Genomic DNA, 50,915 nt, shown 5'->3' on the forward strand with positions numbered 1-50,915 from the left:
GTATGTTGTTTCTTAGTCTTCCACGATATAGGAGAAGAACCAAGTAGCACAAACCACCCTGTCAATGAACGACGAGTCATTGGACAACTTGCCCAATCCGAATCACACCATCCTTCCAACTGCAGTGCACTATCTGATCTGCGGAGAATACCCTGACCTGGACATTTTTTCAAATATCGCACTATCCTTAAAGCGGCTTCCCAATGGGCTTCTTTCGGCGACTACATAAACCGGGACAAAATATGAACAGAATAGGCCAAATCAGGCCGTGTGACAGCCAAATATATCAGGCGCCCGATCAAGCGTCTGTATCGCTCCCCATCCGAAAAATCCGGTCCCCTTGAAACAGCAAGCTTGTGATTCTGCTCCATCGGAAAATCAGCAGGTTTCGCACCCAATAATCCAGTCTCGGAAATAATATCCAATGCATATTTCCGTTGGCAAACATAAAAACCGTGTTTGCTTCTAGCCACCTCTAACCCCAAAAAATATTTCAGGGCCCCTAAGTCTTTCATTTTAAAGCATTCACACAAATAGGCTTTTAAACTTTCCAGAGCAAATTTTGCTATTTCCGGCAATAATCATGTCATCAACGTAAATCAACACACTCAACTGCAATTTACCTTTTGACAAAGTAAACAATGAATAATCAGAATACGATTGTTTAAACCCATATTTCTTCAATGCCATGGACAACTTCTCGAACCAACATCTTGGTGCTTGCTTCAACCCGTACAAGGATTTCTTCATCCTGCAAACCTTGTCCGAGTTGTTCTTCTGAAATCCTGGGGGAATCTTCATATAAAGTTCCTCTTCTAGGTCTCCATGTAAAAAGGCATTGTGTACATCCATCTGATGTACCTCCCAATCTTTCACGGCTGCCATTGCTAGAAAAGTACGAACCGTAGACATCTTAGCCACTGGAGCAAAAGTTTCGTTGTAATCAATCCCTTCCTCTTGATGATTACCAAGACATACTAATCGAGCCTTCAATCTGAGCAAGTTTCCTGCTTCATCTCTCTTTTCGGTGTACACCCACTTACTGCCAAGTGCTTTCTTCCCTTGCGGGAGCTTCTCCAAGGTCCAAGTACCTTGATCTTCTAAGGCCTTTAACTCAGATGCCATTGCATCTCCCCAACCTTCATATCTCATAGCTTCTTGAAAAGTTTTCGGAACCCGAGACTCTGTAACTGTAGCAATATAATTTCTATGTTTCGAGGAAAAAAGATCATAATTAACAAAATATGTGATAGGATAAGTTATACCTGAGGAAAGTGACGTTGTGGATGAAGATGATGAGAACTTTATTATTCCGAATGGTATGTGTGACACAATCACGAAGCCGGGTTGATTGATACTTCACTCTCTTCCCACGACCCATTTCTTCCTCATTGCCCGAACCACCTAGGCGCTGCTGCTGCCCAGACATACTGTCTTGCGGGTGTGGAGCAGCAGCCACGGCCCGTTGTCCCCCAGCGAGCGCTGGATTCCCAGCGAGTGAAGCAGGCTCGCTGCTGCTGCGAGGAAGCGAGGGGCCAGCGCTCGCTGCCTCTACGTCCTGCTCACCAGCAGTAGCTGTAGGCCCAGCACCCCGAGCAGTCTCGCCTACATGACGGGGCTGCATGCTACCAGTGGGTGCTGTGTCTCCAACACTACCTGCACACCTCGACCACCTTCTGCCATCATGTCTCTAGTATCCTCACATGTAGCTCCAAAATCTCCATTATGCCATACCGTAAATGCATCATCCTCACCATAATATTCTATCAACTCGGAACGCCCAGATGACCCATAATTCTCTTTCACTTGTGCTCGAAACGGAAACACTCGCTCAAGAAATTGCACATCCCTGGACACAAAATATTCACTCGTCTCCAAGTCAAAAACCTCCCACCCCTTCTTGCCATACGGGTAACCAACAAAAACACATTTGCGACTACGAGACTCAAACTTGTCACCCTTACTCCGTTGATTATGTGCATAACATAAACAACCAAAAATCCGAATACACTCATAAGAAGGGGTTTTACCAAACAACATCTCATATGGGGTTTTGTTTTGTAACAACGAACTCGGGGTTCGATTAATCAAGTAACAAGCCGTCAAAACACATTCCCCCCAAAACTGAATAGGTAAATTTCCCTGAAATCTCAAAGCTCTCGCCATATTCAAAATGTGTTGATTTTTCCTCTCGACTCTTCCATTTTGTTGAGGGGTACCCACACAAGAGGACTAAAAAATAATCCCGTTTTGAACAAAAAAATCTCGAAGGTGGTGGAACTCAGTGCCATTATCACTACGAACTAATTTAATGTCTTTATTAAACTGACGCTTAATAAGAGCAATAAAATTGAGAAAACAAAATTAAACTTCAGTTTTATTCTTAATCAAATAAATCCAAACACCCCTAGAATAATCATCCACTATAGTCAAAAACGAGTTTGCACCACAAGACGATGCAACTTTGTAAGGACCCCAGAGATCAATATGAACTAAATCAAATAAGTGTGCAGCATTATTCTCACTAACATGAAAACTTCTCCTATGTTGTTTTTCCCTAGGGCATACATCACACACATCATTATTCTTCCTAGTAGATTTACTCACAGACAGAAGTAACTTCAATATTTTCTCCGACGGATGACCCATGCGTTGATGCCAAAGATCTACCACACTATCCACTGCTAGCACCTTCACTTGCGGCACACCTCGGAAAAAATAAAGTCCATCTTGTCGTTCACCCACGCCAATCACCGTCCTCGTCAACTGGTCCTGAATAACACAAATTTTGTTAGTAAATTGTATTGTACACCTCGACTCATCACTCAGTTGAGTTACAGAAATTAAATTACAATTCAAATGAGGCACAAATAAAACATTCTCAAGTACGAGTCCACCCTCTAGTATAACCGAACCCAATTGATTCGCATTCACTGTTTGACCATCCGGCAAACCCACAGGACAATTTTGGATAGTCTTAATATTTCTCATACGTGAAAGGTCATTTGTAACGTGATTCGAAGCTCCGGTATCTACTATCCACAATATATTCATCTTACCTGCTAGACGTGACTTAGATTTATTAGTAAGCAAATCAATAATTTGTTGTGCCTGATCAAAGGTGACACCTATGAGACCTTGGGTGGAGCCAGATTGAGAAGAAGTGTTGTTAGACGTATTCACTCCCCCTTGCACAGCATGCGCCGTGTGGGCGGTTGATGTAGACGCATGGCCTCGTCCTCCACTACGACCACCACTCCTACCCCCACGGCCTCCTCGACCACCCCTTCCTAGACCACGTCCGCCCTTTCAATTCTCATCCCACCAATCCGGAAAACCAATCAATTGATAACAACTCTCTTTGTCATGACCTTCCCCTTCCCGATTACAGTGTATACAAAAAGGACGTTCACCCTCACGCGAGGTCGACCGAACTCGGGAATCCACTTTAAAAGCTATAACGCTCTCCTTTGGTTGCCCATCTTTGGAACGAAGCCGCTCAGTATTAATGACAGTTTGATCTGAACTATCCATCTGTGGCAAAGGAGTTTGCGCTAACAATTGAGCCCAAATAGACTCATAATGATGATCAAGCCCGATCAGAAAATAATGCAGGTAGTCTTCATCACGGATGCTGACTACTTGTTTGGCAATATCACATTTGCATAGCCCACACGAACACTTCGGAACCCTACAGTACATAACAAGTTCGGCCCAAAGCTTAGTCAAGCGACCAAAATACTCCGTCACCGACTCCAAAGGCGCCTATTTGCAGTCTCCCAGCGAGTGTTTTAATTGACACACTCGTGTCCCACTAACAACACAATAGCGTTGTTTGAGGTGTTCCCACAACTCACTCACATAATTATAATCACCAATAGTAGACCGCAAGGAATCATCTAACGTATTGGTAACCCAAGAAACGAGCATGGAATGCACGGCCACCCAATGTTTTTTCTTTGGAGAGGCAACATCGGGCTCCGCGACTGAACCATCCACAAAACCGAACTTCCACTTCGCAATCAAGGCAAGGCGCATAGCCTTAGCCCACTCATCGTAATTGGCCCCTTTTAATTTGATAGGCGTAATGATTATTCCAGGGTGATCAATCGAACCCAGATGATACTCAAGATCAATTGGAGGTGGCGCCGAAGAGGCTTCACCGTCCTTCGCCATCACGGTACTCACGGCTCTCTCGGAAAATTTTTTAAGGAAAACCCTAGGCTCTTGATACCATGACAAAATAAACTCAACTCCTCAACCCTTCTCATTCATCACAGAATCGTATATATAGTACAACATATTAGGCTAATAAGATAAGCTAAGGAAACAAAAGATATCATACAATATTCTGAGCATTATCTTTTCCTAATATTATCTTAACATAGTTTCATGTGTTTAATAGTATTTTTTATTGATAATACAAAATATAGACATGTTGGAACCAAAATAAAGCAGTTTAGCCCATTTTTGGCCATTTTACTGGAAAATGAATAATTTGAAGCTAGTTTAAGTTATAAACTCCTCAAACATCATATATATACTTAGTTTTATGTGTTTAACAGTAGTTTTGATTAATAATACATAATATAGACATGTTTGAACAAAAATAGGTCATTTTATCCCACTTTGGGCCATTTACTTGAAAGTGAATGATTATGAATAGTTTGAAGCTAGTTTAAGTTATAAAAACCTTAAACATAAACATCAGATATATACTTAGTTTCATGTGTTTAATAGTAGTTTTGATTGATAATACAAAATATAGACATGTTGGAACCAAAATAGGCAATTTTAGCCCATTTTTGGGCCATTTTACTTCAAAATGAATGAATATGAATAGTTTGAAGCTAGTTTAAGTGATAAACACCTCAAACATCATATATGTATACTTAGTTTCATGTGTTTAATAGTAGGTTTGCTTTAAAATACAAGCTATAGACATGTTAGAACCAAAATAGGCCATTCTAGACAAATGCTGCCTCCAAGGTTCGTTATGGAGCCCAGCATTACTACCCCCAAGGTTCGTTATAGAGCGTAGCCGAATGTATTAGGTCAAAATAGTAACCATCCTCCACCCATACCTTGCCCACTTTCTATTTTCAGTTCATAAACTAAGCCAGCAAAACGGTTGCGTATTCATAATCAATCAATGAGATTTCATCATCACATTCATATCTATGGCCATAGTACGAACTTTAGTATCAAAAACATAGATCCACACAGAAAGGCATGAGTAAATGATTTTAATGAACATAAAAGTTACCTGAATCTCAATCCAATTCCACCAACATAATTTCCTTCATTAATCTTATCTCCAAATGGAACTAAACTCCAGAATCATCCTCCAATAATTACCTTACAACAATAACAATAATCAATAACCAATCTTAACTATTCTAAACTAGAAAATGAAACCATGACGATTTCCCAATTTACAAATTATTCACACTTAGCACTCTAATTCCATAATCCTTAATTCATAATTATATATCTAAATTACAGAATCAAATTAACTAAACTCAACTCACAACCTTCACCTAAATCAAGAACAACAGCAACAACGCACTGCCACCATAACAACAATGCACAAACAACGAACAATAACAACAGCAACCCAACAACATCCACCACAACCAGCACAACAACTCCACAACAACCACCACAACTAGAAAACAATAATTCAATATAACAACATAATTGCAGCAACAATAATTCAAGAACAACAACTTGGGCTTGGATAAATAATTTCATAATTTGAAATTCAAAGAAAAAAGGCAAGAAGTGTATACCTCTACTCTACTTGAGTAGGGACGAAAACAAAGTAAGAAGGGGAGCTGAGCTCCGGCGGTTCGCCGCGGGTCGTGGTCCGACGCAAGGCAGCAACAAACAGGAATAGCAACACAGCACAACAGAGAGAAGGACAAGGGCTACAAAGTGCAGTTGGGTCTCTCACTGATAAAACAACCACGTAGTGGCGAAGGCGTTCGTCGATGACGAAACTCCAGGCAGCGGCAGCGAATAACATAACAGGGGAAGGAAGGAAGAATGAAAGAAGAGAGAGAAAGCATGGAGCTGTAGCGGCGGCAGGTGACGAGGCGTCGTCGAGCAGCAAGGCTAAGACAACGCGTGTCACCGGCGATGAAACAATCGGATTCCGGCCATGCAAGAAGTAGAGGACGAGAGAGAGAGATATATTGGGGTTTGAGGTTTTCAATGAAATGGGTTTGGGGTTTCATGGGATCGGAAGATACGAGAAATAATAAGGGGGTTTAGGGATCTTATTTTCAATTTTGACCAACCAAAAGGAAAGAGGGGGTTTTGGGTTTCTATTTTGCGAAAAATACAAATCAACTAGTTGCAGATTAAACTCAATATATAAATTACTAGTAATAATAACTTCATAAAATTAAGTAAATAAATATATTACAACACGGCCAATAAAATCTATACTTCACAACTCAAATAAAATAAGAATTTTACGAAACATAATTAACTTAATAAACATAATCAACATTTAATAAACGCACTTAAAAATAAGGCTATTACATTAATGGTAGGTTTGATTGAAATGGCTAAAATATAGACATGTTAGAACCAAAATAGGCCATTTTAGCTCGTTTTGGGTCATTTTACTTGAAAATGAATTAATATGAATAGTTTGAAGTTAGTTTAAGTTATAAACACCTCAAACATCATATATATACTTTGTTTATGGTGTTTAATAGTAGTTTTGATTGATAATACAAAATATAGACATGTTTGAACCAAATAGGCCATTTTTGCCCATTTTGGGCCATTTTACTTGAAAATGAATGAATATGAATAGTTTGAAGCTAGTTTAAGTTACAAACACCTCAAACATCATATATATACTTAGTTTATGGTGTTTAATAGTAGTTTTGTTTGATAATACAAAATATAGACATGTTGGAACCAAAATAGGCAGGCTATTTTTGCCCATTTTAGGGCCATTTTACTTGAAAATGAATGAATATGAATAGTTTGAAGCTAGTTTAAGTCATAAACGCCTCAAAGATCATATATATATATAAACTTTTTTTCATATGTTGAATGGCAGTTTTTATTGAAATGGCCCAAATATAGAAATGTTTGAACCAAAATAGGTCATTTTAGCCCACTTTGGGCCATTTTACTTAAAAATGAATGAATATGAATAGTTTGAAGCTAGTTTAAGTTATAAAAACCTCAAACATCGAATATATACTTAGTTTCATGTGTTTAATAGTAGTTTTGATTGATAATACAAAATATAGACATGTTGAAACCAAAATAGGCCATTTTGGGCCATTTTACTTGAAAATGAATGAACATGAATAGTTTGAAGCTAGTTTAAGTTATAAACACCTTAAACATCATTTATATATATATATATATATATATATATATATATTATATATATATATATATATATAATATATTATATATATATATATATATATATATATATATATATATACTTAGTTTCATGTGTTTAATAGTAGTTTGGATTAATAATACAAAATATAGACATGTTGGAACCAAAATATTCCATTTTAGCCCATTTTGGGTAGTTTTACTTGAAAATGAATGAATATGAATAGTTTGAAGCTAGTTTAAGTTATAAACACCTTAAACATGATATATATACTTAGTTTCATGTGTTTAATTCTAACAGGCCGCTCTTCTGGGCTGCTAGCAAAACACACTCAACAATAAACTAGAATCTAAATCTTTACTAATAAAATCGCAGTGGAAAAATATCCTTGAATACACAAATAACTCGACTGATATTCCCAAATATTATATAAAATGAAATATCAGAAGCTATTCCTTAATCAACTATCTAAATAAAACCTCAATCTGTAATCTACAACAACATCTTTATCTTGCTCCACTTCAAATTCCAAGCTCACAACACCAAACCTGCAAATTCAGCGAAGAAATACAAAACAAACAAAATTCCAAAATGAGTGGAACACTCGTAACCTTTACTTCAACCTGTTATAAACATTTTATTTGTCAAATCATTTCTTTCCTTTACAACGCTGGCATAGCTCACTCTCTTAAACAAATCAGTGGCAAGTACGACTCTAGACAAATGCTGCCTCCAAGGTTTGTTATGAAGCCCAGCATTACTACCCCCAAGGTTCGTTGTAGAGCGTAACCGACCGTATCAGGTCAAAAGAGTAACCATCCTCCACCCATACCTTGCCCACTTTCTATTTTCAGTTCATAAACTAAGCCAGCAAAACGGTTGAGTAGGGACTTAAAAATAGGGCTATTACATTATGGTAGTTTTTATTGATAATACAAAATATAGACATGTTGGAACCAAAATAGGCCATTTTAGCCCATTTTGGGCCATTTTACTTGAAAATGAATGAATATGAATAGTTTGAAGCTAGTTTAAGTTATAAACACCTCAAACATCATATATATACATATAGTAACTCTTTCATTTTAAGCAATGGCTCCTTTCCATATAAAAGGAAAAGAGAATTCTATCCCTGACTTCTTAACCCGTGAATTTCTTACAGAAATGCCAAAAAAGACAAAAGATAAGGAGAAGTCCCGACCTCCTCCTTAGAAAACCATATGCACCACACAAAAACCAATAAAAACCTGGTATGACGCAGTTCAGAATATGGAGAGTGAAACCTCCTCCATTGATAGAACTCAGGAAGTTCAAGACTGGCTCCTTTCCATCTCTGAGCACCCTTCTTCTATCCTAAAACACCCCCAAATACTCCAAGCTTTCCAAAGCCAAGAAAACTCCAACAAAGCAGTCATAGAAGCAAAAATCACGCAGGTAAAAATATTACAGTTATTTCAAAACCAGAGGAAGGAGAATCTTCTCAAAAAAACCCCTCCTCAAAAATAATTTGTTAAAACAGGCAGCTCTCAGGTTGTTTTGGCTCAACCAAAGAAAAATGAGACTTCTGAATATTTTGTAAAAACTGCTTCTCAAAACATTATAACTATTGAACATGGGTATCATGATGAAGATCCTTATGTCTCAATTCAAAAGATTTTTGGGAAAAACTGGTTCTACAAACCGTGGGATCGTACTAAAACAACAGATCATTACCAGACAATCCTTGAAACCACTGGCTCTGATGAATTCAAGCACTTTTTCTATAAGAATGAATATACTGAGCCATCTTATTCAACCATCGAAATCCTAAAGGTTCTCAGTCCTCACGACTGGAATCAAGACCTTTCAAAACACAAAGCCTTCCCTATTAGCTTCAACAACACATTCCCACATTGTAAAACCTTTAATTATTGGGATTACCAACAGGCTTGGTTCTCCACCTTCCTAATACAAAACAATAGATTATCCCATTCCTGGTTAATCTACTTTAACACTAAAACCATACAGCCAGAAAAATTGCCATCTTGGTTTACACATTGGTGGAAATTCTATGGCTCTTCTACAGAAATCCTTCACCCCGAAGTCACAAAAAGCTATAATACTTTTACAACCCAATATAAACCTTCAAATATTGAAAGGCGTTTTCCTGCCTTATGTTTATTTTCAATGAAGTTCTACCTCCCTTGGGTTTGTCAATGGTTCCTCGAAATAAACCAAGATCAAGGGGGCATGGTCCTACAAAGAAAATTTAAAACTAGATAGTGGTCAAACTTCAATGCTCCACAGTCTATTCTCGAACCAGCCATTAGAGAATGGCTAAAGAAAAATAGTAACACAGGTATCATGACATCAGGGGCAGAACAATCCCAGTTCCTAGCCCGTAAATCACAAGCAAATTCCTTGCTTGCCTCAGCTAAAACCCCCGAAGATTACGCACGGATCCTTCGACAGCTTGCTAATAGCATGTCTGAATCCTCCATAACCTCGGACAATGAAACAATAGCAGACTCCTCCATTCACCTGAGTGACGATGAACAAGATGCTGGTTTCCAGACTTAAAAAAAAAAGAAAAAAAAGAAATCTCTCACTATCTTCAAAGCAGCAACAGGTTTTACGCAGCAAACAGACAAAATGCTTCAGAACTACAGTCTCACAAGTAATTTTGTACAGCAACAGACAAGTTTCTCAACAGTATAAAGCTACAAAACTATTCATCAACAGTGTAAAGCACTATTCATCAACAGTATAAAGCTTCTACAAGACAAAATTGTGAACAGTTTAAAGCAGAAGACAAATTGTTCATACACAGTAAAACAACGTGACATTACTAGTTCTCCCCTGCCTATAAATTGAGGACTCTTCTTCAGATTGAAGGCAGAGCAAAATACACGATTACAAAAGCTCCTCAGAAAATCTCTCTCTCTCTCTCTCTCTTCTTCCACAAATAAATTTGTAATTCTCTTTAGTATTTTCAGTTTCATATCAAGACGATTTGTATGTCTTTCATTTTAAGTAATGGCTGGTTAAACCGCCTTATTTTTAATTGTTTTATGTTTTATTTTTCATTTTTATCTTTTCTCTGTATTATTTGTTAACACCCCAGATCCTTGGTTTTTATCCTGGTATCAGAGCCAAGGGGTTGTAGTATTTTTGTTCCTTATAAAACTTTATCATTCTGGTTATAGTACTTTCCATTCTTAACTCTTGCTCCAGTCCTTTTTATTCCAGCTATTTTTAAGGTTTGTAGAGGCAGTAAGTCCCAAAAGAGGCGGTCAGACCATAGGGCTACACCTTCTCTATGGCAGGTAGATTATAGGGCTTTTACCAAGTGTTAACCCTGGTCTAAGTTCTCTCATTGTACCTTGCTGCAAGTGAAGGAATTCATCTTCAATCTGCTTCCTAAGTGAGGGAGGGTAAAATTTATCTCGCATCAAATCCTGAAGTTTGCTCCATCCAAACCCAGTTTCATTTTTCTTTTCTTTAACAATCTTCCACCATAAGCTTGCTTGGCCCATGAGATAAAATACAGTAAAGTCTACCCTCCATTTCTCAGGGATTGCAAGGTTTCAAAAGCTGGTCAATGCGATTAATCCAATCTTCAAAGCCACTGGATCAGGCTTACCATCATATGAAGGTGGTTAAGAGATGAGAACTTTTGAACATCGCAGCGCTCTCATTTTCATTAGTAACTACCTTCCTCCGGGATTCTTGGATTAACTCAGCTAACATAGTGCTCATATTTTCCAATCTTTCCATCCTTTCTGCATTTCTGTCTAGAGGTTCATAATCATCATCCTGGTCATCCTCTATATGCACATCCTCCACGTGCACATTTTCAGCACCGTTTGTAACATCGTTGTTGACATCAACGGTCGACATTCTGCATGTCAAATTACAGTTACGTTGTATAAAATATTCCCATTTCCCGTATCCTACGCTCACACTCATTATAAATATTTTTAGTTTTCAATTTTCCATAATTCCTTATTTTATCTATAATTTAGCCAATGTACCTTTAGATCCTCTTTATAACTTAAATATTTTTATTTAACGTAAAACCATGAGGTTAAACGTTATGGTTCAGAACCGTTTCTCTGATACCACTCTGTAACGCCCCGACTACTAATTCACTATTTAAGATAATCTAATTAGCAGCGGAATACCTATTTAGTCGAGGCATTACTGCCGCACCTTCGGTTAGGAAGGTGCAAGGCTACAATCATATAACATATTTAAACATTAAGAGATATAATAGTGATAACTTAAACATCTTATATTATATTAAAGTAGACAACGTTAATGTTACTTGACATAATAACGATAACTTATATTAAAGTATATGGTCTTACATTCTAGTTAAGTTAACCTTACAAGTTAGTAGCACTATTACTAGATGATTTAATAAGGTGGTAATCCTTGCCACTACGCAGTACCATCGTCCCCAGCAGTACCTAAAACATAAATACAAAACGTTATGAGCCGAGGCCAGTAACAAGCTACTCCAGCAACGTAAATTCATTTCAACTCATTTTATTTGCAAACAGGGGGAAAGAATAACTCAAACATTTGTCGAAATACCATTCATTCAACTTTACCTTTATAAACCATTAATCCTTTTATCCATTTTTCTTACTCTGGTTGCTGCAAAATCAGTCAGCTCTGGGACGTCTCCCAGCCATGTGTATGCACCACTGTGCAAGGACCTGTGTCCCGGGCATTACCCTACACCAGTAACGGGCCAGTGCCCTAATAAATAGTAACCGGCTAATGCCCCAGTAAACAGCTCGGTATGTATACGACCGCCAATCAGCTCAGCAAACCAGTTCTTTCACTTTACGTTATCATGTTCCATAACTTTTAATATTCATAGGTGATAATCATCAGTCATTCATCTCAGCTCTACCTCAATGATGAAGGTAGCAAAATCATTTCATATCATATCATTTTTTCATAAACCTAGCTATGATAATCCATCCAGTTCATAAAACTCATAAATGTACTTACAAATAAATCATAGTAGTCATCCCGCAACTCAAGAATAAACATTTTGATAAACTTTTACTAAATCAATTGTTCTCATGTTCATAAAATTTAAAGGGAATTGCAGGTACTAGCAGTAGATGTTACCTTGATTGCAGAATAATAATAATAATCCTCTTCTTATGTCCTTGATATCGTCCTTATTGAGCTCCGAGGAACGAGTTCTTTTAAGTTTCAAAACGAGTATTTTATAAGTTAGAAATTAATAGAAAATATTAATATAAGTGCTCCTTAAGTATGATTCTTAGTTTATAAAATTGTTTATATAAGTTATCAAGTCTAACTTATTTAGTGATTACGTAATATGTTGAAGTTATAGTAGTTTATCCAAACCTTTAAACTTATTTCTATAGATATTACTTAAAAATCGAATTAAAACACTAGTAGAATAAATGCTATTTGCTGCGGTGATATTGCTGCGGTTTTACCTATACGCAGCAATATAACACGCAAAAAGAAATAAAAAATAAAAATTAACAATATTGCTGCGGTTCCCGCCCAAAACCGCAGCTATATTGTCTAATAGTTACCATTTTAAAAACATGTGGGGCCCTGTAAAACTAATATTGCTGCGGTTTCCACGTAGGACCGCAGCAATATATTGAAAAAATATTTTTTTAATATATTGCTGCGGTCCTATGTGGAAACCGCAGCAATATTAGCTGTCACTTAAAAAAAAAGACGGGTTTCTTTCACACTTAGGGTTTTTCCCTTCATTTTCTCTCTCTCACCCAGCACCTCACCCTCAGTCGCTCACTCTCTCTCTCTCAGCGCCTCACCCTCTCTTCTCTCTCTCATCCTCTCATCCTCTCATCCTCTCAACCCTCTCTTCTCTCTCAACCTCTCAACCTCTCTAAGCCGACGAAGCGGACGCGACGAAGCCGACGCGACCATGTGCGACCCGAGTACGCTGCCTTCGACGAATCTCCGGCGAGTAAGGTGTTCGATTTCTTCTGTTGAGGACGGTCGTTGATGGCTTGCTGAAAAGCAACGAAGACCGTTCAGTTCGTCGACCACTCGAGTTCTCCTTCGCTTCTCTAGTTCGTCGGCCGCTCGAGTTTTTTCTTCTCTCATCGTTCTTTCTATTCAGATCTATTGCAAATTTAGGGAGTGAATCGATTCGAATCAAAGAAAACTCGCCCATTGTTGGTGAAATTTGAGAGGATTTGACGGATTTCTCATCGTTCTTTTCGGCCTGGGTTTTTGTAACTCGGCTATTTATAGAATCGCATCAATTTGAAGTTCGAATTGCAATTTGACGGATATGGGTTTTTGTAAACCACTTTTTTTTTTTCGGCTATTGTTGGTGAAATTTGAGAGGATTTGCTTCTCTTTGGGTGCAGGTAAATATAGTTCCAATTTTACTTCTCTGATAACCAACACTATTCTAAATGGACTTATATCTTGTGCCCTGTCACATGATAACTTCTTATGATGACGCAATGTTTCTTTGTGATGAAAAATAATCTCTATTTGTTCTTTCAATCTAAGTTCATGATGGCAGTGGCCTCATCGATCAGTTATTCACCTGTAGAATATTTTGCTTTTACGATCTATTCTAGCTATGAATGATTGTATACATTTGCAATTAAGTTGGCTTTATCATCTCTATCGATACTATCAGATGATGAGATCAGAGAATCATTCAAAATCTCTATGATGTTTCTTCATATCAAAATGATAATTTTAGCTGGAAAGTATTCCTTTTCAATTGAGGTTGTATTAGTGGTTGCAAGCTTGCATTTGTATGGTTATGATATTTACAGTTTTAGAGTTACCAAAGTAGACTTGATTCTAGTGAGAAAGACTCTTCAGAATTTCTTTTTGTGTGTCTGGAAAATGAATGTTTTGTCTGTTTACATTCAGGCACTTTGATAAGACTTAGTGGAGTATCAGTAACATCCAATGCACTATCTTAAAGCAGGTACATTGTGTGGATGAAGCAATATTCTGCTGTCACAAATTCAGTTAATATCAGATGGTGAACTGCCTTAATATCAGAGAGTGATTGATGGTTTTTTTTGTGTAATTTTAGGGAAGAAATTTGGATGAAATTGGTGTAATTTTATATTTATTGTTTTTTATATTATATTTTTTATGTTTTTGAATTTTGTATAATAATTTTTTGTCATTAGTATCAATCAATAGTGTTTTATTTTCTTTTAACTGTTTTGTCTTTCAAATTTGATGGTAAAATGCACAAAAAAAAAAAAAAAAAAATTTTTTTTACCTGTACAGACCCTATTGCTGCGGTTTTCCAAAAAAAATCGCAGCCATATGTCTATTTTTTATTATTAAATATAGCATATTGCTGCGGTTTTCTTCACAAACCGCAGCAATATGCTTTCTAAATCTGATATAAAATAAATATATTGCTGCGGTTTGGCCTAAAAACCGCAGCAATATTTGTCGATATTGCTGCGATTTAAAACTGCAGCAATATAATTAATACCTATTGCTCCCCTCTTAATTGCTGCGCGCCCAAAACCGCAACAATAAGGCACTTTTTAACCGCAGCAAATAGCATTTATTCTACTAGTGAAAGTATTATCCTTTAATTAGTCATATTATTATGTTATAAGTTTTATAATTTAATAATTGCATTCATATAAGTGAGCTACTTGTTAAAATCAGAAGTGACTATAATTTTTAAACTAGTTTAGAAGTATATATTAAAACATGTTATAATAACTTAAATAATTTAAAGTTTGACTATTTATGTTTTTGTAGGACTAACCGTAAATAGCATTTGCTAAACTTAGCTAACCTATAATTTATAAGTGACTTGACTTAGTTATAAGCTTGCATTATCAACACTATTATTACATAGCCATAAGGGTTTAATAAATTAGGAAGTTAGTATATAAAGTCAACATTTTTAGAAAACAAATGTAAAACATTAAACATACCCCAAAACAGAACACACACGCAGGGGAGGGACGGGGCTTTGGCGTCGCGGCAGGAATTTTATTACTCACCATAAGTATTACATCCAACTCCAAATTACTTACAAGATTGACTAAAGACTCTAGTAATTTACTTTATGAACTTCATTACTAAACAAAATAACTTAGGAATTAACTTGGAAATTTTTATTTACTAAAAATTGATTCACTTTTTGTTTAATAATTAAGATTAGTTATTAATTAATTAAAAGTAAAACTTGGGGTATTACAAGTATAGTTCTATGTGATATAGTACCTTTTAATATGATATAGTGTACTATTGTTCGTTATACTCTATAAACTAAAATTGCACAACTAATTACATATCTCCTTATCATGTGCAATCTCCATGGTGCGAAGCTGTTTATTTCTCCTTTTTCTTTCTTTTCATTATCAAATTTCTCCCAAACATCATTTTTTAATTTGTTAATCTTGTCCACCTTCATGATATGTATTTCTCTTATATTTTTGGAATAGAATGCAAGTGTAGAACTCTTATGGCATGAAAACAAAACCAACCTGATTCTTCAAAATTTCTGCATCCACATTCAATTGTCTTCTCTGGGTAATTGAAGGAGACTTGTTGAGAAGAACCATCAATGTCATTGAGGAAAACTCTATCTGTATGTCAAAATGTTTCCTTGTGTACCAACTATTTCAATTGCACTTGCCATTGCATGTTTGAATTCTTCCTCGAAATCTCGAAAAAGAGTATATGTGTGCTGTGAAGCAGCATGTTTTAATAGTGGACTCATGCAGAGATCTAATTTTGGTATTCCATTTGTATAATTAAAATCATCCCTTTCTTTCCTGTCTTCTCCACCTTTTTACTATTTCTTGGAATATTGAAAAGAAGTCACTCAAGCTAGTGGTTTTGCTTGCCTTAAACCTAACAGCATGATTTGTGCTTTCACTTCTTTGTGAAGATAGTATTCTGGCAAAGAAGAAATCTTTGCTAAATGTTGTACACCATTTTTCTTTCAAACTATACACTCTAGAACCAAACATCATCTTCTAGTTTGTATTTTTTGGTCATTGTGGTCCATGTTTGTTCAAATTTTGTCTTTGTAATGCAACCACTCAGATACTTGTGAAAAATGTTCTTGAATTCCCTATATGCCTTCATCAATCCAAGTCCTTGATTTGCATTTTGACTTAAATACCATAAACATAGCCTAGGTCTTGAGGTTAGTAAAGCCTGTCAATAAGTTCATATAGTTAGTTTATAATTAATATCTATTAGTCATGCAATATTATATAACAGAAGTTGTGGAAATTTACATAAACATCAGTACCTTTTTTATTCCTGCTGCAGTTGCAGTATCTTGGTCGCTGAATATAGTTATTGGACATTTATCTCTCATTGACTTTTTGAATGTTTCAAAAACCCATTCAAATGATATTGTTGTCTCATCCGCAAGAAATGCACATGCAAACATTGTATTTTCCCAATGGTTATTAATTCCTACAAATGGTGCACAAATGAGATTATACTTGTTTGTCCTATATATAGTATCAAAAACCATAACGTCTCTAAAGATTGTGTAGTCCTCAAGCATCATAGAGTCTCTCCAAAACAAGCAGCAATAAAAACCTTTTCTTTATCATTCAATCTTACTCTAAAGAAGAAGTTACTTTCGGTTTGAATCTACTCATAAAAGGTTATCAACAATATTTTGCGAATCCTTTCCCTCATTTGGTTTTATTTTGAGTTTATAGCAGCAATGCCCCAATACATCTTCACCATCAACTTCTGTACTCATGTATCTAAATGAATTTATTGGTCTCAGTCCACACTCTTGCATAACTTGTATGGTTTGTTGCTTTGCATCACTCATTTGACCCTCAGATCTATGAAGGTAATTTAGTGTTTATCTTGTAAGTGGATGATTGTGTTTTATAATATGTTGCACTATCTCATAGTGTCCTTCAGGGTTCATCCTTGCTCTAATTAGAGTAGGTGATTCAATTCTTGTGATCATAACTCTTCTTGTCCTCTACTTCTTTAAGGCGTTCCCTTGTTTTGAATTGCTATCATGTATGATTATGTCTGTAATATTCTCTCCTTGCTTTGCTTTGTTTTTGGTATTCCTTTTTTCCTTGAGCAGAGCAGACATAGTACTTTTGATGCACCACTGATGTTCCTTCTTTTTTTTTTTTTTTGGGTTTTTTTAAGACTGAAACCTACTATAGCAACATGCCGACAATATAGTTCATGTATATCATCCAAAGTTGCTCTTACTTGACCAAGTAAAACTCCTCCGATTTCATGTTTATTCAATGATTGTTTAGTTGAACTTGTTATATATAAAAAATTAAGATATTTTTGTCACTTTTGCAATAGTGTATCGATTTATGATATAAAGCATTTATGTGTGATATATAGTATATGTTTTTGCGTACTCTAATCCGTTTTCCTACGTAATATTTTCTATATGTGTTTCTGTCTGATACAATGTATCTATTTATGATATAGTGTATGTGTGTGTGATATAACGTATTTGTGTACTTCATTTTTGTGTTTCATAGTGTACGTAATATTTTCTATATGTGTTTATGTCTGATAGTGTATCTATCTATGATATAGTGTATGTGTGTGTGATATAGCGTATTTGTGTACTAGTTCATTTTTGTGCTTTATAGTGTACGTAATATTTTCTACATATGCTATAGTGTGTTTATGCCTGATATAGTGTATCTATTTATGATATAGTATATGTGTGTGTGATATAGTGGATTTGTGTACTAGTTCATTTTTGTGTTTCATAGTGTACATAATATTTTCTACATATGCTATGTGTTTATGTTTGATATAGTGTAGTTTGCGTACTATTCTGCGTTATTGTGTTCCACGAGTGTACGTAATATTTTTTTAATATTCTATAGTATCTTTATGTGTGATATAGTGTATCTATTTATGATATAGTTAATATACGATGTAATTAATATATGAATGATATAGTGTTTCATTAAACTTACCTAGAATGACAATTGGATTAGATTCATCATTTGATACTATAGCATATTGCTCGTTAACTTGATTTCCGAGCTCATCATGAAACTGCTCTATATTTTCTATAGAAAATTATAGTGTTACTGCTTTGCTTAATTAAAGGAATAAAATTATTGACTTTGATGCTCTTACCTTCAAAACTTGGTGTATTATTGAGATCTATTACGACTAGATCTTGATGCTCATTTTGGATTGATTTGTGATGTTGTTCATCGTCGAGTGCTTCAATGCTCCGAATTAATTCGTCTATATTACATGCTACAATACTCTGATTGAGATCTATTTGCTCAATTAAACTCGAATTTTTCACGAATTTCTCGTAGTTGTTCAATTGAACAGGAAATTGTTGAAGAATCAATTTCGAATCAATATAGTATTACAATTATTGAATCAAATAAAAATAATAATTCGATTCTGAAAGAGATGTACGTAAATTAAGATTTAGTATGAAATTGAGAAATAATTTGAATGAAAAGAGAGAATAATTTTGCAAAAATTTTAGAGCGAGAGATTTTTTTTGGATTTTGAAAATATTAAAAAGAGAGAAAATCACAGATTTTGAAAGATGGGAGTGACTAATATCGTATTCATAGTATTTTTAATATGAATCGGATCCATGCAAATTGAATTGCTAATTATGGGTCAACAAAACTTGCAATAAGAAGTTGAATATAAAACCCCTCATCAGTCAAACTTTCCGACAATAATCCTCACAATCAACAGTCACAAGTCACTATTACACTTCACCTCTTTCATCCCTTTCCTTTTTCCCAAATGGTTCAAATCCAAGAACACCATCAAAATGCACATCAACAACAACAACAACAACAACAACAACATCAACAACAACGAATAACACTACCATCTTCAAATCAGCGAAACATGCAATCTTCCTCTTCTCTCTCCTCCCATAACCCCACAACCACCACAACTCCTCCCCCCGCCGATTCACCCAACTCTTCTCCTTCTTCAATCTCCTCTGACCACACTTTTCATGGCTTCTCCCCCCTGAAAGATAACCCCGCTACACCCTCTCCTTCCCCGCCACCTCCGCCGCCGGTTCAGGCCATTATCCCTGTTCAGGGAGTGAACCGGCTGGTCCGTGACCAACCGGATACAGTCACGAAGACTGAGCCCGATGCAGAGAACGGGTTCACTCAAACGAGGGTAGGAAGTAGGCAACTGCAGGTGCCTGCGCTGAGGAGGGCGAGGAGAGATAAATCGGTGAAAAGGGCCGGGTTGGCGTTACGGTTTTGTGAATTTGTTGTGTGTTTGGTTTCTTTCTCTGTCATGGCTGCTGATAAGAATCGCGGTTGGGCTGTTGACTCTTTTGATCGCTACGTCGAGTTCAGGTTTACATCACTATGCTTCGTCGCTCAATTATATCATTACTTTCGGGACATAGGTTGCTAGTAATTATTGGTATTTTCTCACAATTTAATTAATGTGATTACTTTGGGGGAATAGTTGGCTAATAATTTTTGGTATTTGGTCAAAATCTGAGGTTTCTTTTCCGGGTTATTTTCTTTTACATAGTTTAGGATTTCACATGAATTTATATATAATGCCTGCTATAATACTTTTGATGATATTCACTTCCTCTTTTTTTTTTATGGGTTGCAAACTAGCAAATTGCAATTATTGCAGACTTTGTGAATTATGAGCTTATATCATTTTACAATGAAAATATAGTACTATCACTATGTAGCTATGAAGGATGTTAGATTCGTGTCAATACTTATATTCAAATATGAACTTTTTGTAATTTTTTAATTATGCATATTAAAAGATACTAATGGTCAAAGTTGTGGGTTGGAGACTTGGAATGGTGAAAAAGCGTATGTTACAATTGTTACAAGACAGAGGGTGTATTTTGTATAGGACCGTTATTAGATTTCTAACTTGATCATTGTTGGGTGAACTGTTTTCTATGATTTTGACTCTTTGGGGTACTTAGTATATGCCTTGATGCTATTACTTCTCAATCATTGTGAAAGCCTGATTGTGTAGTGGTGTTACTTAAAAGAATATGAACTGAGAGTAATATGTATGTGACGGTGGACAGGTATTCGATGTCAGTAAATGTAATAGGCTTTGCATACTCAGGTCTGCAAGGACTTGATCTGCTTCACCAATTGACGACAGGAAAGGATCTGGTTGGGAGCCAAGTGCGCTACTCCTTTGATTTTGCCATTGATCAGGTGAGTTATGTTTCACTTTGTGTGGGATGTTTCTTATTCGCTGCGTAGTTGCGTTCTTCTTGATTGTGATTTAACATAATTTGGGCTAACATGCTATATTCTACTCCACAACATAAGTTCTGTCTGTCGACAGTATCAACTATCACTTCCTCGATCTATGTTCCTGGATTGACTATATGTTCACTAAAATTCTAAAGAGTAGTGACTGCCTCTTTTATGTCTGTAGACTGTAGTTATGGAGCCTTGTGGGCCTGTGTTTGAATAATGTGCTCAAGATTTGTCATTTCAGAATTGACTTAACTAAGAAAACTCACTCTGCTCTTTCTAATTTGAAGTAGATTTGTAAGCTCAATAGAAGCATGAAAGTGGCTTTCTCTTGGAAGTGCCAATACCATAATGAATAAAGTGAACATTAGGTAAAATATTATTCGGGTTATATAATCAGGTTGATTTATCTCTATCCTAATTTTGAACTTGTAGGTTATTCTCATGTCTAGAAGAGCCTTTTTTTACCCCTTCCTTTGTTCGAATTTAAATAATGAGCTGCAGGCATTTTTCTTTTTTAATATCATGATTTTCTCTTGACATGAAGCTTCTTTGACGGGGAGTCGCCAAAACCATTTTTTGAGACATTGGAACTAACCGTACAATCACTGTGAAATTAAAGGTGGATATGTACATGAATATGTGTGTGTATAGTATATTACGTATATGGAGGTTTGTAGGGGTTATGCTGTAATTCATATCGACTAACAATGAACTATCGTTGTTCGACTTACTCAACTTATCCTCATCAACTATGATAGTTTGTAGTTATGTCAGGACTTTAGGTGGAAATCACTGTTTAGTGTTTAAAATTAATTTCTGGAATGGTTAGGTTCAGCATATAGATCGATCAGGACAAGATTTTCCAGGCTTTACTATTTAGTATTTTCAGATGTATGAATTGTGAAATCAATCTGAAAAAGGTAACCTAGAAAACCATTCATAGTTCTTTGGACCCGCTTGTTTCCCCTGACATCTCGCTAAACAGATGATCTGCTAATGGAAGTATCAGCTTTGAGGTAATCAAGTAAATGCATCATAGTCAAGGAGATTACTGGTATACTGAAGAGGTAAGACTGAAACCTTGTCCTTGATGGGAGGCCTTATCTTTGGCTAAAAAGTAAGGATGATCAACTTGATCCAGGAGATAACTTGGTTTTGAAGAATTCTTAGTGCTGCTAGGATTGCCTTTCTTAATGCCTTTTTTCCTTCTTTACTCTTCCTTATATATAATATAATCAGGATTTCCTTTTCATTGCTAAAAGTCTCCACTTTTTGAAGTTTACATTAAGATTGCTTTTATGGGCCTCTGCTGATTGGGTGGTGCTAATTTTAATGGTACTCTTTGGGTGTAAGATGTGTTTTATCTATCTCATCTTGATACCAAATGAGTAGCACACTCATTGAATCTAATGACGCTTTAAATTTTCTTTTTGTCAAAACTTAAAATGTGGAATTCTTCTCTTGCTGGATTATGTTTTGTTATATTTTTGTACCTTTTATGGCAACGCTGTTGAAGTCTAGCCATCATTTTCACCCAACACCGCTACCACTCACCACAATATACATGACATGTTCTTATCATTCAATTCCTGATCGTTTATGCAGAAAAGAAAGTCCACTCCATGCATATTTGACAAAATTAAAGTTCCTCCCCCCCCCCCTAAAATTTCAGTGAGAAAAGTAGTATTTTTTTTTTATCTTTCAGTGCTTATAATGTGTAGTTCTATACACCAAAAAGGAAACAGGAATTGTCTACATTGTTACCCTTGTTTATTAGAAATTTACATTGTATACTCACCTTTTCCTGAATCTCCACATGATCTTGTAGTTTTATAACTAAGCGTCTCAATGATACCCCTAACATTGTCTATTAATCAAAATTCTGTTGGGTATATGTTCTATGCATTCTAATCTCATTTTAAGGTTTGAAACAAATTTAATTAGTATGAACTTCCTATAAAGTGGAAAGAAACTGGCTAAAGTTGATTTTCCATACTTTAGAATATGAAACTTAGTTAATTAAGTCAATATTAAACCCAAAGAATAAGTTTAGAATACGTAAAACATCTCACGAACATATATCAACAAAGTATAAAAGTAGGGGGATGATTGAGACACTCATAAAATCAAAGGAGTGATAAGAAAGACGAGGGTAGAAAACAGATTTTTCAATAAACTTATGTGTACATAAAGAAAAAGAAATCATCTAATGATGCTTAATCGGCTAGTCTGGTAGGAAAATTGATGTGGGTGTTGTGAATGGCAGATGTTGGCATATCTTCTTCTATCAGCCTCGTCATCAGCTTTTACAAGAGTGGATGACTGGATTTCCAACTGGGGTGACGATAAATTCCCTGCTATGGCGAGTGCATCAGTTGGAGTGTCCTTCGTTGCTTTCATTGCCTTTGCTTTCAGCTCTCTCGTCTCTGGCTATTTACTTTGTACGCGCGCACAGGTTTAGTTAAAAAAAGCATTACCAAATTTGCGCTCGTATAATTTATCAAGGATATTTGGTCGACGTAATTGAAAGTTACTTCTTTTCCTGTGTAAATGCCTTCTTTTCCTCTCTAGTTTCTCTGTCTTTGTTTCATTATTTTAAAAGTATTTAAATTTTGAGTTTCCATTGTTTTGACTTTTTTTTTTGGGTTCTCATGTCTGTATATAGACAAATGTAAGTATGTAGAATATTATTGGATTTGTGTAGATTTGTATTTTGTTTCAATGACTTTCTAACTTTTACAAATCTATATATTTTTTTTTTATAAGGATAGAAAAACTAGGTTAGTCCCTAGAATAGGACCAACCTAAAGCATCCTTGCGGATGATGGAAATGAACCTAGAACAGTGGGAAGAGAGGACCGAATGACCCTTGTACGCCATGAAGTCTACAACTTGATTTGTTATTTTACAGATTTCTATTATATAAGTGAATGGAGGAGGAAGATGGTGTCTCCTCATAAAAAGTCTGAAATACCCTTAATGAATTTAAATTGTCAAAATATATTAAATAATTTTTTTCCTACTTGCTATATCTCTCTATTATATAAAGAAAGGGAGAGGTTATGGTATTCCCTAATAAATTGCTCAAAAGTCCTTATGGTTTTCCCAAAATTAAAATATACCCCTTAATATTCACAACACATATCAAGTAAATTAACAAAAAATAGAATTGTTCTTAATATTTTTTTCTATAAACTAATTCAAAAAGTCAAAACTAATAGGAATTAGCCCACCAATATTGGAGATATCTTACAAAAATAAATTTGATCAGAATATTTTGTAATAAACATGAATTAGCAATAAAAATGAAGAAATAAGAAGTTAACCGAATCGTAAAAGAAATAAATAAAATAAAATAAAATTGAAATTGAACAAATTAAAATACGCGGTGTTCTTATGTCCAATTTTTTTAAAAAATGATATATTAATTGTAAGTGCATACTTTGTTTATCATATTGAAAAACAATTGTCAACTTGCACAATTTTAAAAAGTTTACGCTGCATATATCTTACACATATAAAGTTAATTGTTTGAGAATAGGGAAGGCCGACAAGAAAAAATGTTGTCACACGCATCGCGTGCATAGAAAGCTAGTACTATATAGTTAAAGAAACGGGGGATTGCTTGTCAGCTGCTTTCAAATTCTTGAGTATTAGGGCTAGGGGAAGATAAAGGTTTTTGCAGGCTTTTAGCACGTCCCTCATAATAAAGGCCTTTAAGCTCGGCCTGCTTACTTTTTAAAGTAACGAAATGGGAAGGATAATACTTTCTCTCTTTTTTTAATTGTATCATTTTATTTTTCACATTTGCCGAAACGTTTTTATGAACGTGAATATGAAAAATAATACTTTCTCTTTTTTAATTGCATCATTATGTTTTTTTACGTTTGCCGAAACGCTTTTATGAATGTTGATATTTCGAATTGCATATAAGTAAAAATTTTACGTTTGGAATCCTTGCTTTGAGATGAATCTAACATGAATCCACCTTACTACGTTTGTTCTTATATAATGATGCAAGGTAGCTTAACAAAATTAGTTGATGAATAGTGCCAAAAATAAAATATTGCAATTAAAAAAAAAAGAGGAAGTATCTACCTAAGACCATATAATCACAGCTAATAGAACTTGGTTTTTGGTATCAATTTGGATTAAGGCAATCAACCTGCTTGTCCGGGACAAAGCATAGGGGTTATGTTATGCTCAATTACTTCCTATTTGAACTTACAATTTTCAAGATGAGGCTATTGAACTTTTTGGTTATTGTAGACACAAAATCGTGTTTCCTCATTGATTGTCTTAAGATTCATTTTAATTCTTGATGAAATCTATCATTGGAAATGCGAAATCAGCTATCTTTTGGATTAGAAAATCTGATTTTCAAAATATCCTTAAAAAATTTAGTCACCAGGAATAATTAATATTAAAATATTAAAAATACAATTAATTTATCAGTAATAGTTGATTGGATTTTTAAAAATTGTGCTTTGATTCAATACGTATACTGCTTGGATTCAATACGTAGACTTCACATTTTACAACATTTTTGAGATTAGCTCGTTCAATTGTTCTTCCTTTGAACCAAATCAATTAGAACGTATTTAATTAGTCTGACGCAACGTATTACATGTATGCAGCGTAAATGCCGTACACAATTTTAAAAAACGCGAAGCTAGTGCACCAGGTACAAGACCCATGCGCCTAGCGCACATTTTTTTCTTATCTTGTCCGCGTGGTTTTCTATGTCCTTTGCCTTTAGATAACTTTGACGTCTTCGAATGTTTTTTTTTCCTACGCTTTCACACGGTTTTCGTATGACTTCATACCTTATAACACTCATATGTAGACTTCAAACACTCATTGAAACACATCAAACACACATTCATACATTAAAACCTCATTCAAGCTTGAAGATTGATCATCCTGCAGATTGTTACATAAAACCCAAGCGATGAAGTCATGAAGGTATACTTTACTATGGGTTAATTCCAATTAATCTCTTGTTTACTAACAATTTACTTGTCATGATGAAGATCGTTAAAGGAATTATTATTATTATTATTATTATTATTATTATTATATTATTATTATTATTATTATTATTATTATTATTATTATTATTATTATTATTATTATTATTATTATTATTATTATGCATGCCATTGTGTTTATTGATTTCATCAACGCACATTTTTATTCATGCTAATCAAGACTTAATGAACTTTTCTGTTGCCTAATTAAATAATTGGACAGCAATAATTTGACCAATAATTTTTAGGGATTAATTAGAGAAGAATGTAAAAGAGAGCGTTAATCCCTTTTGACGATCTACATAATGAAAAGTAGATTGTTAGTAAAACAAGAGATTATATTGGAATTGACCCTCTGTAATTATACCTTTGTCGCCTGAGTCTTACAATTTGCAGGAGGAGCAATCTTGAAGTTTGAATGAAGTGTGAATGTCTGAATGTATGGGTGTCCGATGTGTTTGAGTGTATCAAAGCATGTGAAAGTCGTTCCAATAAACGGAACTATTTATATGCAAAGGAAACTGAAAATGACACGGAGTAGATGAAAGAGAACTGCGCGCGCCGACAAGCGCCTGACGCACGGCTTGTGCGTCCAACGCACTAGCTTTACATTTTTGAAAATTGTGTACGACATATACATTGCGCGCGCAATAAAGCAAATCTCCCCCTCCCCTTCTTTTATCTTTTTATGATTTTTGATTCTTGATGAAATCTATTTTTTGAAATTCGATATCAGCTATCTTTAGCAATAAAATATGATTTTCAAAATATCCTTTAAAAATTAATTATCATTAATAATTAATATTAAAATATAATTAATTATTAAGAATAACTAATTGAGCCTTTGAAATGGCTGTGATTTGATAAATAGACTAATATTTTTGAAAAGCTATTGGACTTAGCTCGTTCGACTGCTCCTCCTTTGGAGTGAACCAATTATTACCACAATATGTTTCATCATTGGGTATTAAATGTGGAAACACGATTTTGTGTCTACATAAATCCCCACTTTGACTAAGGTTTAGGAAACCGAAAGTCAAAGTAGCTTGTGTCAGGACGGAGAACAATTCTAACCGCTCTATAATTAGCATTGATTTTTATATGACCAGCTAATGCAAAACAAAGTTAATTAGTATGCAACAATAACTATAAAGCAAGTGTTTTTGGGTCGCGGGAAAAGGGAGAAATATCCCCCTGTTTTCTACGTGATCATGTAACTCGTTTCATAGTTGCTGAATTTTCAACTCTCCGCTTCATCTCCTCAGTCTCTGTCATTTTACTCACAAGGTTGAAGTTAATTCATTCCCAAACGTAGGAGCATCACCACGCCCCTAGAATAAAAATCTAGTCATTAATTATTGAACTAGCTTTAAGGATTGCTAATGAAAAAAAAACTAATAAAAATTCATAATCAACAGTCAAATCAAACATTCAAGAAATCTTCCCTAACTGATTAAAAAACTAAGAGAAAAGACTAGTAAAATATGACCAAGCAAAGCTAAGGTAATTAACAATAGATTGATCTACTAACTAAAGTAAATAAAGATAAATAAGCAATAAAATCAGAAGATCTTACTTGATATTCTCAAAGCTAAGGGTATTCGCGGTTTGGGTTGGTGCGCTTTGGGATATAACCCAACCAAAACCGCAAATATATGGTTTGACATTTTTCCAACCCAAACCACACCACACTTTTGCCCAAACAAACCCAAATCGAACCGCGCAAAACGGGTTGGTGCAGTTTAGTTTACGATTTAACCATTTTTTCCTCCGCGACATTAATTTTGTAATCTAAGAGTAAGAAAAACTTGTTAATAAACATAAACAGTCCAAATAAATATGAAGTTGACTTCATCATTAAAATAAACAATAATTTATCAAAAGTGTCCAAATTCTTTACCTTAAGCTTCTTTTTTCAATTGTCTACTTGTATGCCACCTTGTCAAGTGTATTTTATTTTTTTAAAAAAATAATCATATAAAATTGCAGTTTATTGTGCGGTTTCGATTTACAAAAATAAAACCCAATAAATAACCCAGACCGCAATTTTAAAACTGCAAACCAACCCAAACCATGAAAAAACAGTTTAAGTTACCCGCACTCTGAACTGCCCTATTCAAAGCTAGGAAAAGGTTTATCTCTCTTAAAGTTATTCTAAAACCAATCGAATCTACTCCATTTTATAACTTATTCAACCTAATCTAATTTAGTGTGGTAGTCTAATGTGCTGGTGTGTCCCCCCTCGAAACCAAGCAAGCTAAAATGTTGCAAGTGCAACCAACATGCTTCTGTGGGAACAACCACGATGATGGAAGTTCAACAATAGTCAAAGTAAGAAATATCCCTTGTCCCACAGGAAGAATGATCAATTATCTCCTTTGCTTATATAGGGAAGTGCATTAAAACACCTTGTGGGCTAAAAGGATAGGTAACCACACACGCGCCGGTCGGGCCAGGCTCATTGTAAGCGCGGGCGTGGGCTATAGTTTGTGGTCCTTTTTGGATCCCAATTAGTTTTGACTTGTCGCTAATTGCAAGAATCTCTTCTTGCCTTTATTAGCATGATTCTTAGCCGGTTACATACGAGATTTCTGCCTTAATCACTTCCCTTATTTTTAGAATTTTCCTTTTTCATTGCTTTGTCCATCTTTTAAAATCTAGTTCTTCCCTTCTGCTATCATACACAGACTAAACCTAAACACATTCTCAAAACGTTTTCTTTCTAGTGTTGGGCAAAGTTTTGATGTCCAACTGTGTCTTGTGAGTGCACACAATCTATGGTGCGGTGCTAATCCTGGAGCGTGATCGCGGTGTATCTACTTGCACTGCGGTAGCGTGAAATCATCTCTTAGGACAGTGGTTCTCCCACGTCGCAACGATTTTTTTTCGTTCTCTTTATCGTAAGTTTGTTTATTGTTACTTACAACGATCTTTTGCAACACACGATGCAACAGGCGCTTTACTTCTCAAAATTTTCAAGTTCTTGCCATGTTATGCTGCGGGCTGGTGGGGTGCAACCTTGTTAGGGGTTGCAAGCGCAGCCAAGCTTCATACGTTGGGCTGATGATGATGCTTCCTTCTTCATGCTGATCCAACAACATGTTGGGTTACGAGGTCATAAATGATACTCATCACAATCGTAAATTTAGATATCTACATCATGAAAGTAGACAATTCTTTGAAACGGGGAATTCAGAGGGGACTTTTAGATTATATATATATATATATATATATATATATATATATATATATATATATATATATATATATCACAAAACTTTGTTATGAATTTGAAAGTATTTGACTGTATTTTGGGTGAAAAGGCAAGGCCTAATTATAGAAAAAATGAGAATTACGATTTTTTATTTGAAAATGTCTCGCGAGCAAAAGTATTTGTCCTGTGCAGCATGAAAGCCTGTGCATTAGTGCAAGTTTGCTAGCGATTTACTGGTCTTTGGGATCTGTCTTCCGTTGCACGGCACACAAGGTCCTGCACATGGCCCAAGGGTCCTAACTCCTGTGTAGCCAACTAGCATCAGCTGTTTTTCTCATTATCTATAAATAACCACCATATTTCATTACTAGTGGAAAAATATGCAAGGCATGCGGTCAAAACAGCCCTACGGGATGCGTTTTTGGCCAGCAGCCCTTGAGCTAAAAACCCTTCTCTAGGAAAGACTGTGGTTTTTAAACAAACCGCAACCCTTCAGTACTTGAAGGACTGCGGTTTAGGAAGACAAACCGCAACCCTTCACTTTTAGAAGCGATGCAGTTAATAAAAAACGCTGCCTTTCATTATCAAAAGTGTTGCGTTTGTTCCTAAATCGCATCCCTTCAAATATAGAAGGGTCGCGGTTTATGCCCAAAACCGCAGCCTTTTTTTTTTTAAAAAAAAACAATACCCATAGGCCACACCTTGCTGCCCCCAGCCCACACCTACCTGCCCACCTCCCCACTCCCCTGCCCACCCATGACCACCCAGTTACCCATCCACATATCGTCTCCCACACCTCACCCACATACCACTTTGCCACCCTCTGCCCACCTCCCACAGACCACCTCCCACACCCCTTTGCCCACCTCCGACACTCCTTTGTCCACCTCCCATAACCCCTGCACACCCACCTCCCCACCCTCTTCCCACCTCCTACCCCAACTTAGTACCCACCGTGGCAATCCCCTCCCCTCACCGAACACCTCTCTTAAAAAAAAATTACCGAAATGCAATAAAAAAAAAATTGTAAATAAATTTAAAATATATTAAAATAATTTATAAAGTGTACATAGAATTGATAAAGTGTACATATATTAGGAAAATAATATCGTAAAATCCTCCCAAAATGTTCATAAGCAATCGTCACAAAGGTAGGTCACCAACTTATCCCGAACTTCATTTGATTCCTTGATGGTGAAGCGCTTCAAACTTATATTCATATAAACCTTTCAAAACACTAAGGAATCAAACACATACTATAAGAATTCAATCATTTGCTGTAGTTAATAGTTTTAAAAATTACATATACCTTCCCGAAATTCAACTAACAATAAATTAAAGGTTAAAAATCTACACATTAGTTATATTATACCTTATATAGTCATATTCATAAAATAACTGGAGTTAAATGACTCAAAATCTAATACTTCCTTCGTTTTTTTACATGTTACATTTTCTATTTTAGGAAGTTTTAAATTAGATGTTACACTTTTATTTTGGGTAATAACTTCTCTCTATAGCTCTCCTATCACATGTTCACATGGGACCCTTTTGTTTTTCATTCTCTCTATCTCTATCCTCTCCAAAAATCACCTAGAAGTCCGTAATTTGAAAAGTATAACATCTAAAAAAAACAGAGGAAGTACTTGGAAGCGAAAAGACCAAAATAGGCCTAAAATCACATATACATTCCCGAAATTCGACCAACAACTAATGAAAGCCTAAAAATCTACACAATAGTTATATTACACCTCATATTATCATTTTCAAAAAGAAATTGGGGTTAAATGACTCGAGAAGTACAAATTTGACGCGAATCGGCCAAAATAGGCCTAAACTCATGTTTACATTTTCGAAATTCGACCAACAACAAATGCAAACCTAAAAATCTAGACACTAGTTATATTATACCTTATATTATCATGTTAAAAAATAATTTGGGGTTAAATGACTCAAAATCTAATAATTGGACGCGAAAAGGCAAAAATAGGCCTTAAATGACCTTTTGTTGCGAATATGTGCTACTCTAGTTTCTAAAGCAATTAACGATTACCCATCGATCTAATATAAACTAACATAATTATATATACTAATAAGTTACATACCGTGTGAAGATCATCGATGTTAGTGCAATGGTTGATATCGCATATGAACCTCATCACGTAATAGCCACATGCAAGTCCATCATCTTGTTGCAAACACTTTAAACTTCACCAAAACATGCATCCAAATACATTCATGTTAGATGTGTATAAGTATGTAGCGAAAAATGATGTTTCTATATATATGGACAAGCAAATTACTCATATTACCTCGACTGATATCCAAACAGGAGCTTTTGCTATTGCAAGTCTTCGTCCAATAGTTTTCTTCATCACACTACATCAATACATCATTATAAGATCATGTAATATTAATAAGTACGCATATATTTAGTTTCGGTTAGGCTACCTATCTAATGATGAATTGAGTAGTAAGGACCGTGATGGTTATCGACACAATGAATCGAAGTGGTAGACTTGGTTAGTTGACAAACATATCGCAACTAGTGCCCAATGAGTGCTACAACGACAAGAAAATATAGTATTAATCATAGAACAATTAGAACTTAATTATCGAATGAATAGAAGTAAAGTGGGTTTAACTGACATACCTTTCAAAATACTGGACAAAGATGATCTGATGAACTCCTAAATGAGATGATGCTTTGTAACTCATTTCGATGTAATCTTTTAATTCAACTTTGTTTTTCAAGCAATTATAATCTTGTAATATGTTTGGACATAACCAACCAAACATATTTGGGCCACTTGATCCAATCAATTCATTGTATAATTACATGAGAAACGATATTTATTACTAGTAAACTTACTTATTATGGAAGATGAATTGAAAACTAATTAAACATATAATTCTTATGTATTACCTCATGAAAGTTTGTATCATGGAAACACATAACTCTTCCCTGCATAAGAATTCTTTGATATCGACCTTAGAAATGAAGGTCGATGACTCCTCAAGGTAGTGGAATTGTTGCGCCCCCAAAACAACCTCTATTGCACTATCGTCGGGTAAATCACTAGTGCACTCATGCTACCAAAAGCATGGAATAGTGAGGCCTCGCAACACCTCTGAATCGAGAATAAGTGGGTTCTTCGCACATGAAAGGTTTGTCTTCACCTACTTATCAGGTGAACCAACCTTCTTTGCGCTCCTGTCATGTGAATCAACCTTTCCTGAAACCTAGTAATTAGTAAAAAGTAAAGATGTTACTAACTATATATCATAGGAAATAGAAAAAAACAAAAAGACATATATATATATATATATATATATATATAGTAAACCGCACCGATGACGCGGCCATAGAACATAACTGCCAACTGCATGGCTCAACAAATGTAGATCAACTTTTGGCTGAGGTAGCGGAAGAAGTAACTCTTCAAAACCAGCGACGATTTCATTGATGGTGGCCATATAGTGGTTATCGTCCACTAACTGGTTATGCAAGTGTACTCGGTCACTTGGGGGCTGTGCATGGCCATATGCTACCAGAATGAATCTATTAGGACCATCCCCTTGAGCTAAGAGTTCTGTATCGTCCTTTGAAACAAAAACTCCATTTATATTAGTTTAGTGAAAAATTCCATTGAAAAAAGTACAATAGTTGTTTAATAAAGCAAATGGATGAAGTGATTACCTTTAACTCGGGTACTGGAGGTGGATCAGATAAATTTATCATTTGATCATCGGATGCTCGTGGATCACTGGCCGGCTGTGAAATAATGACATTACTTCCCTTCTACAATGCAAAAGTCGATAAACCCATTTTCTCCTAAATGGCGTTGAAGTTATGTGTCATCTCCTTTCGAATTGCAGCCTTGATAGACTCCACATCTACAATCGCCGAATTCATACTACTTACACTTGATCTTGTGAGCTTGTGGTTGTAGTGTATTGATCGCCATATACCTCTCAAATCGAGGCGGATACCTCCTACGCCCCTCACACGTCCACTGTGGTCCCGTCCTAAAGTTTCGTACAATGCATCGATATGTCCTTTAGGAGTGAATTCACCAGATGCCTCTTTTTCCTTCAATCCAATCTACATAAGGATAAGAGAGAAATTCTCGTGAATGCAAAAGTTATATTATGCCTTATATAACCATTTTAATATGACCCTTGTGTAAATTAAAAATCCTTCCAAAAGTTCTTATTTTGGCAAAATTGCTCCACTCTATGTTTGGTGTGTGGTATGGAGATGATGTGTTTCTTGATGCAAGAATCACTAGATAAGGGCTCTTTGATGTAGTTTAGTGGCTTTTGTATTTTTAATATTATATTTATTCGAGTATGCTGCCGTATTTCGTCTCAATAACTCAATTAGTAACCGGGATATGAAGAACTTAGGCGTATTTCGACTCAAAGTTCAACTGGGGTTTTTGTGGATTCTCTCCTAAAACTTTAACTCACAAGAATTAACTCAAATATCTCTAACTTTTATTGATGATCGAAAACTTTTATTTATAGTACAAGTTTCCTAAACCGACTAAAACTAGTAAAGCTCAAAGATAACAACTAACAAACTTATCTATCTTTATCTTAAGGATAAAGACAAATCACAAATCACAAACTAAAAACTATCTATATCACACGCCTATCCTAATATAATTAACAAAATAAGAATCCTAATTAGACTCAATAACAAAGGAATTAGACTCCTAAGTATAATAGGATTCCTTTATCACTAAAACACTTAATTAAAATTAACTCCTAATTTACATAGAATTCTAACAGAACTAGAACTCTACATAAATACTACTTCTATTTCATATCAGGAGACCTCTTAGGTTAATCCTACAACATAAAACATAATTTAGCATTACCAAATCCTATATAAATAGCCAAAATAACTAATAGTCACAAATAAGGTACAAATAACTCAATTATTATAAATTACGCAAAATTAGCTAGAAAATAATAAATGAAGAGAAAAAATGACTCTAAACATGAGGAAAATTAGGTATTTGAGTGATACAAATATCACTTATCAATTTGTTGTGCAACCGACAATTCAGATAATTAAAATTGTGTTAAGATAAGAATTTTTGATATTCTTCTTCAAAAGTCTCTACAAGAAATCTGAACTAGCTTAGAATTTTGTAATAGCCTAAGAAAATTATTTTGTAGTTCCTTTTTGGAATTAGTGTTCCTTTTCTTCGCTCAAGGGGTCCAAACTAGTTGGTTTTCTGAGCCTTCATTTGGATAGGTTGTAAATTGGTCTTTGCAATTAATAATAATCTCACTTACCTAGTGAAAATATATTTTCAAGACGAAAACTTTTTGTAATTTTTGCTTAGAGATAATTAGATATATTAATGGTTAGAGTTATGAATTGACAAATGTGTCGGTGAAATAAGTATAATTAATATGAACCAAATACATTATTCTTTTAATTACTAATAGGCAAATAATTGAAATGAGAAAATTGAAAAAATATCTGCAATTCCATTAAATTTGATTACATCACTATAAAACAATATTAGACCAATTTAGATTCAGCAGATTTTGAAGAATTTAATTAGTACTACCACATTATAAAATCAAACTTGTGTATTGAACGGGTTTCAAAATTAATATAATTCACGTAGAGGCCTCAAAGACGAAGCATATCCAAGTGGATGGGGTATGTGTTATAAACCATGATATGAGCAAATGAATGGATTGAGAATCAGACTATATAAAATACATATATCCCATGTTTTCACGTGCGTAGAAGCGTATAAGATGACTTGAAAAATCTTAAAAAATTAACAGCAATATCCATCACATTTCTAGAGTTATAATTCCTTTAAATGCGCACATATGTGAAGTAAACATAATCCTCAAAAAACATAAATTCTATCCTTAATAATAATAAAATAAAATAAGGGGGTGGTGAATGCGGGTGGTGGTGGGAGAAAACTCACCTTCCTTATTGCTTTAATTCAACAAATTTTCTATCCTATCCACCTATAATTTTTTCCTTTAACTCAATTTTCCAGACTCTATATTGTTCTTTATTTATTTTCTATATTTGATTTAAATGTTATGGATGCCTGCATTTCAACCTAATATACATATATTTATGTATGTGACTTAATTTCTTCACCTCTACATTGGTAGTTCTCTTCCTTTATGTGGGTATTCAGCAACCTATAAACATAGATTCATTTTTGCAAAGTTCGTGAATAGCTTTATTCAAAGTTATTCAGGTATGCTCCTAATTTTTTGTTCACAAGTCAATTTAATATAATAGTTAATATACTTGTTTAACGTAATTAAATTTTATGGTTCATTGTTTATATTTTATATACATATTTGCAAAGATATACTATTTGATGATAGAAAAAAGTACTTTTAGATCTAATATCAAATGTTGCTTATTGATTAATAGTAAGAACTTCATATCTTCGTTCATGCGTTTTGTGAAAGTAAAGCCAATTCCTTTATGAGTCTTATTCCGTTTTACGTATTAATGCTAAATTTTTTTTATTCTTAAGCCAAAATATATTCATTGTAATTTAAGGAAGGAAGACAATAAACTTTTATAAAAAAAAATGAGAACAATAAATTGAATAAATTGTATAATTAATTAGTGTAGGACTTATTATTGTTGCTATTTATGATTTAAATTCCACATTACGTAGATGGATGCATAGTTATTGATTTTTTTTTTCCTAAAATATGTATGGATCAGACATAAGCAGAGAAATTTTATAAAATAATTCAAGTTTGTCAAGACCTGGCTAGAGCTTAAGTGATTTCAGAAGAAGCATAAATCACCACGAATCAATAAAAGTACTCTAATGTTTTTTACAATTCATTTCAACAGTTCTACACAAACATTGGTGATATGGAGAACACTAATAAATCTCGACCAACTCGTAACTTCAAACCCTCCCATAATAAATCGAGAATTGATTCCAAAAATCGACATCTTGCGAAAGCAAATTATCTGGATATTGAGCAAAAACAAAACATGGAGGTTGTTGTAGAAGACCAAAAGGAAAAAATACTGCAAATTACGAAGAGGTCACCGAAGATTAATAAGGGACAACAAGTGGAGGGAAAGACGAATAATGTTGAGAATATACTCCAAAAGCCTCCATGTGGTAAGAGAAATAAAAGAAAAACCTCAAAAAGATCAAGTTTAAGTTACTTGTTAAAAGAAAAGAACTCGAAAATTGCAACTAGCAGTGGAGGAGATGTTGATAAAGGATCAGATAACCCAGACCTAGGACCTTACCTACTTAAGAAAGCTCGAGATATTATCTCGTCTGGAGACAACCAAGAAAGGGCATTTGAATTTGCTCTTCGAGCAAAGAAATCATTTGAAAGTTGTGGATATGAGAAGCCAAACCTTGATTATGTAATGTGTTTGCACTTTTTGGCTTCTATGCATTGCAACACATGCCAATATAAGGAAGCCATTTCTCTTCTAGAACATTCCATTGAAATTCCAAAAATAGAGTTAGGCCAAAACCATGCCCTTGCCAAATTTGTGGGGTGCATGCGGTTGGGGGACATCTATGCAATGATGGGTCATATCGAGGAGTCGTTTGATCGATATAAAGTTGCTTTGGATATTCAGAAACAAGTCCTTGGGGATAAAGATACTCGTTTTGGAGAGACTTGTCGGTATGTAGCAGAGGCTTATGTGCAAGCATTTGAATTTGATGAAGCGGAGAAGCTGTGTAGAAGGGCTCTTGATATCCGTAAAGTAAATGGCTGCCCTCCTTCAATTGAGGAAGCTGCAGATAGAAGATTAATGGGTCTTATATGTGATTCAAAAGAAAATTACGAAGCTGCTCTTGAAAATTATGTATTAGCAAGGATGGCCATGCATTGCAATGGGCAGGAATCAGATGCTGCAGTTATTGATTGTAACATTGGGGATGCATATTTAGCCTTGGCTCGTTATGATGAAGCAATCTTTTCTTATAAAAAAGCGCTCAGTACTTTAACATCTAGCAAAGGCAAGAATCATCCAGCAGTTGCTTCCGTTTTTGTCCATTTAGGAGAGCTTTACAATAAGATCGGAAAATTCAGTGAGTCCAAATCTTATTGTGAAAGTGCCTTTGAGATTTACAATAAGAAGCCTAATGATACCGATGTGGAGGATGTGGCAAATGGTTTTACTGATCTTGCAACGATCTATGAGTCAATGAATGAGCTCGATCAAGCCCTTAATCTATTGCACAAGGCACTTGAACTACAGAAAGATCAAGGTGTACAAAGGAGCAAGATTGCAGGAATTGAAGCACAAATAGGGGTGATATATTTTAGGCTAGGGAACTACACTGATTCCTACAACTTTCTAAAAAGTTCTGTTTTGAAATTTGAAGCTTCAGGGGGAAAGAAATCATCCCTTTACGCGATCATCTTGAATCAACTAGGTCTTATATGTGTGCATCTATGTAAAATAAGTGAGGCTTCTCAACTATTTGAAGAAGCCAAGAGCATTTTGGATAGAGAATACGGGACGATTCATCCCGATACTCTAGGGGTTTCTAGTAATCTTGCTAGCACTTATGATGCCCTTGGAAGGTTGGTGATCCTCCCTCATCTTTATTACATTACACATACTAACTTCTTTTTTTCTGTCTAACTTATTATGATCATTCTTATCATATACTTTCTTGATTATTAAGAAATATTAGACAAATGAGCAAGTCTTATCAGGTTCATATATATAATATATATATATATATATATATATATATAATATAATATATGTATCTTTGGTAAGAAATTAATAGTCACCTCTAGAAATTAATTTGAGGATGAGCGAGATACATTTTGCACCCCCCTTCACTAGTATATGAATTAACACAACAATTATAAACGACATATTTCATCTCGTGACACTATGACATTTTAAATTATGAAAGCCTAATATACAACTAATCTTTCAAGAAGGCAATATTTTATGAAATTGGTCTTTGGATGCCAACATTATGCATAATTGTATATTACATCCTTGACATAATACTTTTACAGGGTAGTAGATCAAGAAGTTCGTTAATATTGTATAACTCAAGTATTAGTTTATGTCTAATTAGAATGCAGGTCGTAGACTCGTAGTTTATGTCTTGTTATTCATATAGAAGGTTAAAAAAGTGAAGCATGGCCCCAATGGTTAATTTTCTTACATTTCCCTTAATACATAAATAGATGCGAAGATGCAATTGAGCTTTTGGAATTTGTGGTGGTGATGCGAGAAGAGAAACTTGGAACAGCTGATCCCGTCGTGGATGATGAGAAAAGAAGGTTGGTTGAATTATTGATCGAAGCAAGGAAGGTTAGAAGAAGAAAAACTAGATCACTGGAAATCCTTCTTGACAAGTCTCTATAACTGATCATATATTTTACACTGATTTGATAATTTCGATAAAATAATTACTTGGATTTTAAAGAAATTTCCAAATAATATATGTATACCTACAAAAGTTAAATTTACAATTGTTTGATGCTTTGTAATTTTATTCATACCAAATTTGAGGATTAAAGCCTCTTGTGAGGACCAATAACCTTAACTCTAGAATATTCTAAAACACGTTGCTTCAAATTATACGTAGTGCAACTAAGCTAAGAATATTCAATAGATTTGGTGAAGTTTTTCTATCATTTATAATTTTATTTTGCAGGGTGTATATATTTTTAATATTCAGATTTATGTCGATGTGTCATTTTATCTATTTTTAGAGTAGTCTCGAAAACTAAAACTAACTAAAATCTAACATGATTAATTTTCTAGACAATTTTGTAGTATACTTTCCAAGATTTCGACAATATTTAGTTTACTCATGTGATCATATTATCGATATCAGAATATTTAGTTAGGGGAATAATGTTTGCTCCATTTACATGGCATGCAATGAGCAACAAAAATCTAATTAGTCAGATCTTAGAAGCGAAAAAGAACTACAAATTGGTCATTTCACCTAAAAGTTCACAAATAAAAATATTATTAGTAGAAAAAAAATCAATTTTAGAAAAAATCTCTCCTAAGATTGTCGCGTTATTATTAGTTTATATTATCAAACAAGTTAAAACTTCCAAAATTCTCCGAATTTTATTGAATAAGTTTTCAAAAACGAATAGATCTAGATTGTTGTAACTGCTTTAATTGCAGCATTTAGTCTTTTTACAAGACAAAATAAAGAAAATATAGGCATTTTATTCAATAAAAGATAGCGGCAAAAATATCGTCTAACGGAAATGTCACCCTCAATAAAGGCTTCAATTAAACTAAATAATATGATTGTGAATAATACAATAATATGAATAACGAGAACAACCTCATTATCGCAAAGTAGTAACATAATAAAAATGACAAAATAAAATCCCTCAAAATCTTAATTAGCTTCTCCCTCATTTCTTATAACAAAAAGTGTTAGAGTCTCCTAGGTTTTGAATGATGACAAACAGTTACAAAGAATAGTTGTTATTAAAGGTTGTTCTAGGCTATTGGGAAACAACTGAGTATCGAATTGTTCCTGCATGTATAAGGAAATAATCAAAAGAACATGTTTTCTAAGACTTGAAGCTACAAGGCCCATTAGAAGATGCTCGGAAAAAAGGTAAAGTTCTCCATTGTTGATTTAAAGGAAGCTTTAAGGATTGAAGTGCATGAAAATAGTTTAGGATATGTTATTTGATTTATCTAAGGTCTTCATTTAGTATATGCGTATGATATTTCTAGTAAAATTGTTTGCGTTGTACTTAAGTGTAAAATAGTAGGGTTTCAAATATAGGAACCAGTTAGTTACATATTTGGAACACTAATAAGAAGGGTAAAAGATTTAGGTACCAGTTACTTTGCCGGCTGATTGAGCTGGCTGTTTTTGAGAAGATTTTATGAAATATGTCTTCTTACATACATTGCATAAGAAATTTTTGTCAACCTTTAGAATCTCAATATTTACTTGCCTTAAAGCGTATGTAAATCTTGGATAATATCTTTTCTCCCAGAAAGATATTGTTCAAAATTAACATAGGAGGATGTACGCCTTTGTTTGGCTGAACCTTGTTAAATTTGGTGTGTTCATTACTACTTTTAAGTTCTAGTGTTTCCTTTGTCAAGAACCAGCCCAACTGGTTCCCCCTTAAATCGAAAGAATTATAAATTCGTCACCATATCGTTGAGTACTCAATTCACCCCCCTTCTTGAGTAGATTACAAATCTTCAATTGGTATCAGGGCGGGTTCTTCTTATTAGGGTAACACCTAGAGAAATAGATCATGAGTACTCAAGAAATGAATGTTATAGGATACGAAAACAAGGCTCCTAAATTCAATGGAAAAAACTATGTGTGGTGGAAGAATAGATTGAAGAACATCATTGTTGGTATTGGCTACGAATGTTGGTTAGTTGTCAAGAATGGACCTTGGATATCATCAAGGAGGTTGATGATTCCTCAGTGACGAAGAATATACTTCAACTGACTACAAGAAGCACGGGAAGAATGCCAAAGCCATGTCCATATCGCAACATGCTATTAGGGGTGAATGATACAAACATAATCTCTGCTTGTGTATCCCCCAAAGAGATATGGGATACCTTCGAACTTGCTTATAAGGGAACCAATGATGTAAAAAGGTCTAAAATGTATTTTACTTATGTCTATATACAAAAATTTTAACATGAATTAAGATGAAAAAAAATATGATTTGTTGGTAGATTTATCATTATAGTAAATGAAAACTCTTATCAAAAGTTTAACTGACAATGATTTGGTACAAATATGTTAAGAAGTTAAATAAGTGTATTGACGTCTAAGGTAACAACTATCTATGAAGAAAATGAGTTCACAATGATGAGAGTGGAACAACTGATTGGTTCCCTTATGACTCATGAAATGATGGTGGAGTCTAAGAGTGACAAGGGACCAGTCAAAGGTCTTGCCTTGAAGGGAACATTTGAAGAAGAAGAAGTTCATACAGGAATGATAGCTAAGCATTTTGAGAAGCATTTTAGAGATCAATGTAAGAACTTCAAAGGTAACAACTTTAACTAACCCTTTAAGTGTAGGTTATTTCAAGTGTGGAGATTTTGGTCATATCATTCGTAAGGGTCCAAAGTGGAAGGATAAGCTTTCTAAGACTAATGATAAAAAAGCATTTGAGAGGGCTATGATGGCAGCCATGTAGGGTGACTCGAATTTTGGATCTGAATAGGATAAAGAGTCACCTAATCATGAAACCTGCATTACTGCTATTGGGGATCAAGGAGGGAACAACTTAGCTGATGGAACCATGAAGAAAAACAGTACGTCGAATCTTTGTCTCATAGCAAAGAAAGATGTATTTACTAAACACAAGGTAAATTTAGAACAAATTCGTGAAGACATCCATCATTATGATAAAGAAACATGCTTGAATGTATTGATTTTTTGTTAGATGAATGACTTAAACTGAGTAAGGCTTACATAACTGGGAAACACGAGTTGAAGAAAATGAAAATGAAACAGTTAAAAGAATATTTGTTGTACTATGATTTGTTCTTGTGTAGAAAATAAGTTTTCCAAGACTTGAAGCTAAGAGGCCATCTCGAGGATGCTCAAGGAAAAGGCAAAGTTCACCATTGTTGATTCAAGGGAAGCTTCAAGGATTGAAGTGCGTGAAATATATTTTAGCATATATTAATTGATTTCTATTAGGTCTTGATTTAGTATATGCGTATGATATTTCTAGTTGAATTGTGTGTGTTGTACTTAAGTGTGAAATAGTAGGGCTTTGAATATAGGAACCAATTGCTTACATATTCAAAAAACTAGGAAGTAGGATAACAGCTTTGGGTACGAGTTACTTTACCGAGTGATTGACCTAGCTGTTTTAGTGAATATGCTTGGAAAAATATCTGATTAAATACTTTCCATAAGAAATGTTTGTTAGCCTTTAGAATCATTATTCTGTTTTTACATTTGCCTTAAAGCGTGTGTATAGCTTAGATAATATAATTTCTTTGAGAAATATATTGTTCAAGATATACTTTTCGTAACTTAAGATTATCATATCTTTAATATCTTGAGTTAGGGCACAATCAAAGGTTAAACCTAGTTTTATAAATACTGAAGCATGATTCTCCTTCACCTTTGATGCGTGCTCTCCTAGATTATGATGAGTATTTTTAATAGCCTTCACATTGAGAACTGCTAAAAGAATTTCCTAAAATAGAGTACGCATCTCATAGAGCTTCATACTACTCTTTGTTTGCTTTGTAAGAGAGCGTGAGTTAAGAGAAACTAATTGTATTGGATCTATAACAGAGGGGTTAGAGATTGGATAGCATTTATGAATTCATTCGCGTGTGTTAGTGAGTTCAAGTGTGAAGTAGCACACTAGAGTTGGTAAGGAGTGTGTTGTTTCCATGGAGCAAGGGAAACAGTAAAGTGCGTGAGTATTCTTATTTTTCAGAGTTGATTAATATCAACATTAGCGTTGGACGACGTATGCCCTTGTTCGGCTAAGGCTCTTTAAATTTGGTGTGTTCATTACTACTTTCAAGTTCTAGTGTTTCCGTTGTTAGGAACCAGATCAACTACTTCCCCCTTAAATCGAAATAATTATGAATTTTTCACCAGATCGTTAAGTACTCAATTCACCCCCCCCCCCTTTCTTGATTACATTGCAAACCATCAATTGGTATCAAAGCAAAATTTTCTTATTAGGGTAACACTTAGAAAAATAGATCATGAGTACTCAAGAAATGAATGTTATGGGATACGACAATAAGACTCCTAAATTCAAGGGGAAAAACTACGTGTGATGGAAGAATAGATTGAAGAACATCATCATTGTTATTGGTTGCGATTGTTGATTGATTGTCAAGAAAGGACCATAGGAGATTACCAAGGAGGATGATGGTTCCTCAGTGATGAAGAAGCAAAGCGAATATACTTCTACTGACTACAAGAAGATGGAGAAGAATGCCAAAGTCATATCCATATTGCAACAGGCTATTGGTGAGAGTGTGACCAACATAATCTCTACTTGTGTCTTCGTTAAAGAGATATGGTATAGGTTAAAAGGTCTGAATAGATTTACTTATATCTAAATTCGAAGCTTTTAACATGAATAAAGATGATAAAATAAATGATTGATTTTGTAGATTTATGGCTATAGTAAATGACTTGAAATCTCATCGAAAAAGTTTTTCTAACGAAGATTTCGTTATAAAATTTTTAAGAAAATTTAACAGATGTATGGACGGCTAAGGTAACAACTATCCATGAAGTGACAAGGGACTAGTCAGAGGTGTTACCTTGAAGAGAACAATTGAAGAAGAAGAGAAGAAGAAGAAGAAGAAGAAGAAGAAGAAGAAGAAGAAGAAGAAGAAGAAGAAGATAATATAGCTACGATGGCTAAGCATTTTGAGAGGCATTTCAGAGATCAACGTAAGAACTTCAAAGGTAAGAAGAAGAAGAAGATAATATAGCTATGATGGTTAAGCATTTTGAGAGGCATTTCAAAGATCAACGTAAGAACTTCAAAGGTAAAAACTTTAAGAAAACTGACCCTTCAAGTGTAGGTTACTTCAAGTGTGGAGATTTTGGTCACATCATTCATGAATGTCCAAAGTGGAAGGACAAGCTTTCTAAGAGCACTGATAAGAAAGCATTCAAGAGGGCTATGTTAGTATCCATGTGGGGTGACTCCGGTTCTAGATCAAAAGAGGATGAAGAGTCACCTAATCATGAAAACTACATAACTACTATCATGGATTAAGGAGGGAACAACTTAGATGATGGAACCAGAAAGGGGGAAAAGTACCTCGAATCTTTTTCTCATAGCAAAGAAAGATGTACTTAGTGAACACAAGGTAAATTTGGAACAAATTCATGACGACATGCATCATTATGATAGAGATAATATGCTTGAATGTATTGATTCTTAGTTAGAGGAATGTCTTTAACTAAGCGACGTTTACAAAACTGGCAAAAGTGAGTTGAATGAAAAAAAAATGAATCAGTCAAAAGAATATTTGCTAAACTATGATATGTTTTCGTGTAGAAAATGGGTTTTTCAAGACATGAAGCTAACAGGCCTTCTCGAAGATGTTCGAGGAAACGACAAAGTTATCCATTGTTGATTCAAGGGAAGCTTCAAAGATAGAAGTGCATGAAGATAGTCTAGGATGTTTTATTTGATTCATCATAGGTCTTCATGCAATATATGCGTATAATATTTCTCATGTAATTGTTTGTATTGTGCTTAAGTTTAATATAGTAGAGTTTTGAATATGGGAAACAGTTGGTTACAAATTAGAACACTACTAAGTGGGGTGACAGGTCTGGGTACGAGTTACTTTACCCGAGATTTAACCAAACCTGACATATCTTAGTATAGTTATGTGCACTCAAATCTCTCATGTGTTTAAGGGAAAATAAATGACACTCAACCTAAATGCGAAAACTGAGAAGAATAACGAAGCAAAAGAAAAGGGAATGGTACAACTCACAAGAAAAAGGTGGGTAATGAACATAGAGTGTGCCAAACAGTATTGACACTTCCACCACAACTGAGAGCACGCCACTGAAACACATATTAGTTAAGTTTATCATAAAGTAGAAATAGAGATAACAACTAAAGGTTAGAAAGTCGGGTTGCCTCCCGATAAGCACTGGTTTTGAGAGTCCCGCACGCCCGAAATACTTTTTACTTTATGAAGAATGCAACGACTTTCGGAACTTATTAAATTCCCCTGCAAACATGTTATTGAATACTCGATATGGCTTGACAGCAAGCATATTTATGTTCACTAATAAAGGATTAGAAGTATGAAAAGAAAAAGAATCGTAATAGATAAAAAAAATGTACAACTATCTTGCAATTCCTCAGGTCTCACAGGATGAACATGAATATTTACTTGGTATAAATTATCATACAACAATAGCTCTTCAAGAAAACAAGGAGGATATAACACAGGGGATGAAGGTACAAGATCAAGCTTATGTGAAAACGCAATATGAGGGTTATGCGGGTTAGGCTCAGCATCAAATTTTTGTACACTTTCAACATATTCGAACTCTTTACATAAAACTTCACTCTCATCCATAAGCTTGTCGACAAAAGAGTTTTCATTCAAAAGTTCAATGATCAATGGTTTTGCAATCAGTGGTTCTACAACTAATGATTGTTCAAACATGAATTATATCCATCTTTTCCTTATTTAAACTACCGTCAAGAGTCCAATTATAACCTTCTTATGATGAACTAGCATTCTCAACCAAAACATAATCACAATGCAAATGTTGCTCAATAGTTTGGCTTATAGATTTTAGTATAGATGCTTTTGAACTTTGACTTTCTACAATTTTTACTACTTGCAACATTTAATCCTCTTGAACCCTATCTAATATATTCATAAAATCATAAAGAAATTCTTTGATATTATCAGATTCTGATGGAGCATTAGACATATTAAACTCGGGGATAAGGTTATTGACTCAGGGAAAAACATGATCACAAGACTGACAACAAGAACAATAAGTTATACGGGGAGGTATGAGTTTGAGAATCACAAATAGATGAATTTTCTAGAGTTGGAGTTGTATACCTTCTCATCTCCCACTTAAAGGTTTCCTTAGCTAGTTGCTCAAACAAATTACAACCCTCTTCAAGTGTCATATCCATAAATTTACTATCACTCACGGAATCTACAACCACCCTCATATCATCACTAAACCAATTTCCCATTGTTCAAATAAATGGTCTGGACCAAGAAAGTTTTCAAATCTAAGCTTACAACCGTCTTCAAGTGAATTCTATTAAGCTTCATCGGTTTTGACAATTATTAGTTCGATACGCAAATCGAGACTTTTACTACACCCAAAACGAGTAATTATGGTCATTTTTTTTTACAATTTCGACATGAAATCGGGCCTTAAGGACCAAATTACGCCCCTAAACCTACACTGAGAAGATTTTCTATGCATTCAAACTGAGACGTTTTCATGCACGTAAATCAAGGTAATTATGATTGTTCTTTGTTAATTTCTACACATGAAAATTCTCCTAGGTCTATGTTCAGGGTGTTAATTTGGCGCTTAAGGGCTCAACTGGAGGTCCAAACTGTCGAAAAATAATTGGAAAACCTCGATTTACGTATCAACAAATGTCTTGACTTGGGATTTAGAAAACAAAATAGTTTGCATGGCTAGAAAACTTACTTAATCTAGGGTTTAGGAGGGAAATTTTTGTCCTCAATGTATAGCAATGGCTTAATCCTCAATGTATAGAAATTTTTGTCCTCAATTACTTTATCTATTGTTGAAAATCATCTCGATTTGCGTTCCGGAAAAATTCTCGATCTTATGGCTAGAAAAGCTATTCATTCTAGAGCTTAGGGGGCAACTTCACCCTTAAAGACTCGACTAAAAGTCAGAATTCTCGAAAAATGATTAGAAATACTCGTTTCGGTGTTAAAAAAGTCTCGATTTGCATGCTAGGCTAATAGATGTCAAAACTAACGACAACTTAATATAATTCACTTAAGAAGTGCTAGCATGTAGAAAACCTAAAAGTTTGGGGCTAACAAGTATAAAAAAATAAGTGGTACCATGTAGAAAACCTAAAAGTTGGGGCTACCCTATAGAATTTCACAAAATTAAAAAAAATTAAGAGAAACAAAAAAAATACAATTAGTGTAGTATTAATAATTCAAATATAATAGTAATAAGTCGTCTTCCCTGGCAACTGCACCAAAAATTTGACAGGCTAAAGTCGTATCACCTAATCAAAAATAACATAAGGTCCACTAGCTAGTAGTTAGGAAAGTCAGGATCGAACCCACATGAAGATAACTATACTATTATATCTGAACTCTAATATTATACTAACTAAATAAAGGTTGGTTTATTGAACTAAGCGAATAATCAAATCAAAGGTATCAAATAAGGGAAACACTAGGGGACGGTTCACCATCTATGTCATTTAGGATATCAAGAATGTTTGAAGAAACTCAATGAAATAATTTAGGCACATGTGATTTCTCTCGAACATTACCTATGTAACACCCGACCCATCCGGAGTCGAGCCTATCGTCACCAATGCGCATTAAGGGCCAATAACTATCCCCCATAACCAACATAAGTTCTTCCGGTGCATTTTATCCTCACTCATGCGCACCTCGAGAAACTTCCAGGAGGTCACCCATCTCTAGACTACTCCCAGCCAAGCACGCTTAACTGTGGACATCATCATTTGTATTGATCACAAGTGTTGGTTAATTGTCAAGCACAGACCAATAGAGATTACCAAGGAGGTTGATGGTTCCTCAGTGGCGAAGAAAGAGCGAGTATACTTTAGTTGATTGCAAGAAGTTGGAGAAAAATGCAAAAGCCATGTCCATATTGCAACAAGTTATTGGAAAGAATGAGACAAAAAGAATATATGCATGTGTCTCCGCCAAAGAGATCAGGGATACCCTTGAACTTGCTTATGAGGGATCTAGTGAGGTAAAGAGCTCTAATATTGAATTAATTATGTTTAAATATATATCGTTTAATATGAATGAAGATGAAAAATAAATGATTGCTTTGGTAGGTTTATGACTATAGTAAATGATTTAAATTTTTTAGGCAAAAAATTATCTCACGAATATTTGGTTAGAAAAAAGTTTGAGAAGTTCATTCGCGAGTGCTTGTAAGCTCATTCACAAGTGCTTGTGAGTTCAAGTACGAAGTAGCACACTAGAGTTAGTGTAGGGTGTGTTGTTTCCCTGGAATAAGGGAAATACTAAAGTGCGTGAGTATTCTTTTTTTAAGAGTTGATTAATAAGAAAATTAATGTAGGAGGACGTAGACCCTTGTTTGGTTGAACCTCCTTAAATTTGGTGTGTTCATTACTACTTTCAATTTCTAGTATTTCCGCTGTCAGGAACCAGCCTAACTGGTTCTCCCTTAAATCGAAATAAATTTAAATTTGTGACCAGATCGTCAAGTACAAAATTCACCCCCCCTCTTGACTACATTGCAAACCTTCAATTGGTATCAGTGCATGTTCTTCTTATTATGCTAACACTTAGAGCAATAGATCATGAGTACTCAAGAAATGAATGTTATGAGATACGATAACAAGACTCCTAAATTCAATGGGAAAAACTATATGTGGTGGAAGAATAGATTGAAGAACATCATCTTTGGTATTGACTATGAATGTTGATTGGTTGCCAAGAACGGGTCATTGGAGATTACCAAGGAAGTTTATGGTTCCTCAGTGACGAAGAAGGAAAGCGAATATACTTCTACTGACTGCAAGAAGCTAGAGAAGAATGCCACAACCATGTCCATATTGCAACATGCTATTGAGGAGAATGAGACAAACATAATCTTTGCTTGTGTGTATGCAAAAGAGATGTGGGATACCCTCGATCTTGCTTATGAGGGAACCAGGGAGGTAAAAAGGTCTAAAATCGATTTACTTATGTCTATATACGAGGCCTTAAACATGAATAAAGATGAAAAAAATAAATTAATGCTTTGGTATATTTATGACTATAGTAAATGATTAAAAATCTCTTGGCAAAAGTTTTTATGACGAAGATTTGGTTAGAAAAGTATGAAGAAGTTTCATAGATGTATCAGCTATCTATGAAGCAAAAGATCTCACACTACTGAGTTTACAATACCTTATTAGTTTCCTTATGACTCATGAAATACTAGTTGAGTCTAAGAGTGACAAGGCACCAGTCAGAGGTGTTGCCTTGATAGGAACAGTTGAAGAAGAACAGGATGATATAGCTATGATAGCTAAGCGTTTTGAGAGGATTTCAGAGATCAACGAAAAAATTTCAAAGGTAAGAATTTTAAGAAAAGTTACCCTTCAAGTGTAGGTTGTTTGAAGTACGGAGATTTTGGTCACATCATTTGTGACTGTCCAAAGTGGAAGGAAAAGTTATCCAAGAGCAATAATAAGAGAGCACTCAAGAAGGCTAGGGTAGCAACCATGGGGTGACTTTGATTCTATATATCAGAAAAGGATGAAGAGTCAACTAATCATGAAACTTGCATGACCGTTATTATGGCAAATAAGGATGCATTTAGTGAACACAAGGTAAATTTTGAACAAATTCATGAAGACATGTATCAATATGATAGAGATAATATACCTGAATGTATTGACTCTTTGTTAGATGAATTTCTTAAACTAAGTGAGGCTTACATAACTGGCAAACGTGAAAAGAAAAATGAAAATGATATTGCTATCGCTAGTTGTGACCACTTGGAGAAACTATTTATTAAGTTAAAGGATCAAGTGACTGAGCTTGAAGTTGCACTTGAGAAGTGCAAAGTCGAGTTGGAAATAGCTAAGTCTTCGTCGCTAGAAAAGGATGAGGATACTCCTAGTGATAGTGAAGAAAAATTAACTATTACCCCCTCCACATGATTTTCTTAACTCAGATGATCCCCCCAAACTTTATTGCTATTAAGAGTAAGGCAACCACTTTAATCAAGTCTAGTTTACTACATGCTTATAACCTTTTGTTTAATGGTGCGGAAGAATTGCATAGAGAGTTTGTCACACTCAAGACTGCTCAGCTAACTATTTCCCCTGCAGGTCCTTGTACTCAAGTTAGTAAGATGATTGATGAGTATAAAGGAAAAATAAGTGATTTGTATGTTGAAATCAATTAATTGGATAAGTATAAGCAGAATGTGGTTGTCAACGTGCCAATGACTCACTGATTTCAAAACTCGAGTTTCATCTTAATAAAATCAAAAGAGATTTCAAAAATATGTAGAAAAAGTCTTATCTACAAGGAATACCTTGTACCATCTTAGCAGTTGTACAGTTGGTCTTGGTTATTTCAGAACTTGAACCAGGACCCCAGGGGAATTACTTGGATAGAGCAATTCAAAAGAGGTAAGGATATTCTTGCGAAGGACATGCATGTGTGTTATCTTGTGGTTTGAATGGACATAAGATTTTTAATTGTCCATCTAGGAAGAAGAGTGTGGAAAGAAAACAACAAATATATTAAGCAATTTTGGGTGAGAAAGGACTAGATAGAGTCAGCTGCTTGTGGAAAGGGGCCTAAGAAACTTTAGGTTCCTAATCTAACGTTTGATTATTTTGTTGCAAGCTAAAGTGGGAGGCATGACCTTTTGGTATTTAGACAGTGGTTGCTCAAGACACATGTCCAAAGATAAGGTGCAATATCTCTCACTCGCAGCCTATGATGGTGGAAGTGTTACCTTTGGAGACAATAGTAAAGGTTCTATTGTTGGCATATGTAAAGTTGGTAAGTCACTTTCATAAGTTATTAATGATTTGTATTATGTTGATGGCTTGTAATATAATCTTTTGAGCATTCTCAATTATCTGATAAAGGCAATAGAGTTAAGTTTCAGGTTGACCTTTGTCACATAGTTAATCCACAAACAGGTGAACTTGTCTGTGAGGGAACCAAAAAAGATGGTATCTACATCACTTTAGTGGATAAAATTCTAAAGAATAAATCCATCTGTTTGAGAGCTGTTTCCGAGTCAAATCAATGGGTTTGGCATAAGAGGTTTGGACATGGTAGCTTGACACTTTTAAATAAACTTAAACCTCGTGACTTAGTAATTGGACTTCCAAACATTAAGTGCGAGATTGGCAAATTTTGTGCAGAATGTCCCAAGGGGAAACATGTAAAATCCACTTTCAAACCAAAAAGTGTCAAGATCAACTTCCATGCTCTCATCATTGATCATATATATCATGAATTGTTGCTCCTCCTCTTATCATGGCCTAGCCTATTAGTCCATCATCACTCTCTTGCTCAAGAAACAAAAGATTCCTCTCAATGGGGAAATAGTTCCCAATAAGGTGTTAACCTGGAAAATATTAGGGAAGAAAGGGTTTGATATTTCCTCATATTTTCTCAAATTCAATGAGTTAAGAGTACCAGATGAGAAGAAAATGTTGGAGAACAAGAATAGAAAGATAGGGGGAACTAGCACTAATGTTGCTATGATTGAAAGTTTGGACAACCAATAGAAGACGTTGGATAAGAT

General features: G+C 34.8%; 2 protein-coding genes and 1 long non-coding RNA gene across 3 annotated transcripts; 2 read left to right on the top strand and 1 right to left on the bottom strand.

Annotated features, from left to right (window-relative positions):
* Positions 1 to 11,639: 11,639 nt before the first annotated feature.
* On the bottom strand, positions 11,640 to 15,383 carry LOC130590966 (uncharacterized). Its single transcript, XR_008968856.1, has 3 exons — positions 15,328 to 15,383; positions 12,506 to 12,582; positions 11,640 to 11,829 (listed from the first exon to the last, which is right to left on the bottom strand). It is a non-coding gene; the product is annotated as an uncharacterized LOC130590966 (long non-coding RNA).
* A 3,686-nt stretch (positions 15,384 to 19,069) lies between these two features.
* On the top strand, positions 19,070 to 23,347 carry LOC104907657 (CASP-like protein 4A3). The gene is made up of 3 exons (XM_010696617.4): positions 19,070 to 19,728; positions 20,442 to 20,577; positions 22,892 to 23,347. The coding sequence occupies exons 1-3, from the start codon at positions 19,151 to 19,153 to the stop codon at positions 23,084 to 23,086; spliced, it is 909 nt and encodes a 302-aa protein (XP_010694919.1). The 5' UTR covers positions 19,070 to 19,150; the 3' UTR covers positions 23,087 to 23,347.
* Positions 23,348 to 35,595: 12,248 nt separating this feature from the next.
* LOC104907658 (protein KINESIN LIGHT CHAIN-RELATED 2) lies at positions 35,596 to 38,277 on the top strand. Its single transcript, XM_010696618.4, is given in 3 exon segments — positions 35,596 to 35,715; positions 35,717 to 37,458; positions 38,086 to 38,277. Coding segments are annotated over 3 exon segments (2,043 nt in total). The 3' UTR covers positions 38,267 to 38,277.
* Positions 38,278 to 50,915: the final 12,638 nt, after the last annotated feature.

The sequence above is a fragment of the Beta vulgaris genome, chromosome 4 (genome assembly GCF_026745355.1).
Source record: "Beta vulgaris subsp. vulgaris cultivar EL10 chromosome 4, EL10.2, whole genome shotgun sequence".
NCBI lineage: Eukaryota > Viridiplantae > Streptophyta > Magnoliopsida > Caryophyllales > Amaranthaceae > Beta > Beta vulgaris.

Coding starts and splice junctions, on each gene's coding strand:
- LOC104907657 (XM_010696617.4), top strand. CDS start 19,151: ATGGTTCAAATCCAAGAACACCATCAAAATGCACATCAACAACAACAA. Junction 19,729..20,441: donor GATCGCTACGTCGAGTTCAG/GTTTACATCACT, acceptor GACGGTGGACAG/GTATTCGATGTCAGTAAATG. Junction 20,578..22,891: donor TTGATTTTGCCATTGATCAG/GTGAGTTATGTT, acceptor TGTGAATGGCAG/ATGTTGGCATATCTTCTTCT.